Source organism: Prionailurus bengalensis, chromosome D1, assembly GCF_016509475.1.
Source record: "Prionailurus bengalensis isolate Pbe53 chromosome D1, Fcat_Pben_1.1_paternal_pri, whole genome shotgun sequence".
In the NCBI taxonomy this organism is placed as follows: Eukaryota; Metazoa; Chordata; class Mammalia; order Carnivora; family Felidae; genus Prionailurus; species Prionailurus bengalensis.
The window spans coordinates 12,301,073-12,362,020 of NC_057346.1; the positions used below are offsets into that span (position 1 = coordinate 12,301,073).

General features: G+C 43.3%; 2 protein-coding genes across 3 annotated transcripts; one reads left to right on the top strand and one right to left on the bottom strand.

Annotated features, from left to right (window-relative positions):
* Window positions 1-38,522: 38,522 nt before the first annotated feature.
* CD1H11orf71 (chromosome D1 C11orf71 homolog) lies at window positions 38,523-38,975 on the bottom strand. Its single transcript, XM_043579393.1, has one exon. The coding sequence runs from the start codon at window positions 38,973-38,975 to the stop codon at window positions 38,580-38,582; it is 396 nt and encodes a 131-aa protein (XP_043435328.1). The 3' UTR covers window positions 38,523-38,579.
* Window positions 38,976-39,170: 195 nt separating this feature from the next.
* Window positions 39,171-49,643, top strand: RBM7 (RNA binding motif protein 7). Of its 2 annotated transcripts, XM_043579392.1 has the most exons (6): window positions 39,171-39,405; window positions 40,158-40,320; window positions 41,196-41,283; window positions 44,185-44,275; window positions 46,103-46,468; window positions 48,796-49,643. In XM_043579392.1, exons 1-5 carry the CDS (start codon window positions 39,310-39,312, stop codon window positions 46,463-46,465), a joined length of 801 nt encoding a protein of 266 aa, XP_043435327.1. In that variant the 5' UTR covers window positions 39,171-39,309; the 3' UTR covers window positions 46,466-46,468; window positions 48,796-49,643. The 2 variants fall into 2 exon arrangements, with proteins under 2 accessions (XP_043435327.1, XP_043435326.1); XM_043579391.1 differs by having other exon boundaries at window positions 46,103-49,643.
* The last annotated feature ends 11,305 nt before the right edge of the window (window positions 49,644-60,948 follow it).

Genomic DNA, 60,948 nt, shown 5'->3' on the forward strand with positions numbered 1-60,948 from the left:
ACCCCAAATGACATTTATTGGAAGGTTAGTGAGTAGTTCACAGAATCTCAAAGAAAGATCTCTGGAATCAAGGACACAATGGACACCACAGGGACTGGACCCTTGACAGCCTATGTCTCTCCTCTCATGTTACACTTTTCTTTCAGGGGTAGGTCCCCAGAAACTTAAATTTTTTTTAATGTTTATTTATTTTTGAGAGAGAGAGAGAGACAGACAGACAGACAGACAAACCATGAGCGGGGGAGGGTCAGAGAGAGAGTGAGACACAGAATAGGAAGCTGGCTGCAGGCTCCGAGCTGTCATCACAGAGCCTGACGCAGGGCTCAACCTCAGGAGCTGGAGATCATGACCTGAGCCAAAGTCGGACCCTCACCCGACTGAGCCACCCAGGCGCCCCCACAGAAATTTAATACTAATTACAATGTCCTTGAGATTGCAGATGTGTTTGAAAACTAGAGAGGGTTTACAGTTATTCTTATAAATTCATCAGAATTACTTACATTGCAGTGCACAGAGTTTTTTCCTTATGAGTATGATCTTTGGAAATTGGCTATGAAAAATCATCACAAAAGATGGCTTCTTGATAATTGTATGTCGTTCCTGATAGCAGTCATTGCGCTGATCTCAATCTGCCTTATGTTGGTTTATCAGATTCCTCCACGAGACAGCCTCCCTTCCAGCTTTGGATAGACCACCACCCTTGAGTATCACTGCATTTTGTTTACGTACTCACCATCCAAGAAGCTTACACTGAACTTCACTTTCTGTTGTTCCTAAGATGATTACGACAGGTAGTTTTTCACATACATCCTGCTCCACCAACCTACCTCTTTGGCGTGTGGGGGAAGTTGGGAAGGCGGTCACGCACAGCTTGCTCGACCCCTGTGGGCTGTGTAAGAGTGCTGGAGCCTGGAACATCCCCTTACCTGGAGATAAGGAGACTTACCAGCCTCTGCTGGGCTTACTCTCTCATTTGGGAGAATCTTATCCTGTTCCAGGCTTGATGTGTACTCCTTTGTCCTGCTTAAATGTGCATTTCATATGGCAGTGTGCCAACCCCACATCTGTTCCTGGGGGGAGAAAACAGGGTCCTTTGCTTGCAGCACAGGAGGATGTATACAGATCATCTCTCTGCATTGGCTGTGGGATGAACCCACGTGGGGGACCAGTGCTCACTGTGGAACCCGATCTTGCTCTGTCTCTTCTCTATGTGAATGAACACATGTGTGAGTCATGTCTTTCTTGGTGACCCCAAAACCTGCAGACCATGTGGCAGGTTGACATCAGGACCGCGGTTCCTGGTGGTGGGCCTCGTTATGCTATTTGCTATCCTCCCCTCAGTGTAACAGCTACCCTGGCGGGGTAACAGGTGTCACTTGCTCAACAGGGTAGCCTGTTGAGAGTGTGTGAGATATGCCTTCCCTCTCTCGAGAAGCACTATCTTTTTTTTTAAGTTTTAAAAAATGTTTATTTTTGAGAGAGAGAGAGAGAGCACAAGTAGGGGAGAGGCAGAGAGAGAGGGAGACCCAGAATCTGAAGCAGGCTCTAGGATCTGAGCTGTCAACACAGAGCCCAATGAGGGGCTTGAACTCACGGACTGCAAGATCATAAACTGAGCCAAAGTCAGACACTTAACTGATCCACCCAGGCACCCCTTGAGAAGCACTATCTTAAGAACATATTTGTTGTTTTACTCCTTTACCAGTCCTGGCCCATAACAGATGCTCGCACATGTGACCAACTGAATTGGCCTGTAATAAACCCTACCTCTAAGGTCCTATTGTACAACCCTCAAGAGTCGCAGCCATGCTCCTAGACTGGTTTCTATGACACCTTCTCTAGGGACAGAGGAAGTTTATCTCAATCCCTGCGTCCCCAGGAACCAGGGTGGCTCATCTGAGGCTGCTAGCCTCTAGCCTAACCACCACCGATTCTCCTGGAGTTGGAGCCCCTGGACTTCGGAGGTTCCCAAACCCCTCACCTCAACTGCATTTTCTGTGACAAATACGGCTGCGTTTTGTTCGATTTCAGCCAGGTTCTGATCTAGTAGCCCATCCAGAAATTTGGTGTCTGTACTTAGGATGATAATGCAATCAATCAATGACCTGCTTTGGGGGGACAATTCTTACCGGCTTGTCCGGTAAATTAAAATGAGAGGGGCTTGAAACACCTGGGGACAGAACTCCTTAGGGTTTTGTCATGTAGACAGCCAGTTTTGTGTCCGTACATCCCCCATTTCTAACTCAAAGCTGTCTTCCTTCTTCCTATCACACATGCATGACTTCCTCGCCGGAACAAATCACGGAGTCCGTACATAAATGAAATCCACAGGAAGACAAAAAAAAATATGCTGTTTTGCCTGCTCGGTGCAGATGTCAGTCGGCATCCAAGCATTCGGAGGATGTGATGGATGTTGCATACACAGAAAAGTATGCTGTTAGTGTATTAGCTAGGGTGACCTATTCTTTTAGGCTTTTCAGAGAAATAAGTATCATTTGCAATGGCTTCAGTCTCAAGCTCGCTCTGTCGTTTTGTGTAATTAGGGATGGCCGTTTTCTCAAGGGGGGCAGAGATTTGGGCTGGTGTTTCTTTGTCCCCTCCCCTTTGTCCCCACCCCCAGAACAGCTCCATTTCTGTAGCCCTCAGAATGCTAATGGCCTTTGGACAGAGTCAGGCACTGAAGCAGAAGGGGCAACATGGAATAGGAGGGTAACCGAGCAGGGAGACAGGCCCAGATGACATGTGCAATCAGGTCTGTGGACGGAGGAGAGCTGAGTGACAGAGCTGTTTGCTGAATGTCCTACCTGTCCGTCACCTGGTGTCAGATGCCCCCTTGGATATCGGCCTCTTATTTTTTCCCCAGAGAACAGAAGCCCTACTGACGCGAAGCTTATGCATTTTGACATGTCAGAAGAGAAAGTGATGAAATAAAAATTTTCCTCCCGCACGGGGTGAAGGGATTTTTAAATGTGTAATTGTTTTGAGCATTTGCCTCTTTCTAGCCCTACCCTCTTATCTACTGCTCCTAGAAATGACTTCATTGAGCCGACTCTCCTCTCGCCCCGCCACAGGCTGTTTTCAAAGCCTGAGCCACATGGCTTCGCTTCATTAGCGTCTTTGTTTGTGTACCAGCATCATTGATGATATCAGTTATAGCTCTGGGAGTTTGGTTTGTTCATACATTAGCCGTCATTAGGAACAAACAGCAAACAGCTTTTCTCGGGAGCAAAGCCCATTTCTGCCCTGACAGAGCCTAAGAAATAGAGTTCCTTCTAGGGACTCTTTATGCCTGACACCAGGCTTTCTCTTACACCAGCTCCGTTTTATTCTCCTGAGTTGGGGTGATGAATCCTTACACCAGTGGAGAAAAGGTTGTTTATAAGATTCACAAGCAGGATGCTTCTCACTACCAGGACCTAGGAAGTCCCGGACTTACCGTTGTGTGACTCCGATGGATCACGTTGTTACATCGTGGACAATCTTATCTGTGGCATCCTGAGACTAAGTGAAGTCTTGGTTGTCAACATTTCAATTCACCCAGTGAAATTTTTTTTAAGTATGTATTTTAAGAAAGATCTTTGATCTGCTATCTAATCAATGATGGATTGTGACAATGAAAATCAAACCACTCTCTTGCTAACATTTGAGGGCTGTAATTAAGCACAATTCTAAGTAATGATTACTTTCTTGAGGGAATTTCCTGTGGTTTTATTTGAGTGCCGACAGACCAGCTTCTGAGGAGTTTAAGACCTTGGATATGCCATCACTGAGTCAAGCCCTGCACCCCATTTGTTCCCCCAGCCACCTAAAGGTCATCGCATTGCCAAGCAATTCATCGATTCCTGAATTGTCAGTCCTTTCTACCAACTAACTCCTATTCGCTTTCTGTTTGCTTGATTTCTTAAGCTAAGACCACTGATAAACCAAAAATGGCTCCAAAACAGCAGATTCCATGAGACACACAGAGACATGGCCGCATATCTACTTCCTGTCTTTCCAGTATATCTTTCATCATCTGTAAATGGTGATGGAACACTTTATCTGTGATCTGAACTGTCCAATTAATAAGTGACCCAAAGGATTAGCCATGTTTTTGTAGTCTGATGTCTCCTATACCATAATAATGACAGGAACAAGTCTTCCTTCTGCCAACAGACCACATCTGTTTGAACTCTTCCTTCTGTGTGGTCCACGCAGATCACTGTGCCTGGTGTGGAAGAAGTCCTTCGGGAGCACATTCCCAGATCTAGGGGAAAGCCCGATGCTATGCAGAACTCTCTTTGCAATTTGCCAGTTGCTGGAGTAGCTCCCTTCCCCATGAAGAAGCTGGTGCTTGGGGACAAGCAATGTTTGTGTTCTCTGTCACAATATCACACCCTGGTGGGTGTGATGTCTGCCACTAATTTGCAGATTTGTCTTTCCCTGCAAGGCTTGATTTTCTGAGGTTATCTGATGCATCCTAGATTTGATGTCGACAATTCAGCTGAGCTACCAGCAGGCAAAGGTGGTCTAGACCAGGACTTAGCAAACTTCTTCTGCAAAGAGGGATAGTAAATATTTTCAGCTTTGTGGGATATATGGTTTCTGTTACAACTACTCAGTTCTGCCATTGTAGCGCAAAAGTGTCTACAGATAATGAGTGTGGCTGTGTTGCAATTAATTTTATTTACAAGAATAGGCAGTGGGCTAAATCTGGCCCCTGGTATACATACAACATGCCAGTCCCCGCTCTATAAGAGTTGTCTCTAAGTTTTTTAATTGTGTATGCTATCCATTAAAACAAAACACTTTTAAGTTTATATCCCCTACAGCATTCATATGAATAGAACTTTAAAAAAAATCAATATCGGGGCATCTGGGTGGCTCAGTTGATTGAGTGCCCAGCTTCAGGTCAGATCATGATCTCAGGGTTCAGAGTTCAAGCCCCATCTGGCTCGATGCTATCAGTGTGGACCTTGCTTCAGATTTTATGTCCTCTCTTGCTGTCCCTCCCCTGCTTGCACTCTCTCTCTCTCTCTCTCTCTCTCTCTCTCTCTCTCTCTCTCAAAATTAAAAATAAACATTAGGGGCGCCTGGGTGGCTCAGTCAGTTGAGTGGCCGGCTTTGGCTCAGGTCATGATCTCACAGTTTGTGAGTTCGAGCCCTGCATCAAGCTCTGTGCTGACAGCTTAGAGCCTGGAGCCTGCTTCTGATTCTGTGTCTCCCTCTCTCTCTGCTCCTCCCCCGCTCATGCTCTGTCTCTGTCTCTCTCTCCTTCAAAAATAAATTAAAACATTAAAAAAATTTTTTTTTAAATAAACATTAAAAAAATGTGATAGAGATGCTATAATGCTTTCAAGTATATTTTTTATTATAACTTCTTATTATCACTACTTAAGATTTAAGAAGCAAAAGATTTAAGATTTTTAAGATTTAAGATTTAAAAGTGCAATACATACCATGGTCTAGGCTCCCAGTTAGTGACAGTGGATTTAAACTCCTAATTCAAACAGTCTTCTTGATAATTTCAAGACTTTTTGGCTAACTTGTTAGACCCAACTACATCTTAGTCTTATCTTGTAATGTTGCTGGCAAAGAATTCAAACTATGTCATATTTTAACAGACTCATATTGTTTGCTCTGTACTAGGCACTGTCCTGAGTGTTTAAAAAATATCAACATATTTAATTTTCATAAAAGCCCTGTTGGGTGTGTACTATCATTCCCCCCTTTTCACATGTTTGAAACTGAAACAGAGAGAGGTTAGGTAACTTGCTCAAAGCTATGCGATTCTAGGTGGCTGGCCCCAGAACCCTTACTCCTATCTACTGAACTCAGCTGCCTCTCCCACTTTCTCCTATGCCCTTCTACTTTTACTACTGCAAGCAAAATTCAGTCTACGCTTTCTTTTCAGGGGTATTTTAAGTTCCTTGTCTATTTAGGGTAAGCAACTTAAGGGAAAACTAGGTAATGTGGTCACTGTTATGGGCTACACACTGAGTTCCCCCAATACAGTCAAGTCCTACCACCCAGTATGTATAAATGTAAACCTCTTTGGAAATTGGGCCATTGTAGATGTATTTAGTTAAGGAAAGGCCATGCTGGAGTAGGGTGGGTCCTTATTCCAATAGTCTGGGGTCCTTAGAAGAGAAGGGACACAGACACACCAGGAGAAGAGAGCTGGTGACAATGGAGGTGGAGATTGAAGCGATGAAGCTACCAGCCAAGAGACAGAAGGGCTGCCAACAAGGAAGAGAATCTGGAAGAGGCAAAGAAGGGTCAGAGGCAGCATGACCCTGCTGACATTTTGATTTTGGATTTTAGTCAGCAGAAGTATGAGACAATAAATCTCTGTTGTGTCAAGCCACCTAGCTTGTGGCTTTGTTACGGCAGCCCTAGGAAATGGATACTCTCATCATGTCCGAAACTAATGGAATGTCCCCTTTGTGCACCAGTAACCGAACGTGCCGCTTCTCCGAAGCTCTTTTCTCAAGTAATAGCATTTTAGTTTACAATCTTCTCGATCATACAAGCTAGAAACTTGAATTTATTACACTCATCTTCACCCTTCACACCATACGAGCCACCAAATTGTTTTAACTCTATCCCCTCCTTCAACTTAACATCTTGGCCATTATATCAACTTCCAGAGCAATTTTTTTCTTCACTTTTTTTTTTTTGAGAGAGAGAGAGAGAGAGAGAGAGAGAGAGAATCCCAAGCGGACTCTGCAATGTCACCACAGAGCCCCATAAGGGGCTCAATCTCATGAACCATGAGATTATGACCTGAGCTGAAATCAAGGATCAGATACTCTACCCACTGAGCCACCCAGGTGCCCCTCTTCACCTTTCTGGATTTTTAAAATTAATTTATTTATTTTGAGAAAAGCAGAGAGAGTGTGAGTGCACTGTTAACCCAGAGCCTGGTTTGGGCCTCGAACCCATGAAGCTGTGAGACCATGACCTGAGCCGAAACCAAGAGTCAGACCCTTAACTGACTGAGCCACCCAGGTGCCCCTCCTCTTCCCCTTTCTTATATTTCCAATGAATTCTTAAATCTGCTATGATGATCTATCCTATTAAAGAACTTACAGTAACAATAGCTACCCTTTACTGAGAGATTCCCTTGCACCTGGAAGTAGGTTAAGCTCTTTCACATGTATTTGACCTTCACATTAGGTGGTGATGACTATCATCTTCATTTTAGGAGTGCAAAAAGTGGTGCCCAAGTTTGCGAGTTTATCGCATGTCAGAGTTGGAATTTCAAGGCTTACACACTCTGCCATACTCCTTGTAATACACCACCGCACCTCCTTAAGATGGGAAATACTGGAATGGCATTCAGGCCAAGCCTAAACTATGTCTCCAGGCTTATTTCCCTGCACCTTCCTCTACAACCCTCTGCCCCAGGCACACCAGGTGACTCATCATTCCCTGGACATGTGGATTCACTTTCCTGCCCTTATGGCTTTGGTTATGCCTTTCCCTCAGTCTAAACATCCAACACTACCCACAGCCCTTTGCCAATGCTAACCTTACCGATGGCTTCTTTCTCCAGCACGCTAAGTCAGAATTACCTGTCCCTTCCACTGGATTGCCTGCTTTGGCAATTTACATGCTAGCTATTTACATGTATCTTTCTCCTGCGGTCTCAGTGGCCTCCATTCAAAGACTAGGTCATTTAATTCTGTCATTGTTTTCATTCCATTTTTATAACAGTGCCTAAGTAACTGTTGGTCTGAATGGCGAATAACGGCAGTAGTAATCATAATGGCAATGTTAGCAAGTCTTTGCTAGCCATTAATACTCAACAGTTTCAGGGGTCCCTGGGTGGCTCAGTCGATTGAGCGTTGGACTTTGCCTGAGGTCATGATCTCACCGTCTGTGGGTTCAAGCCCCGTGTTGGACTCCATGCTAACGGCTCAGAGCCTGGAGCCTACTTTAGATTCTGTCTCTTTCTCTCTCTCTGCCCCTCCCCCACTCGTGTCTGTCTGTCTGTCTCTCTCTCAAAAATAAATAAACATGAAAAAAAATACTCAACAGTTTCAGTCATGTTTGAAAAATACAGTTTTTAAATTAAAAACATTGTAACAGTTTTTCTTTTCCCACAACTGAAATTTCTTAATCTGTTCACCTATTTTGATGGAATATGAGAAGCTTCACTTGAAATACCGATCCATTTCTATCCAGTCTGATGATCTGTGTGATAGATTCATTTATTATGTGGTAACATCAAAATCTGTCCAGTCTTCTGCAGAAATGAAATGCTCCCGAAATTGGGGGGAGGGAGGATGGATACCCAATTTGTTTCCTACTCTGCAGAAGATATTTCCTTCGTTCCTGGATCTTGAAGCAGGTCTGCTCTGTGAGTGATTTTAGGTCATGTCCCAGCTGGTTTGGACCTAACCTAGGACTCAGTTACATTTCATGATTGGGGATCAAACTCAGTTGAAAACAGTTCATGCACCTCACTGCTTCCACTGTCCCGGCAGCTTAATCCCAGCCTTCAATTATGGTGGAGTCTCAGAGAACTGACATAAGATCAAATTCCATGCTTCTGGGCAAGCGGAAGGAACCCAGAGAAGAAAACAGAGAAGAAACTAAATGAGCCCCATGGGAGATCAACCCTGAGTGGACATTCTGGCAAAATGGCAGAATAACTTTCTGCTTAAATAAGAAACTATTTAGAAGTCAGTTACGTGTGAATGATTAACAAAAATTGTTGTCAGTGCGGGTGCCTTCATAAAAAACAGACTGCAGAAAATGATTGGGAAATAATTAAAACAGTATATCGCACAGAGAAATGTTATTCAAAAAGCCTCTCGGGTTCTTTAACTTTTTTCCAGGCGCGAAAAATATCCCTGTTTCTGCCCATAATTTGAAATATCTAGAATGTTGAATTTATCGACAGAAAGTGTACTTACCATCTAATCAGAGAAATCTTAGAGGGAAAAGAGTGCTGTACACATCATAGGTCCCCTAGAGACTCAACTGCTCATAACTCTGCATGAATGGGGGGAAAGTGCCATATTCCCATTAAAGAGCAACACAGTTGGTTAAAGAATGAACAAAAAGCAGCATTTCTTCATTAGTGTCATTGCAGGAAGCTGATGCTCTGAAAGCTGGAGGCCATCAAATGGGATATTGCAGCAATAAAACAGAATGAAAAAATGAAATGCTCCATTCTCTTGTCAATCTCATATGCTTGTCTCTTTCTTGTTAATATACCAGGCGCTACCCTGGTAAGCTAATGCGTATTTGCAGTTTCGTTTTGTGCATGGTAATTGTGCTATGGGCACTTATTCATTTGACAGAATTTGCTTTAAATGAAGGAAACTGGCAGGTTGGAAGAAAAAAACCCCAATGTTGCCAAATCACCAATTAAGGAAACTGCCAGAGGGCAAACCGGTCCTGAGACTGGTATCTGTAAAGATGATATAATGATATTGCACTGCAAAAGACATTTTGAGGAGCCACTTAATGAAGGACAGAAGAGAGGTGGATTAGGGGGCGGCTAAGATCGACGACTGCCAGATTTAAACCACAAAGATAGATACGACAGGGTACAGCCGTTTTTGCCGTTTTTGTCCAAGATTTTGGACCTCTAAACAACAAATATATCCAACTGTGATGCAGTTGACGGGAAGGCTGACTGTTCTTCTGTAAACAGGGGAAAGTTGGACTCATAATCCACTCTCTTTAAAACTCCTTATTCGGAAGGGATGTCACCTTAATCGACAGGAAGGATATGACAATGAAGTCATAATCCTGGCCCACCTTCTTGGACCTCGGTCTAGCGAAGGAATAGACACACAGGCCTATGATGCTTCGAAGGCTGAAGCAGAATATTCCTCTTTCTCCATTGAGTCACCCGTCGGCCGCCTATAGGTATCAGGGTGGCCTTTCTGTCTCTATGTTCCTCACTCTTCTTCCCTACAGGAAGTATCCTTGATTTGGTTCCATTTCTCCAATTTCCCCCCAGGACCCAGATCCATCTGGCAGTGGGGGTGGGAGATGTGGAGGGTGGTGAGGCGGGGGGGGGGGGGGGGGGGGGGGGGGGGGGGGGGGGGGGGGGGGGGGGGGGGGGGGGGGGGGGGGGGGGGGGGGGGGGGGGGGGGAGGACAGCACTCAATCCTGAATGTCTGGAATTGCTAAGAGGCTTTTCATTCCTTCACATCCATAAAGACAGGTATTTTCTTTGGTTTTGCTACTGTGATTGCTTCTTAAGGATAAACTTCCATGAGTTATTACATGAACCCCATCCTTATCTCTTTCCTCTGTTTTGCTGAAGATCCCCTTCCAAGAAAGGATACAGGAGGAAAAGATGAGGGAAGAAAGCCCCATCTTGCCCCAGAGGACACACATGGAAATCGTGGGGTGAGCCAAGTCCTGAGAAATTACTGACAACCTGAGGATAATTTCTGATGAATTACTGAGAACCTCTGCTTTGTGTGGTCACCAGTCCAAAGCTCTCATGTCGTTAACTCTGCTCTATACTAACTAGTTCCCTGATTTGCAAGAGCTGCCCTAAATCACCTAGCCCTTGGCCTGAAATACCAAAAATATCCCTCCGTGATTTCCCTCCCCTGAGAAACCGCTAAGACCGTCAACATGGTACTCTCCTGAATTTCAGGAAGTCTAACTTAGCTTTGCTTGATTGAAAGTTTCTTCTGGTGGCCCTTTTGGGGATTGACAGAACAATTCAATAATTTTCCATAACAACAGATGTCTCGGCTACTTGGTAATTTCTGTAGTCATGTGGTCTGTGCATAAACACTTCCTTTTTCTTTTAATGTATCTGAGGATAAGACCCAGAAATACAGCAATAGCCATGACTGAAAGGTCATGCATCTTAAAACACTAATAAAGCATTAAAGGAAAGTGTTCATCTGAGCAGTGCCCAGAGACCTGAGGGGGTGGCACTGATATTGTAATAGACGAGTTGAGATTTGGATACAGATAGGAGTGAGGTTTTGTAACCTCACCTGAGTCCCTGGGCTCTATAAGCTAAAGTTCCTCCTACAAAAAGAGCTTATGTCATGTCAGTGCCTGGGGATCAGATCCACACTGAATTGTCTGGCAAACTAGGAGTGGAAGGATGCACTAAGGGAGCCAAACTACAGAGAAGGGCACAAAAGTTCATCGTGAGATGAGAGGACATAGTGAATGAGCATCCGTGTCCAGGGTCAACAGGTATACGCAGCCCTTGGTGCTTGGACCTACCCATGCCCCGTCATCCTGGGGGCACACCACACTCTGGGAAGTATGCACAATGGAAAGAGCCCTCTCACTGGGTTTAGCAACCCCTGGGGCCCAAGAAACCCTGCTGTGGTTGTTCCCCACAGGGAGAGAAACAAAAAAATGTTTCTCTGGCCCCACCCTTGGCAGATCAGAGGGTCGAGGCACAGAAAACTGGAGCAACAGGGGCTGAGTATTGTAACCTCGCAGCGCAGGGACCCACCGAGGGGGTGGGCCTGAAACATGAACATATGGAACCCCTTGCCCCACTTCCAGAGACTCCCAGAAGGGCTTTGGGGCTACAGTTTTACAAGGAACCAGCATTATTTTTAGGAGTTATCCAAACCAAGAATGAACAAGATTTCGGTATGAATCTTAAGGAACCCCAAGCTTGAGCCCACAGGTTGATGATGCTTGGAGAGATCCGAGTCATATGGTACAAAATCACTGATTTCCTGGAGGAGTCTTGGTGGGAGGGAGGTGGCCGGGGGGTGGGGGGGGTGGTGGCTGTGCATGCCGATGCAAGAGATGACCAAACATAACTGTTGCAATCTGGACCTCTTTGCCCACTGAATTCTTAATCTCCATGGACTGATCATGCTGGGGAAGCAAGCGGTCAAAAGCAAAAGGTGGTCTAGAATAATAGAAGCCAGTGGGACCTGGAATGAGTATAGGAACACACTTGTGGCCGAGATCCACAACCTGAAATGGCCTGTTAAGAGGGTGTTATCACCGTGTAGGATTCTCTATGCCTGCACACATCCACTCCCGTGGGCTGGGGACCCAGGAGGCAGAGCACTTATGACCTCTGTCTCTGCGCCTGAGCGTAGGGAAGAGGAGTTGAACACAGTCTGTGCTATCTTGCATTTACCTCTGTTGGCTCCACATACTGATGTTAATGATCTGTCCCAGGTCTTCCAGGGCAGTGCTCCTTTAAAGGGTCTGCCCTGCCGGCCTGGGAGGATGGTAGGGAAAAGGAAAAGGGCTGAGGAACCACACCAGTGTTACTGCTCCCATGCTAACCCTCAGCCAGTTGTGTGCCTTTGAATGAGCCCATTTGTCTCCCTTATTTATCTTCTTCGTCGACTATAGAAAAAGGAACTAATCCCTACACTCTGTGTGACACACTCTGCCCTTCTTCTATAGTTCATGGACATGTAGCAAGACACAGTGCTGACAGGCTGTCCTACCTTTCCCCACCTTCTCTGATGAAGATGTGACAAAGTTCTCAACAGTGAAGTGTGATGGGAGTGATGGGTCCAATTCCCAGTGTGGTTTCTTGAGACCAGACCAGGAGGGGTCATAGGCTTTCCCCTTTCCACTTGCTGCAACCCAGATGAGGTACCCTCTCAAAATTAGAAGGAACAAGATGGAGGGGCATCTGGCTGGCTCTGTGGGTGGAGCATGTGACCCTTGATCTTGGGGTCTTGAGTTCAAGCCTCACGTTGACCATACAGCTTACTTGAAAGAAAGAAAGAAAGAAAAAGAAAGAAAGAAAGAAAGAAAGAAAAAAGAAAAGAAAGTAGATAGAGAGGATCCAGGTCCCTGAATAATTGTGGGGAGAACTGCATGCTGAGCCAGTCTGTTTACATTTATATGGGGAGGATATAAAGCATCTGGTGTGAGCTATTGCATTTTGGAGGTTCCAAAGGTTAACCTTATCCAGGTTGGGTATATTTCACCAAACTGTTGGAAGCCAAAGAAAATAGAGGATGTGATATCCCCTTATAAACTAATGTGTCTTACAAGTAGATTATGACTGCCACATAATTGAATGAGCCATCAGTGGAAGCAACAACTCTGAAAAACTAAACATACTCTACTGGCGAATGGAATCATCCAGTCTAATCTTACTACACTGAGCAAAGGAAGCAAGGGTGATAGACACACGTTGCTCTCTGAGCGTCAACCCTCTCTTCCTATTAACAGCCCTTCTTCTCTTTGGGGAGTCTTGGGAGGTGGCCTCCCAAGACATGAAGCCTGAGGGGCCACATCCCCTCTCCCCGCTTCTGCATATAACCAATCTAACATGAGGATGGCTGGAGTTCATGTCCATCATGCTTCAGAGTGGCAGAGGTGGACCGGACTGTGCCTGGGGCCTGCCCTTTGCTGCCAAGAACCTTGGCTCATGCCCCAGGCGGCTGTCAGCTCTCCACATCTGAGCTCACTCACAGACAGAACTTCAGCAATTAAACAATATCTGTCTCCAGAATCTCCCAGTTCCCTTCATTACAGCCCTTCACGCATCCTCTCAACGTCCCTGAGAAAGTGGAAAGCAAGTATGTCTTTCCTAACCTGACAGCAAGCAGATGTTTGGGGAAGGAATTAGCTAGCACACAAGAGCCTCCAGGAGCAGAGGAGAACTTGACTCAGGTGCCCTGGGCACCTGCAGCTGACCAGGGCTTCCTGGTCCACCTTCTTCCTATAATATGTGTCCCTTCTGCCCCTGCTGGGCCAAGGTCCTTGGCATTCCCACTGTTGGAGATTAGAGACTCATTCCTTTGTATTTCCCAGGAATTCTCTTCCTTCAAGATGGAAAAAGTCCTGGGGGAGGGGCTCCGTGTTTCTTTATTGCCTAAGCTGCTGAGTCACAATGCAGGCTTGGAGCCTCTAGAGGAGGGGCTACCAATGACAGAAGCCATTTCTTTTCCCACAGTAAAGCCCAGGCATGCTCTTTCCATTTGCCACACTTGGTCCCCAGAGCTGAGGGGGACGCAAGTCAAGAACATTAATTGCATCCCGATTTCTAAAATCCCCTCTGTTTACTGCGATTTAACCTCCCCAGAAACAGATTTTTGCTTCAGGTGCTTTTCTGCTGGTCTCATTTCCCCCATTTTATTGTCTCCTCATTCAGACTTTTCCTGTTGGTCACTGAGCAGTGCAAATGACAGAATCTTTCCCAATAGCCCCAGAAATGTGAGGTGGGGAGACAAAGAAAGAGTGCGCACCCCTGGACGCAGGAGACAAGCAGGTTTCTGATCTGGGCGCTCTGACATCGCAGCCCCCTGCAAAACGTTGTACATATGCTTTACCTTTGATTCACACGCAACCCTCAAACTGACAAGCTTATACCAGACAAGGCATAGTCTGAATGCTTTCGACGCGTTGTTAGAAGCAGAGATCTTTTCCTTTCCCCCCAACTTTCTGACACACTTTTGTTGGCTTCTGATCTTGAAATTCTCCCCCTGCCCTAGGCTCTGATTCTCCCAAAGCCCAGCCTCTCCTCCCAGCCTGTGATCGCCTGACCATTCTTTGAGATGAGTGTCATTTACTTCTTTACAGGGGAAAGGGAGATCTAAGCGCTTGTTTCTGACTCCTACTTTCCCTTTATTCTACAGCAAGACAGCAACTGCCTTTGCAAAGGGCTACACTAATCAGACACATGCAGTGGAAGGAGGAATTCTGGGCAGGAATTCTGCCTGGACTAATGACTTCATGACTCAGTTTTCTGCTCTGCAAAATGGAAGTAAAAACCCCTTTCTCTCGGGCTTGGTGAAGCCACCACCTTGGTGCCTCTGGCCAATTTAATGGTCTTTAAGTTTTAGCAAGAACCTTTAGCCTGTGTGACTGATTAACTATACCTGTCTTTGTATATTTATTGATCGTGCCTCGTCTCCTAGAAAGACTCAGAACGAAACCCTCTGGTACAACCTCCCCCCGGGGCACCAGTACATAACCTCCAAGCACCGAGATAGGGTCTATGGCTGGCACCATTGTGTCTGCACATAATCAAGAAATGTCACAGATCACTGTGCTCCCCTTTTGCTGATTAACTGCCCTAAAGTTCCTTTAAAAAATCTTTGGGACAGGCAGAAACCTCGAGTTGGTGTTTGGGCAAGAGTCTACCTTCTCCCCAGGCGGATGACCTCCTGAATAAAGCATCTGTTCCTTTCCAATTAAAGCTCATCTCTCTCTCTCTCTCTCTCTCTCTCTCTATATATATATATATATATATATATATATATGTATATATATTCTAAGTTTATTTATTTATTTTGAGAGACAGAGAGAGAGAGGGAGAAGGAGAGTGCTTGTGCAAGCCAGGAGGGGCAGAGGGAGAAGGGAGAGAGAATCTGAAGCACCTTCCTCGATGTCAGCACAGAGCCCTATGTGGAACTCAAACCCATGAACCACATGATCATGACCTGAGCCAAGATCAAGAGCTGGTCACTTAACCAACTGTATCACCCAGGCTCCCCAACAAGTTTATTTTTTGAAGTATAGAATTGTAGGTGAAATGGGGCTTGATCTCACGGGGTGTGAGATCATGAGCTGAAACCAAGAGTTAGACACTTAGTTGACTGAGCCACCCAAGGTGACCCAAAACTCATGTCTTGATTATTAGCTTGTCCAGTGATAGGTAGCCAGAAGGGGTTTTTTTTGGTAACATTGGGGGTAATAATTAAAGGCATAGCACATGTCAGCATGGGGCATAAGAGTAATTGGCATTATACCTATTAGCTTCCTTCATTTTCCAGTATCCTGCAGATAAAGAATTTGGGGAGGGTAGTAGCATTCTGACAAATGACACCGTGGCTTCCTGAGGTATGGTCCCAGGATGCTTCTGTTGCAAAATAAAAAGCAGCACTACATAAGTGATATCACACACACACACACACACACACACACACACACTGCACCAGCTCTTGGCTGTCATGTGGTGAGACGCTGTAGTCTTAGTGAGATCTCATCACTGAGAACAGAGAAACAGCCTGCTGGTAATGGAGTTACTCCCACACTTATTCAAAACTATAAAATGCAACCTGGAGAAAAGAATAGAATGTGATAACTTACTTGTTTATTTATAACTTTTTACTATTTATGTTTAAGTCTTTTTTTTTAATGTTCATTTTTGAGAGAGAGAGAGACACAAAGAGCACGAGCAGGAGAGGGGCAGAGAGAGAGGGAGACACAGAATCCAAAGCAAGCTCCAGGCTCTGAGCTGTCAGCACAGAGCCTGATAGGGGGCTCGAACCCATAAACTGTGAGATCATGACCTGAGCCAAATCAAGAGTCGGACACTTAACTGACTGAGCCCCCCAGGTACCTATATATTTTTAAAAATATTTTTTTTTTTTGTTTTAAGTTTGTTTTTGAGAGAGAGAGGAAGTGCGTGTGCAAGCAGTGGGGGAGGAGCAGAAAGAGAGGGAGACACAGAGAATTGCAAGCAGGCTCCCAACTTGGGGCTCGAACTCACGAACCATCAGATCATGACCTGAGCTGAAATCAAGAGTCAGACATTTAATCAACTGAGCCACCCAGGTGCTCCACCCCTCTATGTTTTTGACTAAAGAAGATATTAATGTCAAAAGCAGAGACTAAGTATGAACAGGAGTACATGTGTGAGATAGGATGTATTTTAGTCTATAAACAATACCTTCAAAATATAAATGACAATCTTTTGAAAAAGAAAGTTTTATTAAATGATTAAAATGAAGTTTTCATTAAGTTTTATCATCCATAGAGTAAAACCTGAAACGGTCGTATGTAATTCGAGGGCCGTTCCCACTCCCACATCTGTTTGTTATAAAATAGCCTTTGAATTTGATTGCCAGGGAAGGAGCTCTGTGTTCAAAGCAGGAACTCTTACGTGACTCCCAAACTCCTTGAAACTTACTTGCCCAATTTTGCATGCATGAAACTATGTGTTGTTCTTTTTCCAGATAGATTGTCAGTGTCTTTCAGCAGATCCTCAAAAGGGTCTTTACCCCAGAAAAATTGAAAGCCTGTGATTTGGGGATTATGCACTGCCATGGGATTTCTAAAGCGTCCTGCTACCAGGACCATCTAGGCCAGGCCATCAACTCCACCTGCTCCCACAGTTGCATTCTCATTTCTGCTCTCCCACCCGCCCCAGGACCTAGTGACTGAGAGTCCCACTGCACTTCTCTTGTATCACAGAAGGAGCAGGTCACCAAGCCTCCCCAACCCACTGAGCTAACTCCCTCGTCCTGGAAAGACTTCCTCAGATGCCACCAAAGCAGATCAGTAGTTGTCTACCAGAAGTGCTGTATTCATCAAAACACTGAGCACTGGTTCCCTTCCAGGCACTTTTCTACAATAACAGTTTGTCTCATTTGATCCTCACTACAGCTCCACAAGGTAGTCATTTTTATTACCATTTTGGAGAGGAAGCAACTAAGTGGCTATTGGACTACAGATAAGAGGTGATGTGACTTGGGCTAGAGTGATAAAAGCAGACAAAGTCAAAGCAAAGATGAGGTAGGCTAGACTTGGTGTTGACTAGAGGTGGTAGAGAGAAGGTGTTAAAAGATGACTCTCAGTTTCTGATATGAACAACTGGATAGAAAGGGGTGGTAACCAGCCACCAACATGGCCCCAGCGGCTCTTGTCTCCTGGTATTTACACCCTTGTGGACAACTCTTCCACAATGAATCGTGGCTAGCTTGTGTGACCAATCAAATACTGAGAAAGTGCCAGTGTTTGCCTTATGAGGCTGAGTCACAAAAGATAGTACCGCATCCTCCTTGCTCTCTTTTAGGTCACCTGCTCTGGAGGAAGCCAGCCACCATGTCATGAGGACACTCAAACAGCTCTCTGGATCCCTGTGAAGAGGTCCATGTAGGGAGGAACTGAGGTTTCATATCAAGAGACATGCACCAACTTGAAAGCCATAGGAATGAACCGTCCTGGAAGGGGATCTTTCCATCCAGGCCTCCAGATGACTCCAGCCCTGGTCAACATCTTGACTGCAAATTGTTGAGAGACTTTGAGCCAGAATCAGCCAGCTAAGCTAATGCCAAATTCCTGACCCACAGAATTTCTGAGGTAATATATTTATTGTTGTTTAAAGCCACTAGATTTTGTGGTCATTTTTTCACAGCAGTGGATATGTAATGCAACATTAGGGCTAGGTTTGGGTTTTTTGAAGGGGGGGTAATGAGTTTGGTTTGGGCATGTTTACTTTAAGATGCCACCCAAGTGGAGATACTGGGTATATAGTTGTACATGCACATCTGAGGCTCAGAAGAAAGGTGGATTGGAGATTTAAATATGGCAGGCCTTAGCATATGGACGGTATTTGAAACCAAGAGTGTGAAAAGGGAAGAGAAGAGAGCAAGTGAGGCTTCTGGGAGGAAGTGATAGCCAAGCTGAAGGTTGACACATGACCAGCCTGAAGAGGGAACTGAGGATCTGAACTGGGGTGGGGGTGGCGGGGCATTCCCGGGCCTGTAGGAAGTGAGGGTGTCAATACACTCTTGTGGAAAGTGGTATCCATTTGATGTGAGATGGTGTGCATTTCTGAGTATCTCCTGAGTAGATAACAAATGCCATCCCTGGTCTGGTGTTCAAGGATATTGAAACAGAAACCATTTTTGGTCAATAAAAGACACATATACTACAAAAGAGTCTGTTTCCAAGATGGATACGTTAGAATTAGCAACAACAGGGGCGCCTGGGTGGCTTGGTTGGTTAAGCGTCCGACTTCGGCTCAGGTCATGATCTCACGGTCCGTGAGTTCGAGCCCCGCGGCAGGCTCTGGGCTCATGGCTCAGAGCCTGGAGCCTGCTTCAGATTCTGTGTCTCCCTCCCCTGTTCATGCTCTGTCTCTCTCTGTCTCAAAAATAAATAAACGTTAAAAAATTTTTTTAAAAGAATTAGCAACAACAAAGGAATTGGTAATATGTTCTGTGCCTCCTCAAGCCCTCTTTCACAAAACAAGTGGTTTGAGAAATAGGTAGTCTGCCCAGCTGACTCTTTTATTTCTTCCTGTGTCCTGATTGCCATACTGAGTCTATAGTGTAAATAAAGCTTTGATATTAATATATGGAATGATATATAAAAATGGCACCGAAGATACTTGGAAAGATTTCAGATATGAGTAATATTATAAGCCTCGCATAGGAAATATAGAAGTAGTAATCAAAAAAAAAACATGTGTAGATATTTCCAAGTGTTCCCTATTTATTAGATGAGCCCAAATGACAAGGGCTACGTACACACAATCCCTGCATTCAACAGAAGAGAGGAATATGTTTTCTTCTCTGGCCACAGACAGGTGAGAAAAAGATTATCTCAGCTACCTGACTTCTGAAATTTAATGGATGTATTTACGGAAAAATATTAGAGGTGACTGGTCTTGGTTCAAAAATGCTAAATTTCCTGAACCCAGACTATGTTTTCAAAAATTCAAGATGCATTTAGCAAAGCAAAGAAAAATAAATTCAGGCTGCTAGGTTGGCAGCTGGTCTGGATACAGTATTTTGGTCTGTTTACTCTGTCAGGAAGCCAGTTCCATTTGATTAAATTCTGAAATTAGAATGCATGCACTCTGGAAGATACCAAGCAGTTTCATGCTTTCGCCCGTATGGAAAATGTGATTAAGGAAATGAACTCAACGGCTGTGGCATCAGAAGAGATCAATGCAATAGCTGTATTCAACGAGGCTCAATGGGCTAGACCTTTACTTTATTAAAATGGATGGCTTTAGCATAGAAACTGTGTCCACATCACAGAACTGCCGTATTGCTCTGAACTCGGGCCGAGAATGGAGCCAGGTGGAACTGCCATCAAATATTATGTCAGCAGCGCAAAATTCAGACCCACTCTCACATCACAGAGGTAAAATTTAGCCAAAAGGAGAGATAATTAAAGAATTTATATGCACAGTCTTCCCACATCAACATACTGGATTATTTTCAAAATTGCTGGCATGTCCACATTTGGCAAGTTCTACAGAGTTTCCCCACAACAATCTTGAAATTCTCTGTGGGGTGGCAATATCTTTTGCTTTGCCTAAAATGAAGTAGGCTATGAAAATAATTTATATGTGAAATACTGTCAGAAGCCAGACATAACCAGAGAATCCAGGCCAAAAAAACAAAAAACAAAACAAAACAAAAACACGAAAAACAAAACCTGTGTATTGTGCTCATATACCAGCTAACTGAGAGAAAGTTAGGATTTTATTGGAAAATACTTAAATTGGCACCTGCGATTGCCAAGTCTTCCCTTTGGCAATGCAAGGCTTGTTAATAAGTTGAAAAAACTGAAATGGCATTGAGGTATTGTCATTGCACCCGTGAAGCGCAGAAGATGTGAAGGGAATGTGATCTAAGAAATGCTGAACCAGAGGACCGTCTAGATAAGGCTTTCTAGAACAGCGGTACGTTGACATGGATGCTGTGTTCCAGGATCTAATCTTCAGGCTTCATATGTCAAGGAACGTTTCGTAAGAGCCTCCAAATGTAATCAGATTGTCTGGGACTCTTTTCATGCTAACCAAACTCAGAAGAAGCGGATACATAAAGCAGAATGCCAATAATCATGGGACTTGGAATGCTCAGGCAAGCTGGTAGACAAGCTAAATATGTGTCTGCTGGGTCAGCTTGGAGCCCAAGCAAGAAGAGCTGACAGATCGTCCCTTGTCACTTTTATCTGGCTACATATCCATCTCTACAGGTTACGTATTGGTGCACATCGGGGCACCGTCTTCCTTTGACAGGAGAAAATCTGGCAAATTCTTACCGATTGGACTGCTTTTTTAGAAATACCACACACGTTCTCCCTGTGTGAATGCAATCTTTGTTTGATAGGGTTTAAGACAAATGAGTCAGCAGAGCTAATATATTTATTCTTTAATCTAGACTATACATTGTGCCTGGCTGTCACCCCTGTATTTCATCCAGATTGCTGTGTTGTGATCTACTAAGAGGACAATGCGAGAATTGATGGGTTTATGTTAAGTAGTTAAAAATATCAACATAACCTAATTGAAGTTGATATGATTAAGGAATAAAGGGAAACAATAGTGGCCCTATTAAAATGTTTTATAGATGACTTAAATTTGGGGTGGGGGGGGGAGTGTGCGTGTGCAGGAGAGGGGCAGAGGAAGAGAGAGAGAGAATCCCAAGCAGGCTCCAGGCTCAGCACAGACAATGCAGGGCTTGATCGCAGGATCATGACCCGAGCTTAAATCAAGTGTCAGACACTCACTCACCTGACTGAGTCACCCAAGCACCCCGATGGTTTAGATTTTTAAAAAATGTTTTTTGACAAAAATGAACAATTATTTTGTAAATTCAGAAAAATATAATGAGTGCATATCACAAATCACACAAAATGCCACCAGCCAAAAATAACATTTTGGCAAAATTACTTCTAGCCTTTCTATGCATATTTTGTTCATATAGGTGAGAGCATAATATATACAATTTTATATCATTTTTGTCCAATAGAACATAAGTGTTATTATAACGCAATATAACACATGTAAATTCCCATGTTATTAAAACTTTATATATGAATGGCTACACAGGATGCCTTCTTTTTTTTTTTTTTTTTTTTTTTTTTTAATCGGAAGCAGGCTCCAGGCTCCCAGCCATCAGCCCAGAGCCCGACGCGGGGCTCGAACTCACCGACCGTGAGATCGTGACCTGAGCCGAAGTCGGCCGCGTAACCGACTGAGCCACCCAGGCGCCCCAGGATGCCTTCTTAAATCAGGGACTGCAAGCTCAAATGGCTTCAGGGGCCTGATGGGTAATTAAAATATGTGAAATGGATGGGTGTAAGACATAGGAGGTGATAGTAACTGAAATATATATCCCATCAAAAAGTGTTCAAATTTAGTTTGTTTATTTATTTATTTATTTATTTATAACATTTCTTTATTTTTGAGAGACAGAGTATGAGCGGGGCGGGGGGGGTGGGGAAGTGGGGAGGGGGGGCTGGGCAGAGAGAGAAGGAGACACTGAATCCAAAGCAGGCTCCAAGCTTGGAGCTGTCAGCACAGAGCCTACTGCGGGGCTCGAACTCACAAACCTGAGCTGAAGCTGGTCACTTAAGGGACTGAGCCACCCAGGCACCCCAAAATTTACTTTTATTTTTAAATGTGCTAGCAAAACCAAGTGGCAAACATAAGCAAGCCATAGAACATGTTTAGTATAACACCATTTATATTGTTTCAAAGCAGGTGAAACAATTCTATGTTACCCTTAGAGATACACTATGGATACATATGCAATGAAAGTAGTTTTTAAAAATAAAGGAGGCAGTGCAAAACACCAAATTCAGGACAGTGATTGCTCAGGAAATGGTATGGACACAATGTTATCAAAGTAAGGTCCACAGAAAGGATTTTAATGTGGAGTGATTTATTATTGAAGTTAACTGGGAAGTACACTGGGAGTGATTGCATTTTACTTACTCTGTTTTGTGCATAGTAAATACTGCACAATGTATCTTTTTAAGATAAAACTGCAGCTGTTAGGCAAAGAACCCCACCCCAGCCGCTGGCTGCCCTTTGGCTACCCTAGCACAGTAAGTAGAAGAGCATAGTCACCAAGTGTATGGACTCTGAAGCCAGGCAACCTGATCAGGTGTGAATCCCCACTCTGCCACTAGATAGTGAAAGAGCAGACCTATACTGGCCGACTCCATCTTGTTCTGTGTCCTCCACCTTGAGTGACTATGTCCCCGACATGACATGCCCCCTTTCCCGGAAAATCGCAGAAACCTCAGACCACGCCTCCTCCCCTTGAGTAACCTCCTGCTCACCCGTTCACACTTCCTGGCGACCTGCGTAACAGGACTCCGACCCTTCCCCAGCCAATCAGCCAAGGCCACGACCCTTCCCCAGCCAGTCGGCTGAGGCCACAGCCATTACCTCACCAACTGCCCCTGGACCCCTATAAAACCTTTGTGCTTTTGAAACTCGCTCTCTCTCCCTGGCATCTCACCGCTGCATCGGTGCATGTAGGGGATTGAGCTCGAGCTAGCTCGAATAAAGGCTCTTTGCTTTTGCATCGGACTCGGCTCCCTGGTGGTCTTTGGGGATCACGAATTCTGGGCATAACATTTGGGGGCTCGCCCGGGATCCCTAAGACCCCCGAGGGACCCCCGACCCGGAGAGCCTGACTGGCCACGGTTAGTGTCTGTTCGTTCCGTCTTTTCTGTGTGAGCTCATTTCTGAAATTCTGGTAGTGCCCGACACGGTCTAAGTGGACGCACTGGAGGACCACGGGCCGGGAGTTTCGGAAGACGTTCCAATCCTCCCTTCTGGAGGGACGTGGAATCCCCTCATTGGTTTTGGAGGGACATGGAATCCCCTCAAAGGTCTGAGACGAGGCAGGTCGCTCCCGCCGGTCGGCGCGAGGTCGTTGTCTAGCTTTCAGTTTTGCTTCCATGGAGTTGGAAGACTTTCTAGGGGCCCTCTGTTTGTCTGTTTCTGTGTTTCTCTGTTTTGTTCTGTGGACTTACTGGATGGACATTATGGGACAGACTCAGACTACTCCTCTAAGTATTATTATTGAATTAATTTTTCCTTCCCCATATAACCCCCCTAGGATGCTGGAAGAACACCATCCTCCCCCTCCAGGGGAGGCAGACGCTGTTCCGAGAGCGGGAGGCGGAAACACTCCAGTGGGAAGCCTGCCCTTTACCAGACAAAGGGCTCAGAGAGAGCAATCCGCCTCCACCGCCGACTCCACTATTGTGCCCCCACGAGCCACCGGACCCCCAGATGCGGAGGGGAATCAGCCCCATCACTATTGGCCTTTCGCCACTAGTGACCTCTACAATTGGAAAGCTCAGAATCCTAAGTTTTCCGAGAAACCAGCAGGGCTTATTGATTTATTAGACTCTGTTCTTTTTACTCATCAGCCCACGTGGGACAATTGCCAGCAGCTTTTGCAGGTCCTGTTCACGACTGAAGAAAGAGAAAGAATCCTCAATGAGGCCCGAAAACTAGTTCCGGGTGCAGACGGGAATCCCACCACCAACCAGGCTCAGATAGATGCCTCCTTCCCCTTAACTCGGCCCCAGTGGGATTTCAACACGGCAGAAGGTAAGGAGAGGCTCCGGGTCTACCGCCAGACTCTAATGGGGGGGTCTCCGAATGGCTGCTAGAAAGCCAACCAATTTGGCCAAGGTAGGAAATGTACAACAGGGAAAAGATGAATCTCCGGCTGCCTTTTTAGAACGGATCATGGAGGCATTCCGTACCTATACCCCCATGGATCCAGAGGCTCTGGAAAGCAAGGCAGCTGTTATCATGGCCTTTGTAAACCAATCAGCCATAGACATTAGGAAAAAATTACAGAAAATAGATAGACTAGGAGAAAAAAGTCTGCAGGACTTACTGGTGGTAGCCGAAAAGGTATATAATAACCGGGAGCCTCCTGAGGACAAGCAGGCTCCCACCATGGCGGCTGCCAGCAGTAAGCAGACTCGAGACCTGGCCAGAATACTACTAGCTACCCCTGCTAACTTCCCCGAAGAACGAGACCACTGTCTCCAGCAGCTGGCAGACGACGCAAGAAAAGGTAAAGGAACCACCAAGGGGGGGAAGCAGAGGCTGCAGAAAGATCAGTGCGCATACTGCAAGGAGATAGGGCATTGGGCCCAAGATTGTCCGAAAAGGGCCGGCGGGAAGGGAAGCAAGACTGATCGAGTAAAAGTCCTAGAGCTGGATGAACTAAGTGATTAGGGGAGTCGGGGTTCGGACCCTCTCCCCGAACCCAGGGTAACTCTTAAAGTGGAGGGGACCCCTGTTAACTTCCTTGTCAACACTGGAGCACAACATTTGGTCCTCCGCACCCCACAAGGAAAACTAGCCAGCAAGAAGTCCTGGGTACAAGGGGCAACTGGTATGAGCCAGTATTCATGGACTACCTGAAGAACAGTAGATTTGGGAACAGGCCGGGTAGCCCACTCCTTTATGGTAATACCAGAATGCCCCTACCCGCTGTTAGGACGGGACTTACTGACCAAGATTGGAGCTCAGATAACTTTCAGACAAGGGGGGCCTCAGGTCACTGATGGCAAGGGCCACCCCATCCAGGTCCTGACCATGAAACTGGAGGATGAATACCGCCTCCACCAGGAGGCGCTCCCGAGAAAGGATAATATAGACAGATGGCTACAAGAATTCCCCTCAGTTTGGGCAGAGATGGGGGGGATGGGACTAGCCGCTCACAGGACCCCAGTCCTGGTAGAGCTCGAGCCAGGAGAGAGTCCGGTAAGGATCAAACAATACCCCATGTCTCAGGAGCCCCGGAAGGGGATCCAGCCACACATCCGGAGACTACGAAGCCTAGGAGTACTAGTTCCTTGCCAGTCTGCCTGGAACACCCCCTTACTGCCGGTCAAAAAGCCTCACACAAATGACTATCGACCAGTACAAGACCTCCGGGAAGTAAATAAGAGGGTCGTGGACATACACCCAACTGTTCCCAACCCATATACTCTCTTGAGCTCCTTGGCACCCTCCAGGGTCTGGTATACTGTACTAGATTTAAAGGACGCCTTCTTCAGTCTGCCGCTGGCACCCCAGAGCCAACCCTGGTTCGCCTTCGAGTGGCATGATCCGGAGGAGGGCTACAGTGGGCAACTCACCTGGACACGGCTACCTCAGGGATTCAAAAATTCGCCCACCATCTTCGACGAGGCACTACACGAGGACCTGGGTGAGTACAGAAGGGAGCACCCTGGCCTCACCCTCCTACAGTGCGTAGATGACATCCTGATTGCTGCTGACAAGGCCAAAGACTGTGAGTGAGGGAACCAGGACCTGCTGGCTACCCTGGGGGCCTTAGGGTACCAGGCATCGGGCATCCACGAAGAAGGCTCAGATATGCAGGGAGAGGGTAAGTTACCTGGGATATATCCTAGAGGGCGGACAGTGGTGGTTATCAGATGCCAGAAAAGAAACTGTCTTAAGGATCTTTACTCCCACCTCCCGAAGAGAAGTGAGGGAATTCCTAGGATCAGCCAGCTACTGCTGCCTCTGGGTTCCAGGTTTTGCTGAGATCGCCAGGCCCCTATATGAAGCTACCAAAGAGGGGAAAACATTTAAATGGGCTGAAAAAGAAGAAACTGCCTTTAATCAGTTAAAAAAGGCCCTCCTAAGTGCCCCAGCCCTGGGCCTACCAGACATTACGAAGCCTTTCCACCTCTTTGTAGACGAACATAAGGGAATAGCAAAAGGGATTCTAATTCAAGCCTTAGGCCCCTGGAACCACCCAGTGGCTTACCTGTCCAAGAAACTAGACCCAGTGGCTGCCGGCTGGCCGCCATGCCCAAGAATTATTGCAGCGACAGCACTCCTAGTCAAGGACACAGACAAACTGACCCTAGGACAGGACATCTGGATCGTGGCCCCACATGCCATTGAAGGGGTCCTGAAACAGCCTCCTGATAGATGGGTGAGCAACACACGTATGACTCATTACCAGAGCCTCCTACTCAACCCTCCATGGGTGCAGTTCCACCCCAGTTTAGCCCTCAATCCTGCAACTCTGCTGCCCAACCCTGACCTAGGTGCTCCACTACATGACTGTGTGGGAATTCTGGAACAAGTACATGGATTCCGGACGGACCTGACCCACCGGCCCCTCCCCGATGCCGAGGCTACTTGGTTCACTGATGGCAGCAGCTTTGTGCGGGACAGGCACAGGTATGCTGGTGCAGCGGTGGTCACCCAAACGGACACCGTATGGGCGGAGGCTCTACCCTCCGGAACGTCAGCGCAGCGAGCAGAGCTCGTCGCCCTTACCAAGGCGCTAATGTTGGGGGTTAGAAAACGGCTTAACAACTACCGGACTTGGGAGACCCAGTTTTATCAGACCAGCCCAAATAATCCCAGGAGGAGTTAACAGCGGATCAAGAAACTCCCCATGGCCCAGGAGATAAAGGGATGGTGGTATACACCTAACAAGGAGCTCGTGCTGCCAGACCGGCTCAGAGTCTCAATATTAGAGCACATGCATCAGTCTACTCACATGGGGGCCCGAAAATTAAAAGACTTAGTCCGACATGCCAGAATCAAGATTCACCAACAGGACACCAAAATAGAGCAAGGTGCATCTGACTGCAAGACCTGCCAAATCACCAACGCAAGAGCCACATCAAATAAAAAAGGAACCAGGCTCAGAGGCACCAGACCGGGAGCCCAATGGGAAGTCAACTTCACTGAAGTCAAGCCAGGAAAGTATGGTTATAAATATCTCTTAGTATTTACAGACACCTTCTCTGGCTGGGTGGAGGCATACCCAACCAAGCATGAAACGGCTCAGACGGTGGCTAAGAAGCTACTAGAAGACATCTTACCCAGGTATGGTTTTCCTGCCATGGTAGGATCAGACAATGGACCAGCTTTTATCTCACAGGTAACACAAGCAGTAGCCAAGGCGGTGGGGGCAAACTGGAAATTACATTGTGCTTATAGGCCCCAGAGCTCAGGACAGGTAGAAAGAATGAATAGAACCCTAAAAGAGACCCTTACCAAATTAACCATAGAGACTGGCAGGGACTGGGTGACTCTCCTACCATATGCCCTTTACCGGGTTAGGAACACCCCTTACACCTTGGGTTTTACTCCCTACGAGATCATGTTTGGCAGGCCACCCCCTATTATTCCCAACCTTTGAGCTGAACTTCTTGCTGAGTTTAAAGATCAAGAACTTTTTCTTTCCTTGAGAGGGCTCCAGAAGGCACAGGAGGACATTTGGCTGCGCCTCTGTGCCATCTACGAGGCTGGCCCGACCCTGATACCTCATCAGTACAGGCCAGGATACTGGGTCTGTGTCAAGAGACACCACCAAGAGACCCTCGAGCCGTGCTGGAAGGGACCCTATATCGTGCTGCTGACAACCCCCACCGCTCTCAAAGTAGACGGCATCGTGACCTGGGTCCATCACACCCACATTCAGTCAGTGGACCCCTCCTCGATCCGGAAGGACTGCGTCACGCGATGGGCTGTCAATCCGGGACCAACACAACCTGCTCAAGCTCAAGCTACAGCGCATTCGACCCACCTAATATTGGTAACTCTGTTAGCTCTGCTTGTCACTGCTCATGCTGCCGGGAGTCCCCACGACCCCCAAAACATCACCTGGCAGATCATAGACACCAGCTCAGGGACAATACTTAATGAGGCCTCCCAGAGCCACCCCAGGGACACTTGGTTCCCAGAACTCTGCGTAGACCTCCCAACTCTGTTCCCCTTGTCACCATACGCCCCCGGATTCCATGCGCAGAACCAGGAATCCCTTACTTCCTTATCAGAAGTAGTACTCCAAAACAGAAGGGGATTAAACTTATTATTCCTGCAGCAAGGAGGACTATGTGCAGCTCTGGGGGAAGAATGTTGCTTCTATGCTGATCACTCGTGGGTCGTAAAAGAATCTATGGCCCTCATAAGGGAAGGGCTGCAAAAACGAAAGTTAGAATAATCTCAGTCCTGGTGGGAGTCTTTGTTCAACTGGTCTCTCTGGTTAACTACCCTCATCTCGGCCCTTGCCAGACCCCTCGCTATCCTGCTCCTACTAGTAACCCTCGGACCCTGTATAATCGACAGACTGGTCCGGTTTGTCGGGGACCACGTGGGGGCCGTCTAACGGTCCTCCGTGCTCAGTGTGAGCACCTAATAACAGAAGAGGACAAAATAGAAATGCAGCCGGTCCCATGATTGGGTCCACAAGCTACATGACAAGGGGGGACTGAAAGAGCAGACCTACGCCGGCCGACTACATCTTGTTCTGTGTCCTCCACCTTGAGTGACTATGTCCCTGACATGCCCCCTTTGCTGGAAAATCGCAGAAACCTCAGGCCATGCCTCCTCCCCTTGAGTAATCTCCCGCTCACCCGCTCACCCGCTCACCCGTTCAAACTTCCCGATCAAAACATGCCTGGCGACCTGCGTAAAAGGATTCAGACCCTTCCCCAGCCAATCGGCTGAGGCCACAGCCATTACCTCACCAACAGCCCCTAGACCCCTATAAAACCTTTGTGCTTTTGAAACTCGCTCTCTCTCCCAGGCATCTCACTGCTGCATTGGTGCAGGTAGGGGACTGAGCTCGAGCTAGCTCGAATAAAGGCTCTTTGCTTTTGCATCGGACTCAGCTCTCTGGTGGTCTTTGGGGATCACGAATTCTGGGCATAACAATAGTTCTGTGCCCTAAATAAGGTTCTCTGCAAACTAAGGCACACAGATCAAATCCAGCCCTTTGCCAATTTTTGCACAGCCCTCCACCTAAGTATGGTTTGTACGTTTTTCAGGGGTAGGAAGAACTGCCCTCCACCACTGTCACTGAACCGTGAATGGCTTAGGAAATTAGCTTTTGCTGCAGGCTTGATGTTTCTCGATGAATTAACTCTAAAGCTATAAGGCAAAATGGCTTGTACACACCAAACTTAACACTGTGGTGAGATAATGTCAACAATTATCTTTGAATCCCAAGTGACCTCAAGCTGCTTCATATACTTCCTGGTAAAAGTTTAGAAGCAAGGTCTCCCTACCCGCACAAACTTGTAGTAGATATATTTTCTGAGTTCAAACTACAGTTCCAGCAGCATCTTTTGGACCTGGATGTGAATGCAAAAAAATTTCCATATTTCAAAATCCATTCAACTGTGCAATTGAGGAGAGCTTCCACCTTCAAATGGAAGCAATTAATCTGCAACATAATGATACACTAAAAGGCAAATATCAAGAGAAGAATTTAACAGAATTGCGTAAATGCCTTCCAAGCAATGAATATGCTCAATTAAAACCATATACTCACGGGTTGATATCAGTATTTGGCAGTACTATGAAAAGAAATTTTCAAAGACATTTTCAAAGATAAAATATATAAGATCTCACTAAAAATCAACATTAACAGAAGAACATTTCCTACTGATTTTGATGACAGAGAACACTCACTCTTAACTTCAGTAAAGCAAAATGCATCCCACCCCTGGAAAAAGAATTCCATCTTTTTAAAAATTTTTTTTAACGTTTTTATTTATTTTTGGGACAGAGAGAGACAGAGCATGAACGGGGGAGGGGCAGAGAGAGAGGGAGACACAGAATCGGAAGCAGGCTCCAGGCTCTGAGCCATCAGCCCAGAGCCTGACACGGGGCTCGAACTCACGGACCGTGAGATCGTGACCTGGCTGAAGTCGGACGCTTAACCGACTGCGCCACCCAGGCGCCCCATCCATCTTTTTAGTAGTATAAACGTCACCAAAAAAAAAAAAAAAAAGTATCAGCTATTAGATTTTGAAATTCATCAGTACAAATTCTGTGGAAATTTGTTTTCTCTCATTATAGAAGTACCCACAAAATACCCTCAATTGTCCCTTGGTCTGCAAAGTCTGAAATATTTACTACCTGGGTCTTTACACAAAAAGTTTGCCACCTCCTGTCATAGAATGATTATAAGGATTAAATAAAATAATCCTTGTGAATGTGGTTAGTAGCAACCTGGTATACAGTAACCACTCGTTTTTTTTTTTTTTCTTTACTCATCATCTGTTTTGTACATGTAAACTCTTTCCATGTTTTTAAAATTATAAAAAGGGACATTTTAAAGTGCATGAAATATTTATGTGCATAAATATTTGTCTACATCTTGGATTAGGATTTATCTTTAGGTTATATTTCTGGAGGCAGATTGATTCCATATTGAATCAAAACCTTTAAACAAAGCTTATTTTGTCTTGCCTTACTACTCTTACCTGCCCAGCAAACTGGATAATTTTAGACTGAAGGGACTACACTTCCTGCCCTTGCCTTCCTGGAATGCTCCTGGGGTTTGATTCCAAGGAAAGATAGTCTATGTGACGTTCATCCATTAATTCCTTTAACAGGCATTCATTAAATATCTAGTCTTTGGATAACAGAGACAAATGGATATAAAAATAAATTTGGACGTGTTTGTCTGCTTTCCCGGAGCTTCAGTGTGGGAGAGCATGTAAGACCCAGGTGATAGCTCTATCTCTGGAGGTAGGTGTGAAGTTTCTCCCCAGACACATGAATGGAGGATGAGGGAGGGGCTCCAAGGAACGGCAAAACCAAAGTGCTGTTAGATGGGGGATAAGCAGTTGCTAGCTAGACAGGACATCAGCTATTCACCACACTTTTCCAGCTCTGTGCATCAGTACAGTCCATGTTTTGCTAACCTGGTTAAAATGGGTGTGTCCATTGCAACGTAAAGAAACTTGACCAATCTAGATGGATACACGTTTAACTGGCAGAAAATGAGAAGTACAAACATTTTAGTTAAGGGGACAAGAATAGGCACAGACACAGAGGCAGAAAAGAGCAGCAACCACAAGGGCATATTATGAATAAGAAAGAAAGCTGGCCGTGTAGCGTGTTCAGATTATGGAAGGTCTTAAAGGTCTGTGTAGGGAGTGTGCAATGTTTTTTAAGAGTTGCATTCCTTCAGTTACTCTCAGGTCTTTGCGAAGCTTATTAAGGCAGTATTTTTCTCCTCCAATTTGGAAGAAGTGTATTTTTTTTAATTTTTAATGTTTTTATTTATTTTTGAGACAGAGAGAGAGAGACAGAGCATGAGCAGGGGAGGGGAAGAGAGAGAGGGAGACACAGAATCCGAAGCAGGCTCCAGGCTCTGAGCTGTCAGCACAGAGCCTGACGCGGGGCTCGAACTCACAGACCGCGAGATCATGACCTGAGCCCATGTCAGACGCCCAACCGACTGAGCCACCCCGGCGCCCCTAGAAGAAGTGTATTTTTAAGAAAGGCTGCCTTCACATACTCCAGTGAAGTAATAGCCAAGTAAGCCATTACATTTTTTTTCTTTTGTAAATAATCGCATTAAAAAATATATTACATTATTAGCATACTTAAGAGATAATTGCATCTACCTGTATTCCCCAGGGGATGTTCCTAATGCTTTTCCTTAGTAACAACGCCCGTCTTGATCCTCGTAGCTAGGGACTGTGCAGCCTCATGCCTGCCTCCCTCCTCCCACCCCACTCACCAAAGACCATGGCAGGTATCAGTCAGTCATCATATGGAATAAAGATGGGGTTGAACCTTATCCAACCATGAGTGGGGAAACCAACCAGTTTGCCTAATAACATTCTGGAAACTTACTAAATTCTTCCTCATTACATAAAAATCCATATCTAATACCCAGAGTGGGGAGCCAATGAAAGTTCTTAAGTGAGGCAGCGTATAGAATGATGTTTCTGTAGAATTGAGGCTCCTCATTGCAGTGCCTGGGTGGCTCAGTCTGTTGAGCATCAGACTTCAGCTCAGGTCATGATCTCGTGCAGTTCATGAGTTTGAGCCCCGAGTCGGGCTCTGTACTGACAGCTCAGAGCCTGGAACCTGCTTCGGATTCTGTCTCCCTCTCTCTCTGCCCCTTCCCCACTCATGCTTTGTCTCTCTCTGTCTCTCAAAAATAAATAAAAACATTTTTAAAAATTAAAAAGGAACTGAGGCTCCTCGGGAAGATAGGTAGTATGCAAAAATTTAAAACTTTATGGACAAATAAATTTGAAACACTGGTTAAAATGAACTTAAACAGCCTTTCTTTCTTTTTTTTTTTGTAAAGGAATTATCAGAATAGTTAACCTGTGATTATACATCATGACTCCCTGACAAGGTGGTAAAACATACACCACTCATCAAATTTATTGATTTTTTTAACGTTTATTTATTTTTGAGACAGAGAGAGACAGAGCATGAATGGGGGAGGGTCACAGAGAGGGAGACACAGAATCGAAAGCAGGCTCCAGGCTCCGAGCTGTCAGCACAGAGCCTGATGCGGGGCTTGAACTCACGAACCGTGAGCCGAAGTCGGACCCTTAACCGACTGAGCCACCCAGGCGCACCTATTGATTTTTTTTTTTTAATTTACATCTAAGTTAGCATATAATGCAATAATGATTTCAGGAGTAGATTCCAGTGACTCATCCCCTATGTATAACACCCAGTACTCATCCCAACAAATGTCTTCCTTAATGCCCCTTACCCATGTAGCCCATCCCACAACCCATAATCCCTCCAGCAACCCTCAGTTTGTTCTCTGTATTTAAGAGTCTCTTCTGTTTTGTCCCCCTCCCTGTTGTTATATTATTTTTGCTTCCATTCCCTTATGTTCATCTGTTCTGTGTCCTAAAGTCCTCATATGAGTGAAGTCACGTGATGTTTGTCTTTGACTGATGAATTCCGCTTAGCGTAATACCCTCTCGTTCCGTCCACATAGATACAAACGGCAAGATGTCATTCTTTCTGCTTGCTGAGTAATACTCCATTGTATATATACACCACATCTTTTTTATCCATTCATCCATCGATGGACATTTGGGCTCTTTCCATACTTTGGCTATTGTTGATGGTGCTGCTATAAACATGGGGGTGCACGTGCCCCTTTGAAAGAGCACACCTGTATCCCTTGGATAAATGCCTAGTAGTGCAATTGCTGGGTAATAGGGGATCTCTTGTCTTTTTACAATGAAGTATCTTATTTCTAGTGGAGGTTTTGTGGAAGACACTTTGGGAAACACTGAAGTAAAAACTGTGTGATCAGAGATATGCTTTAGGCTCATCAGCCTTGAGGCTATATACATTTAGGATGAAGTAGAAAGCCAGAGGCAAAGAAAACAGGTTAAATATCCAGGTAAATAAAATCCATGTGATGAAAGTGCTTACAGAAACATACATTGTGAAGATAAAATGGGCAGGACTTTGCTTTTGAACGATCATAGGTAATAAGGACAAGAAATAGGTGGTATGAAGTCATGGGTATTCAGACATACACTTGGTTGATAGGAAAATGAGAGCACTTTTCATGGAAATTGGTAGACAAAGGTGCACCTTAGCAGCCCCTGGATAGATTCACTGAAGGAAAGAAAGACAATTTTGCTTGCCAGACAGTTGAGCCTCTCTGACCATCACGAGTTCACTTACTCATCTTTCCTGTAGGACTTTGTTCCCTCCTTGCTTTTCTTTCCAAGTTACCCCTCTTACAGAGGCTTATCATGAAAGCTGGATACCGAGGGAAAACAGTCTCCTTGGCCTCCATTTTCTGTATCCCTAATCAGCATTCTTTTTAAGAGTTTTAGTGCTGATAGAGGAAGTAAGTATACGAATAAGACTCCACTTCGACACATGCTAGTCAGTTACCGAGTATGATATAATAAATATGGGACAATAGAAAACAGCAATTTACACTGGCTTTAAATTTTTTTTTAATGTTTATTTATTTATTTATTTTTAAATTTTCTTTAATGTTTATTCATTTTTGAAAGACAGGGACAGAGCACAAGCAGGGGTGGGGAGGAGAGAAAGGGGACACAGAATCAGAAGCAGGCTCCAGGCTCTGAGCTGTCAGCACAGAGCCGGACGCGGGGCTTGAATTCACGAACCGCGAGATCATGACCTGAGCCGAAGTCGGACGCTTAACCGACTGAGCCACCCAGGTGCCCCGTAATGTTTATTTTTGAGAGAGAGAGAGAGAGAGAGAGTGAGAGAGTGAGCGTTATCAGGGGAGGGGCAGAGGGAAAGGGAGAGCCTGCTTCGGATTCTGTGTCTCCCTCGCTGTCTGCCCCTCCCCAACTCGCACTCCGTCTCTCTCAAAAATAAACATAAAAAACTTTTAACTGGAAATGAGAACAGGATGAGATGTTTATTTTTGAGAGAGACGGAGTGCGAGTTGGGGAGGGGCATGAGGTATAATACATAGAATGACCATATTTACTGTGCAAAGCAGAATACCTGAGAATAGAAGAGGGTGCTCTCACTTATGCTGAGGTAACAGGCATAAATACTGTTCCAGGCAGACGGGTTGGACCATCTAATCATAGGAGGGGGTACAGCGCTAAATATGCCTTTAAAGCATATTTCTTAGCTTCAGGAAAAAGCTGGGATTTGTAAATGAAGAAACAAAAGCCTGGCATGAAAGTGCACGTGAGAAAAGGAACACCCAGAAGGAGTGACTTCATTTGTTGGTTTAGGTGTGGGGTCATCAGGAGTAGGGCTCTGCTTGAATAATGGTGCATATGTGCCAGAGGGGGTGGGGGGTGGGGCGGAAGAAAATAGTGTGGTTTACTGTGTTTTGTCTGACAAGAGAACCTTGTTCACATAAATGTTCCATCATTTTAAATCTGAGCCAACGAAAGTCTAAATTCTCCTTCTTAACATCTGCACTACTGTCCAAGTCACATTGTGTTCCTAGAGTCACAAAGACTGTATTATGGAAACGAGAACCAACATAACCCTCTGTTGATGAGATTATCTAGAAGCAGGGACGAAGTTTTCCCATGAGCAGTCCATGTCATTAAAACTGTTAGTGTACAAAATGAATTTTTAGTCAATAACAGTGGTTAAGTATAGCATGTTGTCATTCTAAAATAGATGCATCTTCCTTTATTTCTTTTCATGTTTATTTATTGATTTTAAGAGAGAGCATGTGCATGAGCAGGGAAGGGGGCAAAGAGGGAGAGAGAGAATCCCAAGCAGGCTCCACGCTGTCAGCACACAGCCCTATGCAGGGCTCAAATTCACAAACCATAATTGTGAGGTCATGACCTGAGCCAATATCAAAAGTCAGACGCTTAACCGACTGAGCCACCTGGGCACCCCAGTAGATGCATTTTCTAAGAGTAAAAACGGGTGGTTAAGTCGGTTCATTGGTGGGTGGTTCAGTTGGTTAAGCGTCTGACTTGGCTCGTCATGATCTTGCGGTTTGCGACTTCGAGCTCCATGTCAGGCTCTCTGCTGTCGGTTTGGAGCCTGCTTCAGAGCCTCTGTCCCCCTCTCTCAGAAATAAACATTAAAAAAAAAAAAGAGTAATACAAAAAGTCCACAAAATCAATACTTATGTAAGTTTTTAAAAAGTCATTATAGAGGCACCTGGTGGCTCAGTCAGTTAAGCGTCCAACTTCAGCTGAGGTCATGATCTCGCGGGTTGTGGGTTCAAGCACCCTGTCAGGCTCTGTGGCTGACAAGGGACTCCAATCCACAAACTGGGAGATCATGACGTGAGCCAGACAAAGTTGGATGCTCAACTGACTGAGCCACCCAGGTGCTTTTCCCATTTACAATTTTAATGTTTATTTTTTAGACATTTTTGTTTTTTTAAGTTTTTTTTTTTTTTTGAGAGAGGAAGAGAGAGAAGATGGGGGAGGGACAGAGAGAGAGGAAGAGAATCCCAAGCAAGTTCTTCACTGTCCACAAAGCCCTACACGGGGCTCGAATCCACGAACTGTGAGATCACCACCTGAGCTGGGATCTAGAGTTGGTCGCTTAAACAACTGAGCCACTCAGGTGCCCTGACATGTTTATTTTTTAAAGTACAGTATTATAGGGGCACCTGGGTGGCTCAGTTGGTTAAGCATCCTACTTCGGCTCAGGTCACGATCTCACGGACTGTGAGTTCGAGCCCCGCATCGGGCTCTGTGCTGACAGCTCAAAGCCTGGAGCCTGTTTCAGATTCTGTATCTCCCTCTTTCTCTCTCCTCCCCCACTCATGCTCTGTCTCGCTCTTCTCAAAAATAAATGTTAAAAAATAAAAATTAAAAAAATTAAAAAAATTAAAAATAAAAAAAAAGTAAAGTACAGTATTATAGGTTAAGTGGGGATGATCCTAGGAAGACATTTAATCCTGTTTCATACTTGATAGAATTTAGTCTCTATCTGAACTTTTTGGCTGAATTTATCTTACTTTGTGAGGTATTATTTTTCACTATTAGGCATCTGTAAGTTTTATGAAAACCTTCTTACCTTCAGTCTTAATTGTATTATTCTTCCCCAGTCTAAAACTCGTAAAATATAGACTTGGGACTCTCTTCTCAACCATAGATTTTTGTAATACCCAGTCTAAGGAAGGCACCCGTCATATATTATGAGTTAACTTTTTAGGTATGTAGAAAAGTGTTAGTTATACACTATCCTTGGGAGAATTGAGAAATAATTCTTTTGTATTGCATGGTTCAAATGAGGAACCTGGGTTGAACAGCTGCAAGCCTCTATCATTCACTAGCTGTATGATCTTGGAGACTTAACTTCATCTCTTCGTGCCTTGGTTTCTCAGCAATAAGATGAAGTATAATGTCTTTCTGGGCTATTGTGAGAAATAAAGGACATATATAAAGCTCTATCAAAATGGAGACATTATTGATCTTGTTCACCACTTTGTCTGACTGCCTTGTACAGGTAGCATCGGGCAGAGAGTAAGTTCTCAATATCTGAATAAAATGACTAAAAGCCCCTAGCACAATGCCTTACACATAGCTCTCAATAAAGGGCAGCCATTTTCCCTATGACCTGGTTTCCAGACCTCTCACTGTATTAATCACACTCTGATTTACCAACATTCTTCTTCAGACATGGTTCTAACAACTCAATACTGTATGGCGTGTGGCAATTTGGCTTTATCTGATCATAATGACAGAGGAGTCCACTGGGAAAAAGCTAGTCTACCTGCTTACATAGAGGTGGCACTTAAAAAGCCCACTGTCTCCCAATATTATCCTTTAAACCTTAGGAAATGGATGATGCAGAGAATAAAAATATCAAAAAATAAGGTGCAATCAACCAGGTAAGAGAAGAACCAGGATAGTACAGTGTCATGGAAAGTCATTGCTACTAGTATTTATTAAGGCTGCACCTAAGGAAGAGTCCGGTGTGGTGATTACTATTGGTTAGTCTCCCTATCTAGAGCACACTCCTTGATCCCTTTGACGGCCTGACTGTAAAGTTTGTCTACACTGCTCACCACTAGGAAGATGTTCAAATATTGCTGAACGGTTGAATGAGTGAAGACAAACAAGAACGTTTGAAGATGATGCTACAGTGAATAGATGAACAGCTTCTAATAAGGAAACTGTGAGACTAATGGTTTCCATCATTGGATTTGGGGACAACAGACTCAGGTCAAGGAAAGAATGCTAATAAAATCACAAATATAAATGTGAAAACATTTCGGAGCCTTTGGCAAAAACAGAAATGTAAATTGGCTTAATAATTTGAATGCGCAGCAAGGTTTAGGTTCGCTTTTGTTCTTAGTATGATTGAGATTGGAGTCTGTAGACATCCCTGAAGAAAAAGTGGAGGGAGATGGAAAAGGATTAAGGACTAGATAATAGGCTAAGCGTTGGGCCCTACGGAAGGATGAGCCAGGGTGGTAAATAAAAACTAAGCATTTCCTTTCCACCAACAAAAGTAAAGGTAATGGGAATAGTCTGGGGTATAGAGGTAGGCGGTTAGGGAAGCTCCCATGGCAAATCTCAAAGTAGGACAATTGGCGAGGAAGAGGAGAGAAGACTGGCAGAGCAATTTGGATCCTTTGTTGGGATGGAGTGCACAAGGGGAAACAAATGGTTGCTGACCTCTGGGAATGGTGGCTCAGCTTTGCGACTAAGAAAAAAAAAAAAGTCTCCTCTACCTTCTTCCTGATCTAATCATCCCGGCCGCTTTAAAACCATCGGAATAAAGCAGTAAGTAAAACTTTCCTCCGTATTAAGCCGTTATTAACAGGACTCCTACGTGTTTTGATATTAAAATTTAAATACATCTCTAAAAATAAGACTGCCATGGCACCACGAGAGGATTTGAGAGAGGCCTTGTTTACAAGCGGATCGAGGGCTGACGGGAGGTTTTCATATTAAGCCGAAAGACGGGCTGCGACAACACTCCCAACTGCAATCAGACGCTGCTGCAGCACACTCCTTAAGAGATCCAGTTTGACCGCGGGGGTCGGGTAAGGTGCGAATCTGGCATGACGGGAGCGGTTCCGCCCATCAGCTTCCCTTCCCTTTCTAAAGCGTGGCGGGCTGCGGCCGACCCCCGTCGCCCGACGGCTGTCGGCCCGAACGCTCTGCCGGACGGCCTGACGAGGAGCGGGTCCTGGAAGAACCGCCTCACGCCTGGCAACGAGGAAGCTGTCTCCAGAGACCATCGCCAGGGCTAAGGCAGACGGGTTGAGATCGCCGTGGGAAGCGCGGTAGGCCATCCTGCTCCTTTGATCGCCGGCCGACAGGGACACGTAGTTCAGGGCCATCTTCAAACACTGCCCGCAGTGTTTGTTACGTCCCTCCGTCAAGGTAGGCTCTTGGCGGCTACGCAGATCAGTCCAGCCGGTCTCGAACGCGACCCCCGCCTACAGGGGAAGCCGTTAACTCCAGCCGCGGCCGAGCGAGGAGCCGCCTTCAACCGGCGCTCTGCTCTCGAGCATGCGCAGCCCGCCCGCGCACGTCGACGCCAGCCGAGAGCGAGCGTGAATGACGTCTACGTCCGTGACGCCCGGGTCGACGAGGGCGTGGGGTTTCCGAGAGTGCGCAGTGAGTGCGGCGGCGGCGACCCTTCGGCCTTTTTAGGGAGGGGGCGACATTGCGATGGGGGCGGCGGCAGCGGAAGCGGATCGCACGCTCTTTGTGGGCAACCTTGAAACGAAAGTGACCGAGGAGCTCCTTTTCGAGCTTTTCCACCAGGTAAGCGGCCGACAGTCGGCTCTTCCTGTCGTTTATCCGGCTCTCTTATGGCTCGGCCCAACGGCCAGGCCCGCCTTCTTTTCGAAAGCTGGGTTGTGGGTCCCGGCGCCCGAAGGCTGGGCCGCTTGGGGCCGGAGGTCACTCTGGGAAAGTGACGCGCTCGCGGGGGGTCGCTTTGTGGAAAGAGCCCTGGTGAGTTCACGCTGAAGTGACTCATTGGTAGAGTACATTTTAATGGTGTGGTCATTTTCTGTTTTCCACGTAAGTTTTTTTTTTTTTTTAATTGCAGCATTAGAATATTTAAACAGACTCCTAAATACGCTGTAGAAAAGCAGACTTGTAGTGTTTCTGTGTTAAAATTTGCATTAAAATGTGTTAAAAATTCAGAGTATCCTTTTCTCTCCAGTTCTGTTCTCTAACAGCTGGTAACGATTGGTTAATCGGTAAAAAAGCGAATTTTTAGTCCGAGAAAACCGGACTAGTCTTGATAAACCGTTACGTGGAGTGAGAAAATGATGGATGTTGGTCGCCCTGTTAAAAAGTCATAAGGTACTCTGAAATGTAAATTGAGTGACTGCTTCCAGTTCCTTATGGTCTTCCTTCCCCCACATAAATTAATCAAGTGTTTGGTCGTAGCTGTAGGATCTTTAACCGAGGTGGAAATTCTTGTGTGTCCATTTTTTAGACTTTCTGATTGCATTTTTGTTGTTTTTCATCTTTGCAAAATTCGAGATTTTTCTTTCCGTCTATAGGCTGGGCCAGTGATAAAAGTGAAAATTCCGAAAGATAAGGATGGTAAACCAAAGCAGTTTGCATTTGTGAATTTCAAACATGAAGTGTCCGTTCCTTATGCGATGAATCTGCTTAATGGAATCAAACTGTTTGGGAGGCCCATCAAAATTCAGTTTAGATCAGGTAACTATTCAGTGTTATTGTTTGGGGAGAGGGTCTTTTTGTTTGTTTGTTTCTCAGTTCTTTGTTTTTAATTTTGTTCAATTTTAAAGAACCTCTTTTTAGATGAAAATACTTCAAACTTGGCGGATAGTAAACTATATATCCCTGAAAATAGGTAACATTGACAACATGGCTTTTGAAAGTTGTCATTTAAAAAAATTTTTTTTTTTCAACGTTTATTTATTTTTGGGACAGAGAGAGACAGAGCATGAACGGGGGAGGGGCAGAGAGAGAGGGAGACACAGAATCGGAAACAGGCTCCAGGCTCTGAGCCATCAGCCCAGAGCCCGACGCGGGGCTCGAACTCACGGACCGCGAGATCGTGACCTGGCTGAAGTCGGACGCTTAACCGACTGCGCCACCCAGGTGCCCCATGAAAGTTGTCATTTTAAAATTGAGTTTGGGTTAGTGAAGAGAATGTAAACTTTGGTGTTAGAATGACTTGGGTTTGGGTCCTTGCTCTGAAAGGAAAAAGGATTATTTTCTGAAAACGCTTTTCCTAGCTGCTTTGTAATTCACATTTACAAATTTTGATTCTGGATCCTGATGAGGGTGAAATTTTCTGTGTATCCAGTCTCAGAATTTAGTGTGGGGATCAGAATATTATGGCCGGATTGGATATTTATACATTGGATAATACCTTGTTTGGAGCCCTTTGTTTTGGAAGTGTCTGGTATTGAACACATACGTTTTACTCTGATGAAATTGTAAAGCAGTCTTACTGTAATTTGAGGTTTTCTTTTGTAGCCTCTGACTACATGATTTGGGGTAGGGGAGACATAATTTCAACTTAAGTTTTCTACCAATAATTTCTCAATTTTTTTTTTTTATTTTAGGAAGTAGCCATGCGTCACAGGATGTCAGTGTGTCATATCCCCAGCATCATATTGGAAACTCAAGCCCTACCTCTACATCTCCTAGCAGGTAGTATCTTACACCTATTGTTAAAATCATTTGTCAGAAATTTTCCTAGGTAGCGATCCCGAAACGCACAATGAATGATTTGTTTCCTTCTTTAAGCTCCTTCTTCTTCATTCTTCTGCTATATTATTTGTATGTTGACTTATAATTAGGTATAATTAGGTTTCAAGGCGATTATAGACAGACACGTATGTATAGTACCCCTAAAACGGATGCATACGTTAACTATATGTTCATTTGGAAAGACATACTCACACATATTTTTGTACATAACTGAAAGAAAACTTCTCAGAACATTACTTAGCTCGTATTATTTTCACTATACTCTATTTTCTAATCTATTTCCTTTAAAAAATTTAAATTAGTTTTGACCACCAGTTGGTTGTTAATTGCAGGTTAAAAATAACTGTCTAGAAACAGACTAGTGGACTAAGCATTTGTAGAATTGGATTCTAGGTGTGCTTCCCCCGATTGCATAATCTTGAGATAGTGTCATTTCTCTGATCCTGTCTTTCCATTTGTCAGGAAAAGCTGACTTGACTGATGTCTAGAACCTCTTCTAGTTACTAAGGGTTAGAAAAAGATCCCGTATTTACATAAATAATTTTATTTGCGCTAGGAAAGCCGATATTTCACCAGGGACAGTTTTTTCCTGGATTATCCACAGAGTTACTCTATCAATCATAATGGGCTTCACTTAAGGAAGAGTTAGCAAATATGTGTCAGGTTCTTCAGCTCCTTTGCATTTATGCTCTCGTTTCTCACGGCAGTCTTATGAGGTAGGGATTATTGTTAGTTCTACCTTATATGTGAAGAAAATGAGGATTGGAGGTTAACTTGCTCAAGTGTGAACTGTTCGTAATAGTGGACTGGGATTGAAACCCAGGCATTGTGACGAAGCCTTTAGGATAGGCTGCCTAATGGAGCCTACAAGTCTTCATGAAGATAGGTGTATGTTTCGTGACTACCTGTTTGATAAGTCCTCTAGAGAAAGAGTAGAACATGCTTGGAGAAAAGATCCAGCAAGGAGAGATGAGATAAACGAATGAGGAACTAAAAGGGGCCAACGTACCTAGATCACAATGAATGAGAAATGGAGAGTAGCAGATGGTGTTGGTGCAGTAGAAGAGGTGAGACGTTATAGGGTCTTTCTTCTAGGCCATAGTTAGAAATTGGGAACGTTATCCTAAAAACCGTCAAAGGATACCAAAATGTTTTCAGTAGGACAATAACGGGAACAGGTTTGTATTTTAACAATTTGTTTGGTTGCTGTGGGAGAACAGATTAGGGGGGACGAGGCTGAAAATAGACCAATGAGGAAACTGTTGGTAGCAAAGTATTGGCATTAGTTGTAAGATAGCAAGGAAGTTCCTGGGATGATGTTGATGGTTTGGATTAGGGCGGTGCCAATAGCTGGGGCACAGTGGCTTCGATATGACAAGATGACTAGATAGCAAAGTTGCGAGAAAGAATAGTGTACAAAGGGTGCCATCTTCACATCCTTTCTTGCAAACTGAAATTGTGTTTAAATACTTCTCAGCACATCCGGAACTTGAAGCATCTCAAACCACTTTTGTAGAAGCTTCAAAGGTATCTCAGGTGGAGGAAAAATGAGTTTTTAACTCCCTCAGAATTCTCTTTGGGAAAAAATATGCAAGTAAATGACTTGTTTTTAATTTAAGGCTAGAACATAATCGTTTTTATAGTCTTCTTATAAGGAAAATTATACTTTTTACCCCTTTAGCATATGGATATATAACTAACTCAAGAAAACCCAAAATGGGGAGTGGCTGGGTGGCTCAGTCAGTCAGTTGAGCGTCTGACTCTTTTGCCTCAGGTTCTAATCCCAGGGTCATGGGATCGAGCCCTGTGTCAGGCTTCACACTGAGCATAGAGCCTGTTTGAGATGATCTCTCTCCCTCCGTCCCCCCGTCCCTCCGTCCCTCCGTCCCCCCGTCCCTCCGTCCCCCCGTCCCTCCGTCCCCCCGTCCCCCCCTGCTCACACACATGCCCATGCTTGATGTTTCTGACTTTCTCTCCCTCAAAAAAAAAAAAAACAAAAAAAAAACACAACACAATGAAAAGATCTAAACTATGAGGCAAATCAATTAGTGATATGATTCTAAATATTTTAAAATACTTGCTAAGTGAGTTTTTCTGTAGAGTAAGCTTCCTTTTTAGGAGGTGGGGAATAAGATATAAGTCCATGAAATTAATATCCTATTTATGTTACAGAACTCTTAATTCCTTGTTCTCCCAGATCTATTCCTCTTCCCTGTCTCAGTAAATGTGTGTGTAATTGCTCAAGCCAGAAATCTGCATTTTTATCCTTAATTTTTCTTTTTCCTTCATCTGTCATATCTAATTAACCAAATCCTTTTCGTTTCAGTTTTCAGCCTAAGCCTTTGTGCTAGTCCCGGGATTGACGTTTTTTTTTTTTTTTTTCTTCTATAAAGGCCACATACATGTTTCAGGCATTGCAGGCCATTGTAACGATACATAGAAAATACAGACACAAGAGTGTTACAAAAACCGGATTGGCCCATAGGCTATATAGCTTGCTCACCCCTGTGCTCGTTCTTCCTGCAGCTGGAATGTTTTGCCTCCAGGTGATCTTGTTACTCAGTTTTCACTTCAAATGTCTCCTTTTTAGAAAGGCCATCCCTGACCAGCGAGCTAAAATAGAACTCCTGTCTCTCACCTTACTTGCTTTTTAGTCGACTATTCATAATAACACTTGGAACAAGGTAAATTGTCTTACTCTCTGAGTCCTTCCCTGATCTATGAGAGCAGATACCTTGTTTTTCTTGTTCATTCCTACCTTTGGGACCTGTGTCTTGCTCATGATTAGTATGTAGTAAATATTTGTTAAATGAATGATTATATGTTGTTTTTCTTTCACAGGCATGAAAGGACTGTGGATAACATGATTCCATCAGCACAGATAATTCAGAGGTCTTTCTCTTCTCCGGAAAATTTTCAGAGACAAGCAGTGGTAGGTTGATTTATCAACTTGACTTGGTAAAAAAAAAAAAACAAACCAACCAAAAAACAACAAAAAAGCACGGCAAAACACTTAGATTGAAATGTTCAAATAATTCTTAAGTAATGTCCTAAGTTTTCGTTAGACTAGCATGATCTTTGTAGATTGATTACTCATTTTAGTTTTCACTGGGCTGAAGTACATATTTAAAAGATTGAAGATAAATAGAAGGGCTGTGTTTCACATTTGTATTTTTCTTCATGCATTGTTGTGGAGGTGGTGTGTTTAAAAGACAGGAAATTTATTCTCTGATGTTCTTGTAACCTAGGCTGAAGGACTTACTAGCATATGCTCTCTTTGATGCTTGTAACAGTAATTGAATATATTGGAGTCTTCAGACCATCTTCCTCTTGCTTTCCATTTTTTCTGTAATATGAAGCTGTGAGACTAGGCTTAAAATCCTTGATATGTTTTACTGTTCCATCTTTGTGTCCAGTCCTTCATTTTTCCATTTTGTCGTCACGTCCTTTATTTGTTTCTTTTTCTTGAATTCGTTTCTTCTTTTTTTCACTGCCCAATCACAAGCATGGCTTATGACCCCTTGACCTTTTGCAGGCCTGCAAAATAAAAATAGAAGATTGAAATAAGGTAAAATTGAGCTCAGTATAAAGAGATGTCCACTTTTATGTACATACCACGTATTTTTCTCATTTTGCTGTAGGCTGTTGAAAAAAAATGATCACTGGTTTATAAGCTATCTGCAGGCAGAATTTGGGGGACCACTGGTCTAGTCAGTTCGTACTTGTCTCCATTTTCTCCTCACTGGTCCATCTTACACACTTGTTTGAAAATTATTGTAACTCTGTTTTGCTTATCTTCCTGTTAATTTGACTTTCCATCTTGTAACATAAAGTCAGAAGTCTCTAGCTTAGTTATTAGGTACTCCAATCATCTGATGCCAATAAAGCTTTTTAGCCTAATTGTCCATTAATCAGTGCTTGTGAGGTCTGTAACCTCTCTCAGAGTTACTTGCTCTTCTGCGAACACATTCTGTTTCCTTGTTATCTTTGTGCAATTTCCTTTCCTTGATATACTTCCCCCTTAAAATATTCTATCCATGTTTTTTTTAAAAATTTTTTTTTTTCAACGTTTATTTATTTTTGGGACAGAGAGAGACAGAGCATGAACGGGGGAGGGGCAGAGAGAGAGGGAGACAGAATCGGAAACAGGCTCCAGGCTCCGAGCCATCAGCCCAGAGCCTGACGCGGGGCTCGAACTCACGGACCACGAGATCGTGACCTGGCTGAAGTCGGACGCCTAACCGACTGTGCCACCCAGGCGCCCCTCTATCCATGTTTTTAATACTCAGGTCCTATGCCACCTTCGTGAAGCCTTTCCTAATGATACTGAGCTCTTGACTCTGTGTGTGTTCATCAGACAGTGATTTACATTATCATCATTTGTATGACCTCTTCCCTTCTATGTTTTGTTCTTGAGGGCAGGGAGTAGTAGGGGTAGTCATAGAGGTGGGGGGGAGCGGGTGCCTGGGTGGCTTCGTTGGTTAAGTTTGCGACTTCAGCTCAGGTCATGATCTCTCATTTCGTGAGTTTAAGCCCCTCATTGAACTCTCTGCTGTCAGCACAGAGTCCGCTTTGGATCCTCTGTCTCCCTCTCCCTCTTTCAGAAATAAACGTTTAAAAAAAAATAGTAGTTATGTACAAATATGTTGTAGTTGTCCATTGGAATGAACAGACTTTGACTTGTTTAACCTAAGATCTACCTGGGCAGGTGGATCTACTAAAAATATTTGTAGTTAACATTTCCTTCTTTTTCTCTTAGATGAACAGTATTTTGAGACAGATGTCGTATGGTGGGAAATTTGGTTCTCCACATCTGGATCAGTCGGGATTTTCCCCATCAGTTCAGTCACATAATCCTACTTTTAACCAGTCTTCAAGCTCCCAGTGGCGCCAGGAGACGCCATCCTCACAACGTAAAGTCAGACAGAATTCTCATCCCTACATCCTGGACAGACATTATAGCCGTGAACAACGCTACACTGATCATGGGTCTGACCATCATTACAGAGGAGGCAGGGACGACTACTTCCATGAAGATCGGAATCCTGATGGCTGGAGCCACGATTATGAAAACAGAAGAGACAGTAGTAGAGATGGAAAATGGCGTTCGTCTCGACACTAACAAGTATTAAAGGACGATGTTTTTATAGGGTCATTCTAGGTCCCTTTGGCTGAATTGATCTGGAGGTGTTTTGTTAACTTTACAGAGCAGCTTTACAAGTTGCCACATTTCTTTATAAAATTTTTAAAACCTATAGCTGCAGTCTAATACAGAAATAAGAATTGTGGTTCCAGTTTTATTACGTTAATAACCTTTCACCTCAGGGTTTTATGAAGAGGAAAGGGTTTTATGCAAAAGAAAGTGCCACAGTTTCTAATCATTTTAGACAATTAACGAAGGGATGTGTTATATGGATTGGTTGTATTATAAAGCAGATATTTTAATTATCTGTTATCTTTTTGTATTGCAAGAAGTTTGTTGTCAGTGAATCAGATTTTGGTGTATATAATAGAAAACATTCAAGTTTTGATAGTCTGAAATGACTGTCAGTATTTTGTTGATAAAAGAAAGTAATTTCAGTGACTCATTTTACTTAAAACTTATTGGGGTTTTAAGGGGATAAATCATATTTGACTTCTTAGAGAATTTTTAGTGTAAGTTCTGTGACATGCTCATTTGAGTTTTACTCTAATTGAACATAAAATTGTAAATCTGTACATGCTGTCTTATTCTGAAAATTTTTAAATTTACTCATTAAATCATGTTTGATGTATAACTGAAGTTAACTCAGGAAGTTAAATATCTCTAAATGTATTTTTTTACGTTAAAAAAATACAGTGTTAATATAAATCCCCTTTTCAGGAATAACAAAAATGTAAAAGCAGAGGTAAAATGGTAAAATGTTTTACTGAAGGTATTCTTTTTGCAAAAAGAAGGTTCATGAACCGTTTAAGTGCTGCCTCTGTTACTCAAAACTTTAAAAACTTTAACATTTTCAAAGTGCCCAGGACATGTGTACATGGGTATGTTTTATTGTGGAGATTGTACAGATTGCTTTTTTGTTTGAACGTTGGAAACAATTTAAACTTTTTCTGATTTAAAAATTTTTTAATCTTGTTTAACAAAATTGTGTATCAAGATGCTGTTTCCCATTTATTGTAGAACTTGTTTATAAAAAATCATTCCTTGAAAAATTTTGATCCTTTTTAATATTAGTAACCACAGCATTTATACTGTGTTCTTTCTTAATATATTGAAAACCTAAAAAAGAGTGTGTCTTATTTTTTTGACATTACTAACTTTGGAGACCATGTATACAAAGTTAGCAACATACTTTTATTCAGCGATGGCCTCGTGTTAAGAATGTTGGTTCTTAGAGCATCCTGAAATATTCCTTTTGTACATATTGAAATTAATATTTTAGAATCAGATTTTCAGTGATCTGGGTTATGGTTCTTACCAGTTACGAACTGGTCACCCTCCTTAGTCTCTGGGAGTTCACGTACTCTCAGGTCTTCCCTGTGTGTAAATGCATGCCGTTTTCCGGTAAGTGGCACTATTGACTCCGCATGGTTAAAAGTTTGTTTGCTTACACAGTTTAATAGTAGAAGGATTTGTTTGCAGTGAGCTTGTTCTCCAGTATCTTACCTACGTGAATATTTGGTAGCTTATAGAGATTAACGAAGATTAGTACTGCTTTATTGCAAGGTATCTCTGGGTCCGATCCTTTCATATTGATTCATAGGTAATCCTGGTTCAGGGTAATCTTTTTTAATGATTTTAATGACGGGGCACACCCCTTAGGAGGTTCCAGTGGATCTCTTTCACTTCAATCCCACCCAGTTGAAAGTAACCATACTAATAAATGTACTGGGTGAAGGGACAGAATGAGATGGTCCCAACAAATTGGACATAGTTGGGGAGCTCGTTCACCCAGGCTTGAGAGCTACAGTAGAAAGGAAGAGGTGTTTTTGTGGGAGCACGGTTTCTCCCCAAGGGTGTGGCACGAAATACCACTCTGTTCTGTAACGAAGTGTTGGGTAAATGTGCAGTACTGACATGGTGTAACCTTCTCTTGGAGAGTGGCAACACCATAAAGCTTCTGACAAGTCCTGCAGTAAAGAAAGCTTTATACCTAGTATTCCAAAATTTTTGACCCTTATTTTACCCTTTTGTACATAACACATATTAATATACTAAGACCTCTAAAGAATCTGACCCCACCCTTCTCTATCAAATCAGTCAATATTTTTGGTACCACTTTCCAGCTCTGTTGTGTAGGCCCATATCCCTCACACCTACTGCCTACATGCTAGAAGGGGCAATCCTCTTCCAGGATTATTCTATCAGCACCCTACTGTAGCAGTTTATGTATTCCAATAGTACCCTGTATTTCGCTTGTTGTAGCCTTATACTGTGTTACAATTTTCTTTTTATTTGTATCTCTCTAGAAAGTTCCATGAAGGCAGAAACCATATCTTACCAGTGAATTCTCAGTATCCAGTACCTGGCATTAAATTACTTGGTAAATTTTTGAAGAATGAATGAAAGAATGTTTGTCAGATAATTGAATTAAAAAAGGAGGGTTAATCATAGTAGTAGTTTTTTTTTTTTAATAGGTTTCCTAACCATGAACCATCATTGCATCCTGTTATAAAAACTCTGTATTACAATATATTGTGCCTTTAATACACTCTAGAATTCTATTTGCTTTCCAAAAGTGTTAAGGTTTTGATCTGTATTCATGAGGTTTTCTTTTAAAAATTGTTTTATTATGTTGGTTTGGTTTTGGAATTATGGTTCTGCTAGCTTTATAGAATGAGTTGGCAAGCTTATCTTGTTCTATGCCCTGGAAAGAAAATTGAAAAATCTAGGAATTAACCTGTTTCTTTAAGACTTGTTAAACTCCTTTGTAAAACTCATTTCTTAGAAGTAACTGGTTTTTTCTCCCATTTTTTGTTTTGGTTATCAGTCTATCCGTATTTCCTACTTTCTCAGGAATCAATCTGAATAATTTATACCTTTCTAAAAAAAAAAAAAAACCCATTTTCCCTGTCTTTCCAAATTAATTGACAGTTGTACATGGTATTTCTTACAATTTTTGTTAAATTCTATCTGCGGTTATAGTTGTTTTAGTTCCTGACATATTTTACTTTCCCTCCCCCATCTTCATTAGACTCACTGTGCTGTTATACATTGTGCATTTATTTATGTAAAAGCAACATGCCACATTGTTTCTGTTTTTGAAACCTTCCCTTTTAAAGAGATCAAAGTAAAAATTATATATGATTCCGACAGTTAACCATTTCTGGAGCTCTTTGGTCCTCCGTGTACATCCATCTGGTATCTGCTTGGAAGTTTTTGGGATATGTCTTGTGCAGCCTTGCTGGTGATGAATTCTTGTAGCTTTTGTGTCTGAAAAAGTATATTTCATCTTTGTGTTTGAAATATCTTTTTGCTGGGTATAGAATTCTAACTTGACAGTTTTTCCCCCCTTCTGATATTTTAAAAATGTGGCTCCACTGTCCCCCTGCTTGCATTTTTTCCTATAAGAATACTACTGGCTAGTACATAATGTGTCATTTTTGTCTGGCTGGTTTTGAGCAATTGGATTATAATGTGCCTTAATACAGTTTTCTTCATGTTCCTTTTGCTTGGAGTTTTTTGAGATTCATGGGTCTGCGGGTTTATAATTTCAATCAAAATTGGAAAGTTTTGGCCATTGTCTGAAAAAAAATTTTTGTCCTCACTTTCCTCTTTGGAAGTTTCAACTACGCTTAATACGAGACTACTTAATGTTATCCCATAGCTCACTGATGTGTTGTATTTTTTAAATTTTGTTTTCTCTGTGTATTCATTTAGATAGTTGTATTACTAGGTCCTCGAGACCACTTTTTCCTTTTTTTTTCCCCCCTGCAGTGGCTAGTTAGCAATTAATTCCAATATAATCTTCATCTTAGATGTTGTAGTTTTTCTCTCTAGAAGTTTGATTGCCGTCGCTTTTCTTCTGATTGGTACTCTGTTTTTTTTTGTCTTCAGCTTCATGAGGTACAATTGACAACATTGTAGTCTATTTAAAGTATAGAGCACGATTTGATACACATTGTGAAAGAGTCCCCCCAGTGAGTAAATTAACACATGACTTTTGGATCTTTTTTTTTGTATCTTCACTATCTTTACTTAATTTTTTCAACAATTGGAATAAAGTTACAGTAATTTTTAATGTCCTTGCCTGCTAATTCTAATATTTTTGTCAGTTCTCCGTTGGTTTCTGTTCACTCCCGTTATTGGATGTGTTTTCCTGCTGCTTTTGCACACCCTGCAATTTTGACTGGTTGCTGGGCAATAGGGATTTTACCTCATTGGATACTTGATAGTTTGTATTTCTGTAAATATTCTTGAGCTTTCTTCCGGAACACACGTAAGTTATTTGTAAACCATTGTAGCCAGGACATGATTTAAGATTTGTTAGGATTTCACAACTATTTAGGATTAACTCCCCCATTACCAAAGCCAAACTCTCGAACACTGTAACAGATGCAAACACTGTAACACATGCTTGTGAATTACGAAATGTTTCAGTCTATCTAGTGGGAACAGATACTATTCCTGGTCCTCTGTGAGTGCTGAGTAGTAGTCCCTCTAATTCTCTGGGGCAATTCTTTTCCCAGCCTTAGATAGTTTCTTCAAACCTGTATGCTGATCTCTACTCTCATGAATACTGGAGGAAACCGGCAGATGTCAGAGTTTTCTCCTGGGCACCTTAACCACGTGCAGTCCTGTGTACTAGACGTTGTAGCTGCCTTGGTTTCCTGAGACTCTCCTGGAGTTTGCCAGGCTTTGCCTACCTCGCCCCCAACCACACTGCTGCCTGGAAATTGCCTCAAGGCAGCAAGCTGAGGCAATCTTAAGGCTCACCTCATCTGTCTCCTGCTCCTGAGGATCGCTGTCCTTTCCACCTGACATCCACTGTTTTGTGTTTTTTTCTTTGTATTGGTTGTTCAGGCAGGAGGGCAAATCCAATCCTTGTTACCCCATCTTGACTGGAGGTGGAAATTAAGTCCTGGGTTTTGACACGTAGTGTACTCACCATTCTTCATGTTAAATGGTCAGTATTTTCATGTTTGATTTTTCTTTCTAACTTGAGTTATTTAGTTCCTTTTTAAATTTCTAATTGATTTTTTTCCCTTCTATTGTGACTTTTTATAGCCTGTGAGAGAGAACATGGCCAATGTGATAAAATAAAAAACAAATAGAACAAACTTGTAGAGATAAAACCCGATCACTAGCTGGATGATCACAGGCTTTTTTTTAGGTTTCCCGGCAGTGAGCTAACAGGGCTGACCCACGGCCCAGGCACACCTGTCCCAAGGCTGCGGAGGAGAACTTGGAAGGCACACCCATCCTCCTTGGCTGGCCCTTCTGCCTGTGAGTTCCATCCTGCCCTGTGGGACACCCGCCAGGTGTTCGCCTAAAGGTTTCTTTTCCAATTTTTCTAATGGTTCCATGCATGTGTGAAAAACAATGATTTTCTGTTTCAAAACTCTGCCTTGACAAAATTATCTCTTACCTGACAAAACGTGTAAATCAAAAATGTCAGAATGAGGAGTTATTAAAAAAATTAAAATGCATGCATATTAATTTAATACACATAAGTATACATTCACTTGCCAATCTTTTGATGTGGAGCCAAAGCCCTTTCCTTATATCTAGGTATGCTAATTGGAGGTTAGTGGCTGTTCTTGCATAAATCACTACCAGATTGCATTGCCTATAATTTCCATTTTGAGTTTTCTCATAGTGGAAAGCAGTTGCAGAGAAACTTGTGAAGGATTCAAGTTTTCTGTTTCTCCTCAACAGTTGTCTTGCTCACACTTAATCTCAGCAAGTTCTTATAATGATTTATCCTTCCTGAATCTTTACAAAGTAATTCAACTGGTTTTCTAGAAATTTTTATGTTCTACATTCGTATTCGTATTTTATATTCATCCATATTCTTATTCATCCGTTTATATCATGTTTAGGTTGAGAATTTGCATTAATGAGCACTAAACTTAAGCAGGTTTGGAACAACTTAACTGGTAAGAGGAAGCACGGGTGAACTTCTAGGAGTGGCTGACCAGTCCCTAGGCTGCAGCATGTCAAGGACGCAGACATTTATTACAGAAAGAATAGGGAACACCAGTGAATCCAACAACTCAGTTAAGTGGAATCAAAGCAGAGAAATGTGCTAATTTGGTAGATAAGTTCTGTTAATTATATGTTTCAAATCCTACATGTTTTTCTCTTCTTGACCTCTTAGTTCTGAAAGAGATGATTCTAATTTATGATGTTCTCTGAGCAATGTATCCTGAAGTGGGTATGTATCCTGAAGCTATTCTAGATACAAAATGAAGCATGACGTTCCTTCACCGTGTACTGTAACTGTTATCAGTGTAAATATCCTCAACCCATTCTCCTGCTATTAACTTTGGGTTCTCTTCTGGTTCATATTGCTATTTCACACCTCCATTTTTCTTAGTATTAGCCAGCTATGTCTTTGACTATTACTTTTGAATACCTCTATGTCACTTGATTTTAGGCATGCCTCTTATAGTAAGGGATGTTTTGATTTCTTCCTTCTATACTTCCTTGCATAGGTATGTTTCCGGGATTGATCCCCTTTTCTTTCCCCCCACCCCCTTTCTTCTAGGGTAGCATTTAATAACTCTGGATACACACTGGCATCACCTAGGAGCCTTTCAAAAAAAACAACTTAATGCCTAAACTTTACCCCAGAGCCTCAGGGAGGAAGCATGGTATCAATATTTTTTAAAAGGGTCTGGTATAAAGTCAGGATTGAAAACTGTACTGTCACACTATTTCTATTCCTGTAGTGTATCCCTGTACATTCTCATCAATCATATTAAAGTTTATAGGTGTTTTTTTTTTGTTTTTTTTTTTTATCAGACAGGCTGAAACAGTTGCAGCAGTCAAGGTAAAATCAGAGTGATAAAGTATAAGGGACTTGTTGTAGAGATTTAACCTTAAGCAACTGTGATCGCTGGTGGAAAAATCTGTTGCCCTGCATCTGGTGTTGGGCCTGAAGTCATGGTAAGTCAGCCAGATCAGCAGCTGGGAAGAAAAGCTGAACAAGAACAGGAGCAGGGACAAACCGGAGAGTGGTAGAAAACAAACACGGAGCTTGCATCTGTCTCTCGTTACCCTGCCTTAGTTGACTTGGACGATGCCTGCAGGTGTGGCTGGCACTCTCGGCCACAGAACTGCACGTATCTTTGGCCCAGGACTCAGAGAAGTTGGAGGACATGTGGCAGAACCTGGAGGAGCCACAGCCTGGGCGCTGCCCCACGCCAACAAGGTGAGCCAGGAGACCAGCAACAATGTGCATGAGGTACCACGGTGCCTGGCACCCTCCTCTAATCTTCTGGAATGTAGAAAATATGGCTGCTGTTTTCCTTACGAGGTCCAAGTCTCAAGCAAATTTCCCTTGCGGTCAAAACCGCATTGCAATTCGAACACTCTCTGCCTGGACTTAGGCTAAGAGCTTGTTTCTCTAGAGACTGTCCTCACTTCAGACACTAGCTACAAGCTCAGGGATTCCTGGGCCATAACTCCTGACCAATCTGCTACAAATTCAGGGGTTCCCACTACTCCCTCATGTCTGATAATTCACGAGAATGACTCACAGGACTCAGCTAAGAGCTATGTTTATGGTTGCGGTTTTATTATAGCAAAAGGATACAAATCAGAATGAGACAAAAGAGGAGACACCTAGGGTGAGGTCTGAAGGGTCTCCAATAAGGCTTCCGTGTCCTCTCCCCCTGGAGTCAGAACGCATCACCCTCCTGGCACATTACCAGGCAGGAAGCTTATCCAAGCTTTGTGTCCAGAGTTTTTACTGGGGCTTCGTGACAGAGGTATGATTGATTGCATCCTTGGCTGTGCGATTGAACTCCATCTCCAGCCCTCTTCTCCCCCAGGAGTTTGGACTGGTATCAATTTGGCTCAGAGCCTCAACTCCAGTCGCCAGGCTGATCTTTCCAGCATGGCCAGCCCCGATCCTGAGACTATCTAGGGGCCTCCCATGAATATGAAGGATGCTGTTCTCACTTGGGGAATTCCAGGGATGTGGAGAGGCTCTCTCCCAGGTACCAGGAACAGAAGCCAGTTGAAATCTTCACTGCAGAGCACCAACTCTAAATGGAACTAGACAGGGGAGGCTATTCTGGTTGACACAGTGCAAAACCATCACAACAGGATGATACCTGACCCCCTTGCTCCCCACCAAGAAAACACCTGTGGAACACTTTCCCTTTCCTTGCCACGTCTCTCCTACCATGAGCATACAGACCACCTTCCAAGCTCAATCTCTCGGGTTTTAGTTTCAGACTGCCATTACTGTTTAAACATTTTATCTTCTCTCTAAGGTCATATTTCTCAACTTCTTTATTATGTATTATACTATATTATAGCTTTTTAGAACTACGAAGTTATTTATTATACTATATAATAAATTAGCTTTTTTTACCTTATACTTCTAAAGAAGAAAGCAACATTACTTGGCAAATTTATTTTTTATTTTTATTTAAAAAATTGTTTTTAATGTTTTTATTTATTTCTGGGAGACAGAGACAAGCATGAGTGGGGAAGGGGCAGAGAGACAGGGAGACACAGAATCCGAAGCAGGCTCCAGGCTCTGAGATGTCAGCACAGAGCCCGACGCGGGGCTCAGACTCATGAGCCACGAGATCATGACCTGAGCTGAAGTTGGACACTTAACTGACAGAGCCACCCACGTGCCCCTTGCCAAATTTAAAATGATGTGTATCGTATTTGGTTTGGGTCTTGTTATGGGAATAACTTTTTTCAAACAGCTAGCATTTAGTGAGTATTTACTATGTGCTAAGGGTTGTCAAAAGCTACTTAAGACTGTTTTGCAGAAGAAGGAGTTGAGGCTTACAGAAGTTAATAACATCCCCAAGATTACACAGTGGTGGTGACCTGGTTCATATCCAGTCAGATGTCAACCTCTTAACTCTTAACTATTCTTCTTCTTCTTCTTTTTTTTTTTTAATGTTTATTTTTGAAGGAGAGACAGAGCGTGAGCAGGGGAAGGGCAGAGAGCAAGGGGGACACCGAATCCAAAGCAGGCTCTTGGCTCTGAGCTGTCAGCACAGAGCCCGACTAACCCACGAACCATGAGATCACAACCTGAGCTGAAGTCGGATGCCCAACTGACTGAGCCACCCAGGTGCCCTCCCCACCCCCCCCTTTTTTTTTTGAGAGAGAGAGAGGGCACAAGTGAGCAAAGGTCAGACACAGAGCGAGAGAGAGAGAGAATCCCAAGAGGGGCAGAGAGAGAGAGAGAAGTGGGGCTCACCAGAAGCAGGGCTCAAGCAAGCTCACCCCAAGCGGGGCACGAGGTTACCCAATGTAGGACTCAAACTCATGGACCTGTGAGATCATGACCTGAGCTGAAGTCAGATGCTTAATGACTAAGCCACCCAGATGCCCCTATGCTTCTTTAGTTATGTGTGACAGCACCAAAGGTAGACCCTATTGCTTTTATGGCTTGATGTTTGGAATGCTTGTATTTTGTGCTTAAAATAACAAATTACTTATTTTTATAAGTTTGGTATTTTTTTCTTTCTGTAAATGATAATAGAGCAGATACCAGGAGTGTAACTGCTTCACAAGAGTTATAGTAGTAGATAGTTTTTATTCTCATTTAATGAAAAACTAAACTGGATAGGCTCTTTATTACATTTATCTTGATATTGGTACTTGAAATACAAAGATATACTAGTGTACTACTTAAAATGTTTTTATTAATGTTGCTAATATAACCTGGAGATCTTTTTTAAAATTTTTATTTATTTATTTTTGAGATGGAGAGAGGCAGAGAACAAGCGGGAAAGGAGCAGAGAGAAAGGGGGACAGAGGATCCTAAGCAGGCTCCCCACGGACCGCAGAGAGCCTGAAGTGGGGCTTAAACCCATGAACCACGAGATCATGACCAGAGCAGAAGGCAGCCGCTTAACCGAATGAGCCACCCAGGCGCCCCTAACGTGGAGACCTTGAATTGTGATTATTTGAATGAAATTTTCATGGATGTGATAAAGAACCTCCTTTGGGAAATTTACAGAATTATTATCATTTTTATGCGCCTTATTAACGTGCTTTATTTCAACATCAATGTGAATTATACTTTCTTTTTAAAAACAAATAATTGCAATGTTCCTCAAATGCATTGGTTAGTATTTCTTTGCCTAAAAGAGTCACAAAAATGTGACTCAATTCCTGTTGGTGAAGGTAAAAACGCATGTATCCCATTTTGTTCTAGTTTTCTACTGCTGTTTAATAAACTACCCTAAAACTCATTGTTAAACCCCAAACATTTGTCCGGGACTCAACAGGGATGCCTCTTCTCTGCTTAGCAACATTGAGGTGACTCAGTTTGGGCCTGAATGATCCCCTTTGAGATGGGATTACTCATACAAGTGTCAAGTTGGTGGTGACTATCGGCTGAGACCTCAGCCGGGGTGGTGAGCTGGGTGGTTTTGTTCCTCTCCACACAGGTCTGCTTGGGCATCCTTTCAGCATAGTGACTGCATTCTAGCAGTGAGCATCCCAAGAGAGCAAATACACAGCACTTCATAATCTAGCCCGAGAAGTCACTTCTGCTGCATTCTGTTGGTCAAAAAAGTCACAGTGGTCCACCCTGGTTCTTGGAGAGGGGACAACGAGAGCCCAATGATCAATGAGAGGAGTTTTAAGATCGTACTGTAAGAGAAGAATGTGGGATAGGAACCATGGTTGTGACCATTTTTTAAAAGCTAAATCTACCATAGTATTCTTCCAGGACCTAGATTCGGTAAACAGCACAACTAAACACAACTACTGTTGTTTTCTTCTAGCTATTTCATTTAAAAATTTTCCCACTTAAATGTTTACTCCGTTTAGATTTTATTTCGGTGTAAGTTTTGAAGTCAGGAGCCAATTTAAGTTTTTCTTCAGGTATAGCTGCCTAGTCACTAACACAATTTGTTATCAATCCATGTTTCATCACTTATAAGAAATGGTATCGTTACCATATTCTTTCCCCTTTGTTTTGTCTGTTTCTGGCCTAACAACCTATAAATGTCTGGCTCTTCCTACCCTAGAACCGAATTATTGCAGGACTAGTTTCTTCCACGCCCACCCCACCAATTGTCCTCCCCCCCCCCCCATTTTGCTGGCTCATTCTTGGATGCTTATTTTTCTTTGTGAACTTTTCTTTCTTTTTTTTTTTTTTTAACATTTTATGTATTTTTGAGACAGAGAGAGACAGAGCATGAACGGGGGAGGGGCAGAGAGAGAGGGAGACACAGAATCCGAAGCAGCCTCCAGGCTCTGAGCCATCAGCCCAGAGCCTGACGCGGGGCTCGAACTCACGGACCGCGAGATCGTGACCTGAGCTGAAGTCGGCCGCCTAACCACTGAGCCACCCAGGCGCCCCCTTTGTGAGCTTTTCTGTATCAACTTAGCTTGTCTAGTTCTAAACCAGTCTGTTGGTATTTCCATCAAAATAGTGATTACTAATTTTAAATCACTCTTACCATGAATGAAACTGGGTATTTTTGGCGTCTTTGTGTCAGCCAGTAATATTTCTTCATGAAACGTTCATATTCTTTGACCATTTTTCTACTAAGGTTTTGATTCTTCTTATTGAACTGTGAACACTCTTCGTATTTGGGAATATCAGAGCTTTGTTTGAAATGTTTCTTGTAAATGTTTTCCCCAATCACAGTAGTCCAATTCTGTCTGTGGTTTTTCTTTCTGTGGTTTCAGTTTTCTACAGTCATCGGTGTTCAGAAACCAGACTGTCCTCTCTGACAATGTGTGAGTAGGGCCTAGTGCTTCGTCACAGCGCCTACGGCATTCTCCTCACTTCCTGTCTTCATGTAGGCATGTTTTCATCTCACATCATTGCAAGAAGAAAGGTGAGTACAGAAAAATAAGATATTTTGAGGAAGAGAGAGACCACATGCACATAACTTTTATTATAGTATATCATGATTGTTCTATCTTATTAGTTATTATTGTTAATCTCTTACTGTGCCTAAGTTATAAATTAAACTTATCACAGATGTTTTGTGAAAGAAAAAACATAACATATATACGGTTAGGCACTATCTGACATCCACTGGGGTTCTTAGGACATATCTCTTGTAGATAAGTGAGGACTGCTGTGGTTTTGCTTCTGAGGTTTTTTTTAAGTGCTGAAATAAACAGTAAATTGTGTGTGTGTGTGTGTGTGCGCACACATATGTGGGCAGGGGAAGTGAAAGCTATCTTTTCTTGAGTGGTTTCTTCTGCTAGTTTGAGATTTATGCATTCTTTGCCTACCCCCAAAACAGCCATAGTTTTTCAGGATTTTTTTGTGACCTTGTTTTTATGTTTAAGTGTTTAATCCATTAAAAATTTTTTTCAGTGTATTGTGTGAAATTCTGACCAAACCAGTTTTTTGCTAGTCTACCTTTCCAACACTATTAAACAAATGCTTTTATTTAACTGTTTTTCAGAGTTCAAAATATAATCAAGAACACATAATTTTTCAAGTTGGAAGAAAAATCCAATTATGATTTTGACTTTAATTGTGTGAAGTCTTACACTAATAACAGCAAGAACTGCTACTCAGGCCTAAATGTGAAATGACTCATTGCTGGAGTATAAGCACATTCAAGTCACAGATTTGATGTCCTTTAGTTTCTATTTTAAGAAGATGGCCCTCCCTCCAAATTTGGTGATCTGTAAACTTTATTTAAAAAAATTTTTTTTAACTTAATTTATTTTTGAGAGACTGAGAGCATGAGCAGGGGAGAGACAGAGAAAGAGGGAGACACAGAATCCGAAGCAGGCTCCAGGCTCCAAGCTGTCAGCACGGAGACTGATGCGGGGCTCGAACCCATGGACCGTGAGATCATGACCTGAGCCGAAGTTGGACGCTTAACCGACTGAGCCACGCAGGTGCCTCGAGATCTGTAAACTTTAAATTAAAATTTTTAATTCCTGTTCATAAAGGAATAATTCTATTAAAATTTTTTTGTGGTGAGATACATTAAATTTGGCACTTTAGCCCTTTTAAAGTGTACAGTTCAGTAACATTTAGTACATTCACACTCAGCAACCGTCACCGTATTTCCAAAACTTCCTTGTCATCCCAAACCCACTCTGTACTCAGTAAGTAGTAACATCCAGTTCTGCTGTCCTTCCCAACACCGCCCGGTCCCGCCACTCTCCCCCCTCACCACCCCTCCACCTCCCTGCTGACAATTCAGCCCACGGACATTTGGTCTTTATGAATTTGCCTTTTCTAAATATTTTATATGAGTCAAATAATGCATCATATGTCCCTTTCTGTCTGGCTGATTTCATTTAGCCTAATTAAGGGAATAGTTGTAGGAAGCAGTTGTTGCTATTATTTAATTTTTTTAAATGTTTATTTAGTTTTGAGAGACAGAGAGACAGAGCACAAGTGGGGAGGGGCAGAGAGAGAAGGAGACAGAATCTGAAGCAGGCTCTAGGTTCTGAGCTGTCAGCACAGGGCCCCACGCGGGGCTTGAACTCACGAACCGTTAGATCATGACCTGAGCCGAAGTTGGACACTTAACCAACCGAGCCACCCAGGCGCCCCACAAGTATGTCAGAATTTGAATGTAGGTCTCAGACACCCTAGTACCACAGTTATCCCCCTCTGCCACCCTCCCAAGATGAAGTGTTATGATTTGGAAATAACTGTACAAATGGGGCAAAAAAAAAAGGGGGGGGGGCACAATTGATTGGTTTTTTTGTGTCCATAACTTTTACATCCATAACCTTTTCTTCTCAAGATGGAATTCAAAGGCTACTTTGAGGTCAGCACAGAAACAGATGATAGGAAATGGAAGAGGTCTAACTATTTGAATAGTTAGGATTAGTCATCAAAGTATTCTCTAAAGTGAAGTGCATATTTCTTACTGCATTTCCTAGGAAGCAAAATAGATACAAAAAATTCCAAGAATGAACGAGTCCTAAGGGGTTTGTAGAGTTTGCTTTTAAAGCAATGCTTACTTTAGCTGTATCAATAATAAGTTTTATAAAATAAAAGGAGAGATGTACAATTGGATGAAACAGAAATAGGTCATTAAAGCTTGGGCTGTGGCACGAGGTGACTAACATCCAAAGGTAAATGATGAGCTCTGAAGAGAGTCTAATTTTATGAACACACTTCTGGTGTATTAGTTTACTCTTAGTTTATTTGCTGTTAATGACAATTTAAAAAGTATAGAAAACCCATTTGACTTAAGCTAATTATGCAATTTTCCCAACAATCACTTTTCTTCCGCATGAAGTTTTCTTGTCTGTGTTGCAAGATTTCCCCTTTCAAAATTACATTCTGAGTGCTGTTATGCTCATTTAAAATTTAATGCAAGTGTTTGAGGATGGCACTTAATTTGCCACGTAGAAAGGGAATTATTGCTGTCAGCACTTATGTTTGAAAAATTTTGTCAGGACAATACAATTATTTTAAAAAAAACTGTTCATTCGAAGAAGGTTTCATTTGTTAAAGTGATCATCCTAAG

Excerpts from the sequence above, each read along its gene's own strand:
- CD1H11orf71 (XM_043579393.1), bottom strand. The coding sequence starts at position 38,975 with ATGGCCCTGAACTACGTGTCCCTGTCGGCCGGCGATCAAAGGAGCAGG.
- RBM7 (XM_043579391.1), top strand. The coding sequence starts at position 39,310 with ATGGGGGCGGCGGCAGCGGAAGCGGATCGCACGCTCTTTGTGGGCAAC. Across the intron at positions 39,406-40,157 it reads TTTTCGAGCTTTTCCACCAG|GCTGGGCCAGTGATAAAAGT; the intron begins GTAAGCGGCCGA and ends TTCCGTCTATAG. Across the intron at positions 40,321-41,195 it reads CAAAATTCAGTTTAGATCAG|GAAGTAGCCATGCGTCACAG; the intron begins GTAACTATTCAG and ends TTTTTATTTTAG.